The following is a 72,089-nucleotide window of genomic DNA, read 5'->3' on the forward strand; positions in this document are numbered from 1 at the left end:
TTTTGTTTTGTCGATGTGCTCGCCTCGCTTGTGTATTAGTGGCTAAGTGAGTTTGTCTTTTGTTGGCCATTTCACTCTGGCGACAGAGACACTTTCTCTGTAGCCTCGCACTTCTTTCTTCTTCTGACTTGTTAACTTGGGACCGCCTTGCCGGCTCTTTCAGCTTCATGCTGTAGCGTTGTACTTCTGGGCCGGACAGACAGACACACACACTTTCACATGTAGACATTTATATATATGATAAGAGTCATCATGGATTTATGAGAGAAACAGCTTTCTAACCAGTCTTTTAGATTTTTTTTAAGCACGCAATTGCAGTAGTTGACAAAAGCAAAGCATACAACATTATTTATTTAGACTTTCAAAAGTCCTTTGATATGGTCCCACACCAAAGATTAATTTAAACCTAAACAATTCGATCTCTAGTTGACTGGCAGAAGACAAAGAGTACAAATAAGAAGTGAATGCTCCACATTGGGGGTCTGTCCTCGGACCATTGCTTTTCCTGATTTTTATTAATGACATTGATTCCGGTATAGTTATTAAAGGAGTTAGGGGTTTACATTGATAAATCTGTCTCATCGTTTAAGCAATATGCAGAAGCAATTAAAGGCAAACTAAATGTTAGATTACATTTTAAAAACTCTTGAATATTAATTGAGGGATGTTATGCTTAGACCATATAATTCACTAGTGAGACCACATCTGAAGTATTGTATGCAGTTCTGGTCACCCTGCTACAAGCAAGACATGTCATTCCCTAATAGACTCAGAAAATTAAACCTATTTAGTCTTGAGCAGAGGAGAGACTGCACGGGGACCTAATCCAGGTCTTCAGACTCCTCAAAGGAACTGATAAAGAAAAATCAGCAGAATGTTTTCATTTAAATGGCGAGTCACGTACACAAGGATACTAGTGGAACTTCTTTACTCAAAGATTTGTGCTAATCTGAAAATAACTATTGAGAAATGTAGTCGCAGCAGAAGCTATGACAATCTTTAAGAAATATCTAAATATGATACTGGGATATCTTAGGTATTAGATAAGCAGATGAGCTTCATAGACTTAAAGGTATCCTTTTCATGTGTCAGTTTTCTTCTGCTCTTATAGTCACCAGCATTACCTGGCATTATAGTTGTACTTTTTCTTGTTTCCACTTGTTTTTTTAGGAGAATGTTTCTGTTTCTGCCTTTAAAGATTTTTCTGTGCTTAGATTTTCTCTTCATGACATTGTGTTTCCTGATTTCCCTTTCTATACAGATTCTTTGTGGTGAAAATAAGGAAGAGTAAAGCAAAGTGGAAAGAAGGGCTATGCAGTATCAAATGAATGTGGTCAGCAGAGAAAGACACCTAAAGAGACGTTTAGAGAATGACATTTTGTAAACATTTCATGTATGGTATCTGCAAATTTAAATTGTGTGTTGTTTATCTTGTGATGTTTAATGTTGTTATAAATTTTAGCATACCAGTCTGCCACAAGTTGGCCTTGCTTTTAGTGTTGATTGCATAAACTATGACCCACGGGCAGGTTTGTCAAATGAATGAATGAGAATATCAGTAAGTGTACAATATTTCCACCCTACATCTGATGGGAATGAAAGAAGAAATGAAAGACATCATTAATAAAGCATATATATGGAGAAACCAGGCAAGAATACTTAATGTGCACAGAATTTTGATGTCAAAGCAGCACAGAATATTAAACCAAGTGGCATGCTGATCTCTTTTATCTTTATTTTTTAAATAGCCATTGTAAGAAGAATGAGTTGGAGACAGCATAAAGATTTAAGGCAGCCTCCCGTATAATTGAATCGGCTGCAAAAGTTAGTATTAAGTAGCACAATGTGCTTCGTTCAGAGTCCAGAACAGAACTGCCTGTACTGAGGCAAGATGGCAGTTTTAAAGGAAGGGAAATGACGTCATCTGTGCAGGAACTGGGAGTGGCGTCCTCATGCCCGGAAGTGACGTCATCCTTGGGTCCGGCAACAGGCGGGATTTTCCGGGAAAGGTCTGCAAGGGACTAAGAGAGATAGTCAGTACACTCTGCCACCCCCTGGCCTGGCGTAGAATTACTAGTGTTTAGGCCCTTCGGCTGTTTCCCATGCGCACGTGTGTGACACCATGCATACTTGTTGCTTTAGACAGGGTTGCAGGAAGTTACAGCCTATGCTAAGTGCAACAGACATTAGGCTTAATGTATATATTTTTATAGTGCTGATCAGCGAATTTCACCAAGCATTATTCGCAGAGAATTTACACCCTTGTTCGTCAAATTATTTACTGATAATTTGGCTGGTTTAGGAGAACTTTTCCCCCATTACGCCATAATGCTTTGTGAGGCCAGAATGACATCCCCCAGAGCAGTAACAGCCAACATTGAATGGGACCGCCTCCCTGATATATAATGCTGATCATTTACATTACATACTCTGTGGGACGACTTAGTTAGTGGTAGAACAATTATGTAAATAATGCAGGTTCTCAAAATATTATTTTTTTGAAACATATACAGCATAAATATCAAGTTATCTGTGCTTGTCGCCAAATGTGTGGGTGGATCTTTGAGTTCCACATCAGTATAAGAGAAGGAAGTGTGTGCCCTATACAGGCATAATTAGCCACGTGGAGATAAAAAAGAAACCTTGAAGCCTGACGCCTCCCCCCACCCTAAACACAGAAGATTATGAAATAATAAAAATAAAGATGTATTACTATTTACAAGACATTTCTACTTTTGATAGAAGAAGTGCAAAACAACAGCACAGACAGTTTGGAGAGCCTTCAGCACGACTTCAAAAAGTAGAACAAGCGAGCGTGCAGTTTCAATCTTGGCACGCCACTTTGAATTTTCTGCCTGACTTTTGCCTACAATTTCGCCATTTCTTCTTTGTTTTAACAAAATCTTTGATTGCACGTCTCTGACTGCATTCTTTCTTCTTTGATCTCAAAGGGCACGGTGGTGCAGGGGTTGGCCATGCTGCTACACAGCTTAGGTCACCTTTTTGGCCACAATAATAGGTCTAGTATAATTGCCACACATTTTCCTAGCCCTCGGGGGCACTTTAAAGATGATTGCACTATTTTAATCTAGCCACATACAGTTCAGTTAGTCCAACCCCATTGACTTCAATGTATTTTGCCGAGTCCGGCAATATTCGCAAACACTTACGTGATTTCTTGAGGCAAAGCAAACAACGTGGAGTTCGGTATTCACCAATACTGCCTTATTGATATACAGTATGTTTCTGGGTTTGAATCCTTTGCCTAGTGGACTTCTCAACATTTCTGCATGCGTTTACCTCTGAGCACACCAGTTTACTTCTTACATTCCATTTTAGTTAAATCAGCAATTCTAAATCGCCCCTTTGTGAGAGGGGTGTCCATGAGTACACCATTTGCCAATGTTGCCGGGACTGGATCTGAGAAATGTATGTTTTGTTAAAAGACGTTCTAAAAGACATGTAAAGTCAGCACCAAAATACAATTGTTAAAACACAAACAGAAAAAACTCATGTAGCATAAAGTAAAAAATATACCCATACATTATGTAATTTGTTTTATAAAGCTCAGATTCCAGCTCTCCTTTGCAAGCTAATGATGACAACCTTTACTGAATACAATGCGTCTGAAAACTGGTTCAGACCCCAGTTTGTGACAATTCCAAGGGCAACCAAATGTCACCATGGCTTTGGAGAAGCCACATACCAGTCACACTTACAAACACATGCTTGTTTGTTCAGATTGATCTAGTTTAGAGCATTCACTAACTTTGCAAGCTGACCTAAAATTCAAATGAGATCACAGTTCCAAGAAATTGGGTTGAAATTCTGCCCTAGGCACTGTATCCATGCTGCTTTTACATTCTCTTCATGTTCATGTGGATTTTCTCCAAGTACTCCATTTTATTCCATATACTAAAGAAATACACATTAGATCTGCAGTACTAAATGGGCCCAGAATGAGTAAACCTTCATAGGGATGTTCTGTGACTGATGGGTGCCCTGTTGGTTCCTGCCTTGTGCTCAGTACTATTAAGATTGTTTCTGGCTCTGTATATCCATAAAAGATAGATTAATTGAGGTTTTATTTTATTGCTAAATCAGCAGAACTTCAGAGCTAAAATGCTGCAGTGGTATCTTAGCATTTTGTTGGTAACCATTACTTAACAGAAAGCAAGTGCTTCTTTACAGCATTATTAGTTAAATATATATTAGCTAACTCATTTTGTATGTAATGTACTGACACTCATACAGTCTTTGTGATGAAAAATAAAACACAACCGACTTTGGGATTCTTTTTGCTACTGAGCTCTTTTTAGGAGTGACAGTAGATGGAAGAGTATATTTTAAACGAAAACAGAGAAAGAAACATTAATATACCTTCTAACAGTCCCTGCCATAGGATTATGGCCATTAGTATAACACTTATCTCCCCTTCTCTCAGTGGTATTTTAAAGTGTTTTATTGTCAAGTTCCTTGTGATAACCTTCAAGGGGCTCATTACTTTAATCATAGATTAACACAGATTTATAATACTCTAGGATACAACTGACAGATTCCCAACACCATGTTATTTACAGCTTCAGTAAAGCATGTAGTAAATTATTCTGGCTCATGAATTAATTTTGATGTTTTCTTTTATGCTGTTCTCAGAAGAGGAATGTTTCCTTTTAAAGCTGAAAGGTTAACAAACCTGTTTATGTTTTTCACTTTTATCATGTGAAAGAAGTAAAATATTTTAAATGTGTATTTTACTCCAAATATACATTCTCAGTTAATGTCCTGTTTTCTTATTAGTAATGTTTCTTAATTATTGAAGCAAGGAGACATAATGCAGGGATGATTATTTTGTTGTGAGAGAATATCTAGATTATTTAATAAGTATGTTATATATACTAAATTACTTAAATGCTATTCATACAATATAATATAATTTCACTGAATTAAAGTATAAGCCATCTCTGCTAAAATTATCCTGTTTAGCAGATGACACACAAAGGGGTTTAAAAACCAAGGTTTCCATGAGAAAACCTTGGAAACAGCTGTGAAATTTCTAAAATAAGACACAAATATTTTAATGTCAAAAAATGTTAGATTAAAGGAACAAGAATGATGTATTGTAATTACATGATTCAGCCATCCATCCATTGAACCATCATATTTTTTAATCCATCATGACCTTACAGAACAATGGGAGATATCACAAGCTGTAAATCCCTTCTTATGCATCTCAGGAGAGTTGAGGTATATAGAGTCTGAGCTGACCATGTCCAGAACCTCAGAAGTGGAGACAACTGCTAGGTGGTGGGGTCAGCAAGTCATTGAGGCCTGTCATGGTGGCAAACCTTGGATTCACTGGTGGACAAGGAAAGCTGTCAAGTTTCAGGAAAAAGCATTTCATGCCATTTTAGAAGGAAAGAGATCTTCCTGAAAAGCATCAGAATGCCAAAAAGGCAGTGACCTAAGCACATACCTGTATGTAAGAGGTGTTTGGTGCGGTCATGGAGAATGGCAGTAGAATGGCTTCAGATGGTTTCTTCCAAACCATTCTAAGGCTTACGAAGAGTAGGGTGGACTTTGCCCAGGCTGTTCTAAGTAAGAATTGGGAAAGGCTGACTTTAACTGGGGATAAGGTGAAGGGAATATTTTGAGGAACTCCTAAATCCAGTGGATGTCCCCTTGGAGGAGGAGGAAAAGAAATATAGGCAATAAATAGGTCAGAGTCTGTCTCTGTGGCTGAAGTTGCTGCAGTGATTAAAACAATTTTTAGCGGCAAGCTCATAGAGGAATGAGATCTGACAAGAAATACTGAACATACCAGATATTGTGGGGGTGATATGGACTACATGCTTCATGTATGGAAGTTATGACAAATATCTTGGGACTGATAGACTGCAGTGGTGGTCCCAGTTTTTTTTTAAAAGGTGAACAAAGATTGACAAAATGGAACCAGTCTCACTTGGAAAGCCTATGGTAGGGTTCTGGAACAAAGACCCTGTCCAATACTATTACCCCAAATTCAGAAAGAATAGTCTGGATTCTGTGCTGGCCCTGAAACACTGAACAAATTCTTTACACTTGCACAGATACTTTGAGGTCATAGCAACTTGCCGTTCATGTCAGTGCGTTCTGTGGATTTAGGAAAGCTTATTATCTTGTACATCATAGTAGGCTGTGGCAGGTGCTTAAAGAATATGAAATTCTGAAGTTGCTGCCATTTGATCCATTTATTTGCATAGCAATTTTTTTTTTTGCATTGTAGGTATTAATTTGATTCCATTCAATGCAGGGAAGGGTGCAACATGTCTCCTCTCTTCTTGATGATTTCCAGAGTACAGTTTGCGGATTTGTCCTGTGGTTTCTGCAAATTATGTTGTCCTCTTGTCTTCATCAAATTGTGATCATTGATGAACACTTAAATAATTCACAGATGAGTTTGATGTGACTGGGTTGAGAACTGACACCTCCAAATCTGTGGACATGATCCTCTCCTTCTTCAATAGTGAATTAAGAATTAAGACCTTGGATAAAGATTTTGATTTACTCCCTCAGTCTGTATATCCCTATCCTTGCGTAAGTTCAGAAGCATCAGGTATGCCTTGTGATAGGTACAATTGGCTGAAATGAAATTCTTGCACAGGATTGCCGGACTCACACTTTGTGATAGGCTGAGGAACTAAGCAATTTTGGAAGACCTTAGAGTAGAACAGGTTGTCCCCTGGATTGAGAAGAGTCAGTTGAAGTTGCTTGGGCATGTAAGGGGAATACTACCTTGGCTCTTTCCACAGGAGTTACACAGCTTAATTTAAGAAGACCCAGTGGGCAGACCCAAGATACAGTAAAATGATTACATGAATTGGCTGGCCTGGGGATGTCTGAGAAATCCACAAAAGGGTTTGTAAGAAACTACTGAGGATGATGATTCCTAATCGGCAGAGCTCCGCATGTTGCTATCACAACCCTCATCAGGGTATGTACAGTAAAATGATGATGATGACTTGGAAGAGCCCACATGGATACTGGATAGACAATTATGATCAAATCAAAGTCTCCAGAGCTGTAATCACAATGCACAGCTCAATTTCCAAACCACATTACTTAATATTCTGTATCATGCATTAAAATGTAAAAGCCTTTCTAAATAATGCTTTATATTTGATAATTAAAACTCTCTTTAAAATGCTTATAATTTTATTACAGGATCTCTGCCTTGATTACTTTTCAGAATGCAATTATTTTCTTTTAATTACAGAGGATTGGCTAATTCACTGCTTTCTAATCCACCTCCAGTAGCCTACTGGGATGTGTTTATTTCTAAAGTTTTTTTGGTATTTAAAAGCTAGCACTATCTGGCTGTTTCCTGCTTTAAATGGAAATCTAATCCATCTTGTCCCCCTTGCTACAATGACAGTTCCCATGGCATGTACCAGGATTTAGAAAAGCCCAGTTTAATTGTTTTTTTTTTTTTTGACAATGATAAATTTTCAAGCTTATTTATTTCAATGACAATCTGTAAATTATCAGTTTTAAATAATTACTTTAATTAACTCAATTTATATTCTCTTGCAAATGAAAAATTGAAAAAGCAATTCGGTTTACTTATTGTATCTAGCACATTTCTCATTTTAAATATCTTTAAATAACATAGGAAGAAAAAGAAATGTATTTGTCCAGAGCAGTAGTTTATTATTGTAAGTGGAAGAGGCAGCCAAAACTGAGCTGGTAAAAGTTAATGTAAATAATTGATCAGATCAAGGTTTAAAATACCAGATGCTAAGTCCTGCAGCTGTAAAGAAATAGGTCACCTTGCCATAACCTGTCTTGATCTTTTTCCAGCACTAATCACCCTGATGTTGATAAATTACTTAACACCAAGATTAGTACAGCTAGTCCAACTGAAAGTACAACTGACAATGAAAAACCACAGGACAGTAAATAAAATGAATGGATCCAGCTTGAATGTGTAAAACAAAAAATAGTTGCAGTGCTTTAACTAAAATAAATTAATCATTACATAACATTTTTGTTACAGATTAGAATGTTTTACTGAAAAAATACAGGACTATTAACAAATTAAAAAGTAATTCTGATTTAAATCCAGTCTTGTATATAAAGTGCTTTGTAATAGTATTCATAACAAAAGGCACAATATGAAATAAAGAGCATTAACGAAAGACAGCTGAATGCCATGGTCACAGCTTTATATTATGGCTTTCCAATCAAACAATCATAGGTCTGAAAATTGAAAATACGCCTTATTAGAAGGATTTAGGAGTTGCAATTGGGTCATCGTTATCAACTTCCAGACAGTGTTTAGAAGCTGTTAAGAAGGCTAACAGATTGTTAGGTTATATAGTGCACTGATGTATGGAGTACAAGTCAACGGCAGTTATGCTCAAGCTTTATAACACGATGGCTAGACCTCATCTGGAGTACGGTGTACAGTTTTGGTCTCCAGGCTACAAAAAGTAAATAACAGCACTGGAAAAAGTCCAGAGAAGACAGACTAGGTTCATTCCAGGGCCACAGGGGATGAATTATGAGAAAAGATTAAAAGAACTTAGTCTTTTCAAATTAGGTCAACAAGAACACGGAGACACATTTGGAAACTTATTAAGGCTAAATTTCACAAAAACATTAAGAAGTTTGTTTTTTTTTTCCACATAGAGAACCATAGCCACATGGAGTCAGTTACCAGAAAGTGTGGTAGACATTAGGACTTTAGAGACCTCCAAAGCTAGACTTGATGTTATTTTGGAAGAATTAAATATCCTAGATAGGACTGGTGAGCTTTGTGGGGCTGATGGCCTATTCTCATCTAGAATGTGCTAATGTTATAGACACAACATATTTCTTAGAATTTATGAAAGGTAAATTTATTGTCATGATCTGACCACTTTTAATTTCCAACACAACTCATTTACCCTTTACCATCCCTTTGAGCTGTCTTGTTTGAGGTGGTTAAGTCCACAAAAACCATCTTAATGGAAAACTAAGCAAGTCATTGTCAAGGCTATTATAGGTACTGCCACCAGATGGTTCCAAGCTATGGAATTACTTCCATAAGCCTCATTACAAACATTATTACTACTACATACCCATTCTATGCTTTGTAGTCTTTAATCGTTTATAGTTTAATTCATGTCCTTTCTAATGCAATTAATTTTGATTTTCATTTTTATGCTCGGCACAATAAAAATGAGCACAGGGACCCCATATTACAAGTGGATTCAGAAAAATAATATATAATAAACAAGTAGATTGCCACAATAGGATGATGATTTATAAGTACATAAATGCTGTTTCCTGCAATCACCAGCAGATGCAACCTATCAATTACTAACAGGCTCTTTTAGCTGATGATGGCGTATAATTACTTAAGAAGACATTTTAACAAGAACAAAACATTCAGCCTGACACAGCTTATCAGTCTTTATGTATCTATCCATCCATCCATTTTCCAACCTGCTGAATCTGAACACAGGGTCACGGGGGTCTGCTGGAGCCAATCCCAGCCAACACAGGGCACAAGGCAGGAACCAATCCCAGGCAGGGTGCCAACCCACCGCAGGACACACACAAACACACCCACACACCAAGCACACACTAGGGCCAATTTAGAATTGCCAATCCACCTAACCTGCATGTCTTTGGATTGTGGGAGGAAACCGGAGCGTCCGGAGGAAACCCACGCAGACACGGGGAGAACATGCAAACTCCACGCAGACCCGGGTCTCCTAACTGCGAGGCAGCAGCACTACCACCGTGCCGCCCTTTATGTATCTAACGTGACGTCAAGTAAAAATTGTGAATTTCTCCAAGATGCACCCTTAAAATATACTGGCGGGTAATTTTTTTCATGAAAACAATATGAAATTTACCATCAAGTGTTCATCTCTTCCTTTGTGTTCCTGCTAAACAGCTATTAATAGCTATTCTCGCGTGTTTTTATTCCATTCATAATTTAAATATTTTTGTTCGAATTCCTATTAGTCTTAATTTCTCAGGCGGAAATTATTCAACTTTATTACTCATTTTTCTCATAGAGCTCAACCTTCATTCCTGTATAAAATCTAGTATATAGACTCTAGTGCCTATATAATATTTTCACCTATATAATGTCACATCCAAGTCAACAATGCAGTTCTCAATTGTGGAATATTTTGTTTTCAGCGGTATGTGGAACTTGCATCGACTTTGACTTATCATTCGTGACAGATGGTTAGATGAAGTGTGCAGCTGGTCTTGAAGTATCTACTAAAATAAAATCATAAGCCAATTGGATGTCACCTTGTTTGTTCACTAACCACGCAAAAGTGTCTGAACTGATTTTCACAAAATCTGACCTTGGTACAACTTAAAATATAGGCTATATATCGTATCAAGAAGATGGGTGGGACAAATCAAAAACTACTGGCAACATTGGGACCACAATTCCCATCAGGCAGCAAGAGTGTACTGCAAATGAGTCAAGGATGTCTTCAGCAGCCAGTTTTGTATTGGCAAAAGTGAAATCTTATCATCACCAGGTACTTACAGCATTTCCTTCTCAATTTTTTAATTCTTTTTAACTTTTCTTTCTTTTTAGTCATTCTATGTTTGCTCGGACCACAGAGTGTATATGTATACATATTTATTTATCAATCTACAGTATTTATGTATTTAATTAATTGAACAAGTTCTGAAAAAAGCCAAATTTCCCTCATTGGGAACATGTAAAGTTCTATCTATCTATCTATCTATCTATCTATCTATCTATCTATCTATCTATCTATCTATCTATCTATCTATCTATCTATCTATCTATCTATCTTTAGTTAATTTGGATAACAATTTAATTGTCTCACAGGTTTACAAATTTTGTCTAAGAGTCACTTCAGTTAGTTGTCTATAATTCTCATTTTATGAAAACTAGATTAAGCTACCTTTGGCAGAATTTGAAAATACTTTTTCTATACAGATTTAAAACTTAGAACATTTACAGTTTTAAAGCCACATTTGTTTTCTGCTTATTCCACCAGATCAGGTCTGACAGCTCAGATTTCTGTTCTAAAATAGCACACAAAAAATTGCAAAACACATGTGAGCTGCTCTGGCCAAATGTAAAAGTAAAGAAGAATGTTAGTTGTGATGCTGCCATATTAGCTAGAATGTGCAGCTGTCTAGTTTGTAGAAATTTGGCACAATAGCTTTTGTTGATTCATATGTAGCATAACCTTTTGGTAAATTATGTGAGGTATGGTTTAATAATTAATTCTGTTATTTTTTTACGAGGTCATTTACATTGTATTTCTAACCATTTTTTGTGTTTGTGTTTTATTAAGTGTTGGCTTGTGGCTTAGGACATAGTACTTGTTGTGATAAGCGACGTCTCCACACAGTTGCAAATAAAACAAGGCATTATACCTGTATATTGCAAAGTACCCAAGCTTAGATCAGACTAAATAAAGACCTTTACAAGAGATGTGGCAAAAGAAAAAAAAAAAAACTTGTCAGAAATAGATTTCTGGCTTTGAATATTGTTTAAACTTCACATATATATATATATTTTTTTATTTTGATCATGGTCAAGTATAAAAACATTTTCAGTGCAACACCTGCATTAACAATCTTGGTAATTCTGCTGCTTTGCAATAAAAGAGATTGCGCTCACTACAAAATCAATCCACATTCAAGCTTATTGTCAAGTGTACACAGTTCATAGTGTATATAGTACAATGATATTCTTACTTGTCTTAAAACAGTAACAATATAATAGAATGCCAAAGCTGTTTCTTTCAACTGCTTATATTCATGGAAGTTAAATCAAATGCAAAGTTATAAAAGTGACTAGATATGGTGATGGGCTAATTGTGTTGAATAGACAAGACAATTTGAAATAATGATGTGTCACACATGTGCGTCAGTGGATCACTCTCCGGACTAATCTGAACTGTGTACTACCACGACAGGCTGAGATGGGGCGCTGGTTCTAATTATGTTCTGTTCTGTTCTGTTCTCTCCAGAGTACTGAGAAGATGCCCAGTGAGGGCATTTGACTTCACCCCTTTGAGTCCTTCACCTATAAATCCCATGGCAGCCGGAAGGAGGCGTCACTCTGTGGAAAGAGCACACCACAGATTGTAGATCCTATATGGTGACTGACAAAAAAAAAGTTCTACCAAGCCTGATGGCTCCATTTGATTTCAAAGCATTTTTATGTTCTATTTTGCACTGCAGAGTGCCTAATTGTATATGTTTTTTCATTCAATTAAACGAGGAAAACCAGGTTGGCACCACAATATTTCTTCCTTGGACCTGCTGTTCTTCAATCGACCACAGATGATTCAACTCAGAAGTATTTTTTAGCCTCTAAGACACTTCATGAATATGTTTTCTTGAGTTAGAAGTCTTCTAACATAATTTTAGATATGATTACACAAAGGGGATGTGGTCCTTGAAAGTATACCTTATGAAACGGGCTTAGGATTCTTAGTGGGCCAGACAGTGTACAGGAACAGTGAGGAAGACTGATAGGATTTTTGGTTGCACAGCACACTTGGTCAAGTGTAAAACAGCAGATATTACACATAATCTATGAAAAGTTTTTAACATTATAAAAGGAATTTGTAAGGCAGCAGTTAATTTTTAAATGATGTTTCTATTTGGAACACTGAGACACAAGTGGGTAGATTTTACACAAACATTAGAAAGTACTTGATCATACAGGGAACATCAGATACTTGTCATAAGTTATCAGTCAGTGTAACAGACAGAAGTACTAAAAGAGTTTGCTTGGACAGAGCTGGATGAACAGAGATGGATGAGCTAGGCTGGGCTGAAAGGCCAATTCTCATCAAAAGTTTTATATTGTTATGTAACTGAATGTAAAAAAAGGACAGTCAATGGTTGTTGGAAGGAATCATTTGAAACAAATAATTATCTAGCTAGTACCACAATGGACATGCTGAAAGATGCACCAATATATATGTCTTTTGTTGTACTCATGAAAATCCTCAGTTATGGTCTGGCATCCTGTCCAAGGTTTGTACCTTCTTGGAGGGATTGCTTTTATGCTTCAAAAGTAGACATATAGGTGGATTTGTCTTATTTTAATACCATATGGTAATTCTGTCTATCTATATCTTTATTGTTTTTTAAACTCATTTATCAAAGCTAAAGATTATTACATGGCTAAGCAACAGATTTAAGGTAGTTAAGTTACCATCTTTAGATTGTCTATATTCAAGAATTGTATTTTATACTGATTTGTGATAATTTGTGAATGCCCAGCAGCCTTTTGTTCTAAGCACATTAAGAGCCCATTTACTTCTGTTAAATTAAGTTAGGATTTTGTCAAACGATGTAACTGGTGATTTGTATAGAACAGTGACCCGCACTTTGTTTTTAAACTGCCATTCTGTAATTGGATCATTTATCTACATTTCACTTGAAAAATTTTCACTTAAACAAGCCAGTAGTGATTATTTCAAATGTTTACTCAAAATACTTCTATATACTCATATAGTATAGTCTTTTTGGCAGTTTTTAAAATATTCAGAAATGAATGGTATATATACATTCTAAATGTGCAGTAAAATTAATACTTCTGGATTAAAAATGATTAAGCAATCTTTAATGTCATCTCCTGGGTTGATACAGTGTATGGTGGTTAGTGATATTTCCTTGTAGATCTAGCATCCTGGGTTCAAACCCTGCACACAGTTGTTGTCTATGAGATATTTTCACCTTGTCCTCATGTCTACAATTGGTTTCCTCCCAGGGCTTTGGTTTCCTTACACAACCCCAAAAACATGTAAATTAAGTTAATTGGTGATTCTAAATTTGTCTCAGTGGGAGTGTTTGTGAATATACCCTATGATAAACTGGTGCCCTGTGTTTGTGATTTTTTGGTTGGGTAAATTACTTGACTGACCCTTCCATGTCCTTTTTTCTAATGAGTTATATCTTAATATTGTACAGTCATCAATAGTGAAATAAATCACTATATGGTTAGTCCAATGGCTCAGTGGATGGCCCGGCCTCATTCAATTCCTCACAGAGTCAAAGTTGGAAGGAGTTTATATGTACTCAATTTGACTTTTTTGGTCTTCTTAGCATACTGACTTCCTCTCAAAGACAAGCACATTATGTCAGTTATGGATGTGAGCATAAGCATGTTATGTACTGGACTGGTACACCATCTGGACTGTGTCCAGCTGATGTTGCTGGAATAGGAGCTGGCTTCTTGCAGCTGAAAATTGGAAAAAAAAGGATATGAATTATTCACTGTATTTCCTTCTATTACTGATTTGTATCCCATCTTTTTTACTTGATTATTAAATCACAGAAAAACACAAATGATGTGTCAAGTTTATATCTTAAACAAACCATTTTTGATCATTTGTTCATCTGAAATTTTATCTGTCTGGTGAAAAATTGGCATGTTGTTTGTCATTGCTAATGTGGCTATGAAGCTGCTTAATGTTTAATAAGTTAGGTATTTCAATGTAAAAAGCAGATTGAAATAGGAAAAGCCAATTCAGGCAGTTTAAGGAATACAATTGGCTATATGCCCGCTCTATTCTGCTTTATACATAGGTCAGCTGCCTCATTTCCGGTGCTGATATCAACATGGACTAACTCTGGCATTTTTCACCCAATTTCTTCAAGACGTACCCATACTTATGGTAAACGATTTAGGTTGCATTATTCGAGCTTTGAGCCAAATGTCACAAGCTAAAAAGGAGAAGGGCTACAAACTTTATGTTTCAAGCTAAATCCACAATTATGAAGATAAGATGTGTATGCATTAACATGTTTGTGTACTAGCCAAGACTTACATCTGTGACAGATAGGAGGTACTGTCATCTCCTTGAACCCGCAGACTGGACACCAGACACCAGATAAAAGTCCAATTATTTGTTTTATTAACACAATAATTTGCATAAAGCACCCTCCACTCCACAATACTCATATAAATAAACAAATCCACAATAACAATAAATCCTCCACTCTCCCAGACACATTGCCACCCTGCCACCCAGCTCAGCTCACTCGTCTGGGATCTCTCACAGTCTTTTATAGTCTGTGAACTGGAAGTGCTTCTGATCCCTCAATCCACGTGACTTCCTAGCACTTCCGAGTCACATCAAAAGTCCACTTCTTCATCCCGGAAGTACGTCATATACCCTGTCGCTGTGACTAAGACGTACTTCCGGGTTATAGGGCACGTAGCAGTCCTTGGGCCTCCCTGCAGCGTCCTCTAGGGGCCCCTGTGGTATCCAGCAGGTCTGTGGATGAAAACTCCAATGTCCATAAATCCCTGCTGGCATTCAGGGCATCTCCATGCTGCAGGGTTAGGGATCCACCTGGCGGCCTGGGGGTATTGGCCCAGGATGACTGGCCAGCCATATTCCACACATCATAATACCGGTAATGTTAGGTGCCTGTATCAATCACTGTTACAATTTTTCTAACATTTTTGTCAATCTCAATTTCAAACAAGGATTTAGATAAAGGAGAGTTTACCATTAGGGCTCAGTGGCACAGATCAATGAGAAAAAGTCAAAAGCCTTACAGTTTGTGCAAGAGAAGGTTATCCTGCAGGTTCAGTGCATGCTCATTCATGAGAAAGGTTCGTGTTAGTTAAGTCATGTTTCTGTGAGTTTCGTGACATTACTATGATATATTTGCCTTCTATATATACACTGTACTATATACTTTGTATAATATCCCATAAATAAATAAATAACACTGTGTGTAAAAATCTGTGAAAGTAATGGGATTCACAGAAGATAGACTGAATTCTGACACTTCATATTTCATATCATACTTTCATATGTTCTGTGCTCCTTGATATTTTAAATGAGTAACATGAGATTACCAATGTTTTTGCTACCATTTTGGTGTGTACTCATTATTAAGTACATATGAATTGTAGCTTTTTGTTCATGTTCATTTTTTCAGGCCTTCTTACTACTCATTCATTTTATTTAAAAATAAAAGTTTGCTAATTTATTGCTTATTGAAATAAACTTTGTATCTTTATCTGTGCTCACTCAATGCCAGAGGTGTGACCAGAACATCATGTGTGGGTGGGCATTTGGCTTGTCTGGGGGGGCAAAAAATATCCATCCATCCATCCCCATTTTTGTAGGGGAGTCAAATAATAATAAAAATATACACTCACCTTAAGGATTATTAGGAACACCTGTTCAATTTCTCATTAATGCAATTATCTAATCAACCAATCACATGGCAGTTGTTTCAATGCATTTAGGGGTGTGGTCCTGATCAAGACAATCTCCTGAACTCCAAACTGAATGTCAGAATGGGAAAGAAAGGTGATTAAAGCAATTTTGAGCGTGGCATGGTTATTGGTGCCAGACGGGCCGGTCTGAGTATTTCACAATCTGCTCAGTTACTGGGATTTTCACGCACAACCATTTCTAGGGTTTACAAAGAATGGTGTGAAAAAGGAAAACATCCAGTATGCGGCAGTCCTGTGGGCGAAAATGCCTTGTTGATGCTAGAGGTCAGAGGAGAATGGGCCGAGTGATTCAAGCTGATAGAAGAGCAACTTTGACTGAAATAACCACTCGTTACAACCGAGGTATGCAGCAAAGCATTTGTGAAGCCACAACACGCACAACCTTGAGGCGGATGGGCTACAACAGCAGAAGACCCCACCGGGTACCACTCATCTCCACTACAAATAGGAAAAAGAGGCTACAATTTGCACGAGCTCACCAAAATTGGACAGTTGAAGACTGGAAAAATGTTGCCTGGTCTGATGAGTCTCGATTTCTGTTGCGACATTCAAATGGTAGAGTAGAGAATTTGGCGTAAACAGAATGAGAACATGGATCCATCATGCCTTGTTACCACTGTGCAGGCTGCTGGTGGTGGTGTAATGGTGTGGGGGATGTTTTCTTGGCACACTTTAGGCCCCTTAGTGCCAATTGGGCATCGTTTAAATGTCATGGGCTACCTGAGCATTGTTTCTGACCATGTCCATCCCTTCATGACCACCATGTACCCATCCTCTGATGGCTACTTCCAGCAGGATAATGCACCATGTCACAAAGCTCGAATCATTTCAAATTGGTTTCTTGAACATGACAATGAGTTCACTGTACTAAAATGGCCCCCACAGTCACCAGATCTCAACCCAATAGAGCATCTTTGGGATGTGGTGGAACGGGAGCTTCGTGCCCTGGATGTGCATCCCACAAATCTCCATCAACTACAAGATGCTATCCTATCAATATGGGCCAACATTTCTAAAGAGTGCTTTCAGCACCTTGTTGAATCAATGCCACGTAGAATTAAGGCAGTTCTGAAGGCGAAAGGGGGTCAAACACTGTATTAGTATGATGTTCCTAATAATCCTTTAGGTGAGTGTAGTTTTATATAACATATAAAAGCAAAAATTTTGGCATAAATCATAACCTAATATTTAATAAAATTAACAGAGGCAATAGAACTTGTATTATTATTTTTTGTGAACAAATATAGAACTACATCTACAAGGTAAATATCAATAAAGTCAAATGTATACAACATATGAGAGCAAGAACAGAAACATTGCTCATTTTAATCATTAGGGAGGCTATAGGATATCAGTTTCCAGTGTTTAACCTGGATATTATCTACAGGACCAGTCTGCGGTTACTCTTGGCAAATTCTGAAATAAATTCATCCATGTCTAGATGTACTGTGATGTTTTTCTTATATCCCAGAATGACTAAATTTCTCTTCCTTGAATGTTTGGTGGAGTGGAGTGAGAATGGGGTTCAAAGTAGAGAAAGAGCTTTCGCATGCAGCTGAAGACACACCAATGATGAGTGCTGTGACATATATAGCGAATGCAACATAGGGAAGGCCTCTTTTTACTGCTGAATGCATTTGCATGCTTCAGAGAGATTAGCATCAGCTGGCAGTTTATTGATCAACATTGCTTTTGCCACAGCCATTTCATTTTGCAAGCTCATGCTGTTTTGCTCTGTCCCTGCAAGTGCCTGAAGAGGTTTCAGGAGAGAATGATCAAGAAATAATTCTGATTTTGGCAGGAGAAGCGATGTGGCCCTCAATAATTCAACATTTCTCTGAGAGAATCTTGTCTCCATTTCCACAATAGCTCTATCAAGAATGCTGAACATAGCCCTTTTAAAAGTCTGATTAGGAGCAATTTGTTCATCAGAGTCACCATGCCCAAGCGTAGACACGACAATACTATCATCAAGCTGTGAGTTAACTTTCTGTTTCCTTTTGAGCGAATTGGTAGGCCTACTTTCACACTGAGAGAAATGCTCCTCCCAGAATGAGTCGCATCTCATCTCCTTCAGTGTGGCCAGTGAAGCTGTCACCACCTCCCCAGCAGTGCACAAATCCACTGCATGTGCCTGTAGAATTGCATTGGCTGGTTTCAGCACACCAAGCACATGAAGGAGGAATTTTCCTGTATTGAAGAAATTCTGCTTTTTTAATTGGGTCAAAAGACCACATGCCTCTATGCAAATGTCAAAAGGGGCAGTGTCAGCCTCTGCTACCTCTGAGAGAAGCCCCCTTATAGCTTCCTCATTGTTGACAATGGACTTTGTGACATCATAATGACTGGTCCATCATATTTCTAGAAGTCTTTTCAGTGTGGGTGTATTGTATGTGTGTGAAACATAATGTCTGTGACAAAATGTGTTCAATGAATTTGACCAGTCAAAGAACTTCTTAGCCAGAGGTTCTGATTCCATTGCATGTATCACTGCTAAATGGAGCTGGTGGTTGTAGCAGTGTACATATGGAATGTACTTACCAACTTTGTTTTGTAACAAAGCCTGGCCACCACCCCTTGCCCCAGACATGACAGAAACACCATCAAAACACTGACACACTAAATTGTATGGGCTATAACCTAACTCAGAGAGATGTGACTGAATTTGGTTACAAATATATTCAGCATCAAGCTGATTCAGTTCAATTAAGCCAATCGGGTGTTCTTCAGGGATGGAGATCTGGACAAATCTAATCACTACAGACAAATTCTCAATGTTACAGCGATCCCTGGTACCATCACTTTTAATGCAAAATCCAGGAGAGTCAGCTTTTTCATATTTGGTCCTGATATCTTTTACCACCATTTTGGCAAGAGTCTCAATTATTTCATTTTGAATTACATTGGATGTGTATTTTGCATTGTCTGGGATGTATTTTACAATTTCTGCAAGTTTGGCATCTTTTTTATTGTGTAATCAAAGAACTTAGGAAAAATCCCTCCTCCCCACCTTCGTGATTGTGACCACGCAGAGCCAGTTCATTGACTGCAAGGAACTGAATGGCCTCCCCAATGCTTTTCACATAATATCTATTCTTTTCTATCTGGGTTGGACCCAGAAATTGAACTATGCTTTCACCTGTCTCTGCCCGGCACCGATACTCTTGCCATACAGACATGGCTCTGACGTGTGGTATACTAGATGCGTGTTTGTGGAAGCCACCACCGTCTCTTTCTAGAGCTTTTTTTCAATTAGTGTAGCCGTGTTTGGTTAATTAAGTCCTCGCGGCCCGAATTGTAAATACTAAATTTACTGCAGGCAAAGCAAAAGCTGACATCACAGACAACAGAATATTCAAACCATGGTCGAGACTGATACCAGCTTGCACTAAAACATATGAGTGTCTTTCCGAATGCACGCTTGGGATAATTAATTAAAATGGGCTGGGACGGGCTATCCATATTTAAGTCAGGCAGAACGGACTGTATATTTTGTTGAAGGCAGAGTTTTGGAGTACCCGACACGGGCACAGAGCTGGAGGATTGTGTAGGCTTATCTACATCTTTTGGAGTTTCAGTTCCCGACACGTGGGTGCACTTTGCTCCGTGTTGGTAGCAGCGGTGCTGGGCTCAACCGTGGTGCCAGCAGCTTGCGGAGGGACAGAGGTTGAAGATGTCAACTTTTAAATAAGCCACCTATGCATAGACTTTGGTGTCACCAACCAGAAAATAAAAGAAGAATGGAACGTATACGCTGTTTTAATTAAGGAATGTGATCAACAGGTTCAAAACGTGCTGCAAAGTGAACTTTGAAAATAAAATGTTATTCTTCTCCAGAGTTTTCATTGGACAGACAGAGCATTTTGCAGGGTGGGCACGGCTTGTCTCTGGGAGGGCAGTGCCCACCCCAGCCCCCCCGTGGTCACACCTCTGCTCTATGCATTGTAACAGATTTGTGTATTTTCAAATATTGTCCTTCAAGGCTCCCATCCTGTGCACAGCTACAAAGCTGCCAGTGTACCTGTGTGGCAGGTACTGTTTTGTGTAATCATGCGGCAGCACTTATGTACCAGACGGCTCATTACTCCTAGCTGAAGATCATCTCTGCTCCTCCAGTACACAGCTTAACAGAGACCAAGCAGAAGTGGAATTAAACCAAAAACCATGGTAAATAAGTTTTTAAATATATTACTGTATTTGATTTTATTTATGGATATTTGTTTATGTGGAAGTGAAGGTCTGTGATACAGTTTGCATATTGGTAGCCGAAAATCCACAGAGGAAGATAATGAATCACGTATCTTAAAATAGTTTTTTATTCCTAATCTTTCGATTCTTATCAGGAATCATCATCAGAGGAATGTGATTAGATTTACAGGAATCCAAGGTATGATATACAGCAAATAAGGAGGGGAGGGCAGGTGGATGTGGAGCGGGGGATTGAAGTGGGGTTAGAAGAGTGTTGGTCAAATCTTATTTATTAGGTGCCTGTACTTCTTTTCAAGCCTGCATATGCTGGCATCATGTTCAATTGTCTCTTAATGGTTTTTTCATTGGATAGCCACGTTTCAGCCAGCTCTCTGGCACTTTTAGTATTAGCCTTGAATTTTACTTGCATTGAGTCCCATTTAAATGTGCGTCGAGCCGAACTTGCATGTATGTAAATCAGAGATTTTGGGTCCTTTCTTTTGACTGCATTGCAATGTTCCTGTATGCGTTTGGCAAGTGTTTTTGTTTACTAAACCTTTTTTTATGTAGGGTGTTAAACCTGGTTTGGTAAATGACATGGTTATTCTTTAAGCCAGACCTAGAGAAAGAAATGTGCTAGAATGCATCAGGATATTATTATTTAAAAATTTTCTGCAGTAATCATATCTGTACCATATCAGATAAAGTAATTATCTGTTATATTGTAAGATAATTTTTTTTTAGAATTTATAACAACAACAACATTTATTTATATAGCACATTTTCATACAAACAGTAGCTCAAAGTGATTTACATAATAAAGAATAGAAAAATAAAAGACACAATAAGAAAATAAAATAAGTCAACATTAATTAACATAGAATAAGAGTAAGGTCCAATGGCCAGGGTGGACAGAAAAAACAAAAAAAAAAAACTTGGCTGGAGAAAAAAATAAAATCTGTAGGGATTCCAGACCATGAGACCACCCAGTCCCCTCTGGGCATTCTACCTAACATAAATGAAACGGTCCTCCTTGGATTTAGGGTTTTCATGGAAGGACTTGATGATGATGGTCACATAGACTTCTTCCTTTTGATCCATTCATCATTGTTGGAGCATCATAATGCTTTGAGTAGGTGGAGGTGGCGCAGGCCACCACCACAAAGAAACCAGAAAAAGAAACAGAAAAGAGAGTAGGGGTCAGTACGGATTTTAGAGCCACCATGAATAGTTATTATGAAGAATTGAACATACAGAGTATCAGGATTAAGTTAAATTAAGTTAAAATGAAGTTATAGAAAGGCCATGTTAAAGTAATGTGTTTTCAGCAGTGTTTTAAAGTGCTCTACTGTATCAGCCTGGCGAATTCCTATTGGCAGGCTATTCCAGATTTTAGGTGCATAACAGCAGAAGGCCGCCTCACCACTTCTTTTAAGTTTTGTTCTTGGAATTCTAAGGAGACACTCATTTGAGGATCTGAGGTTACGATTTGAAATATAAGGTGTCAGACATTCCGATATATATGATGGGGCGAGATTATTTAAGGCTTTATAAACCATAAGCAGAATTTTAAAGTCAATCCTGAATGACACAGGTAACCAGTGTAGTGACATTAAAACTGGAGAAATGTGTTCTGATTTTCTTTTCCTAGTTAGGATTCTAGCAGCTGCATTCTGCTCTAGTTGCAAACTATTTATGTCTTTTTTGGGTAGTCCTGAGAGGAGTGCGTTACAGTAATCTAGTCAACTGAAAACAAACGCGTGAACTAATTTCTCAGCATCTTTCAGTGATATAAGACGTCTAACTTTAGCTATGTTTCTTAAGTGAAAAAATGTTGTCCTAGTGGTCTGATAAATATGTGATTTAAAATTCAGATTTCAGTCAACAGTTACCCCTAAGCTTTTTACCTCCGTCTTGACATTTAATTCTAATGTATCCAGTTTATTTCTAATAGCCTCATTGTACCCATTATTGCCAATCACTAAGGGTTCAGTTTTCTCTTTATTTAACTTGAGAAAGTTACTATTCATCCATTCTGAGATACAAGTCAGACATTGTGTTAGTGAATCAAGAGAATCGGGGTCATCAGGTGCTATTGATAAGTACAGCTGTGTGTCATCAGCATAGCTGTGGTAGCTCACATTGTGCCCTAAGATAATCTGACCTAACGGGAGCATGTAGATTGAGAAGAGCAGCGGACCCAGGATAGAGCCTTGTGGAACACCATATTGGATATCATGTGACTTTGAGTTGTCATTACCACAACTAACAAAGAATTTTCTCCCTGCCAGGTAGGATTCAAACCAATTTAAGACACTGACAGAGAGGCCCACCCATTGACTACAGGCGATTTCTAAGAATATTATGATCAATGGTGTCAAATGCAGCACTCAGATCTAAGAGGATGAGAACAGATAAATGGCCTCTGTCTGCATTCACTCGCAAATCATTTACTACTTTAACGAGTGCAGTTTCTGTGCTGTGATTTGTTCTAAAACCCGAATGAAATTTATCAAGAATAGCATGTTTATTGAGGTGGTCATTTAACTGCATAATGACTGCCTTCTCCAGAACTTTACTTAAGAAAGGCAGGTTAGAGATGGGTCTAAAATTTTCAAGAGCCAAGGGGTCAAGATTATGTTTCTTAAGTAGGGGTTTAACTAGAACAGTCTTAAGACAGTCTGGGAAGACCCCCGTATCTAATGACGAATTTACTATGTCAAGAACATTATCAATTAGCACGCCCGATACTTCTTTGAAATAATTTTTACTGTTAATTTACTGTTAGTATATACAGTGATCCCTCGCTATATCGATCTTCGACTTCCGCGGCCTCACTCCATTGCAGATTTTAAATGTAAGCATATCTAAATATATATCACGGATTTTTCGCTGGTTCGCGGATTTCTGCGGACAATGGGTCTGTTGATTTATGGTACATGCTTCCTCAGTTTGTTTGCCCAGTTGATTTCATACAAGGGACGCTATTGGCGGATGGCTGAGAAGCTATCCAATCAGAGCATGTATTACATAAATTAATAAAATATTAAATAAAACTTCTCAATGATATACGATATGCTTCCCATGCGGTGCTTCACACACTCTCTAACAGCCCATATTGAATTTTGATTGTTTGCTTTTCTCTGTCTCTCACTCTCTCTGACATTCTCTGCTCCTGAAAGAGGGGGTGTGAGCAGAGGTTGTTTGCTTAGAAGATACGGACGCTCCTGTAAAAAATGCTGAAAGACTACCTTCACATTGATCCATTCGTTGTGGCCGCTTTATCGCGGTTCTTCCTATACTTAAAAGCCCAACAGCCCTATTGATTTTAGATTGTTTACTTTTCTCTCTCTCTCTGACATTCTCTGCTCCTGACGGCACTCCTTTGAAGAGGAAGATATGTCTGCATTCTTTTAATTGTGAGAAAGAACTGTCATCTCTGTCTTGTCATGGAGCACAGTTTAAACTTTTGACTTAAGGATGTTATTTCATGTCTAGAGGGCTCTAATTATGTTAAAAAACGTATTTAGAAGGTTGTAAACAGGTTTTCTATGCTCTAACTGCGAAAATATTAGATTTATAAATAAAGAATCCTACTTCGTGGAAATTAATTTATCTGTCTGGAGTGGATTAACCGTGATAAACGAGGGTTTGCTGTATAACTGTGTGAATATTTATAAACAGTGTGGGAGAGTTTCTAAGGCCTTAAAATATATAAAAATAACCATACAAACATATGGTTTCTACTTCGCGGATTTTCACCTACCGCGGGGGGTTCTGGAACGCAACCTCTGTGATCGAGGAGGGATTACTGTACTCTGTTAAATAATAAAGTCCAAACCTTATCACACAAACAAGGTATTTATATTACTCCTAGAAATACAAATAAAGTGTTCCTTTATTCATATTTTGATGCTGTGATGCACTTGTGCTTTAGCTTACTTTATGCAAACTATAAGACATTTTTCTTTCTATTTTTAATCTTCTTTTACATAGGAGCAGCTTATATAAGGGAATCAGTTCACCTCTGCCTGAACTTTCCACACTCAAGATGAATGAAGTCTACCATGACTTTCCCGGTGATGTGGCTCCATTGATAACCACAATGGCTATAGCCATTGATGTACCTCTGGTTAACTCTGGTTTTGTAAAGCTGCAACAGAAAAGTGTTTGTTATATGACGTGCCAAAAAAAACAGTGCCTGAAAACTGTTCACACACAGATGCCACTTCTGCACTAAAGCTGCGACTTCAGGGTTACAGGCTGGGACCCTCTACCTGTTCTTTTGTCTGCAATGAATATCGTCAGCTCCACATCATGTCCCTGGAATCATCCTTAGACACAACACACAAAATTGAGAATTGCACAAAAGAGCAGAGTTCCTGTGCTGAGTAGCGCCAGCTAAGTCGGTCTCATGTCACCTCCTTCAAATTCAGAGAGATCTGTCACACCAGGCAACAGAGCTCAGCTGAACATCTAACAAAATGGCTTCTGAGACCTAGCCATCAGACTGCAGAGATGAGGTGGGTGCTTGACCTGGAACCTGCAACAGTAGAGGAGTACTGCAGAGCAAGGTAAGTTAACCACTATCCCTGTGGGTTCCTTATCCACCCGGATGCACCATGGATGGGGTCATCACCTGATGGGATTGTGTATGATCTAAAGAAGCAGCCAGTGTTTGGCCTTGTTGAAATTAAATGCCCAAATGTATCAAGTTATGTGGACTGCCCTTATATTAAGATCATACCCACAATGAGGAAAATTACTTTTGGCAGATACAGGGCCAGTTGTTGATTTCTGGTCTGAACTGGTGTGACTTTGTTGCTTCACAAAGGAAGGCAGATTTATTAAGGCAATGGAAATGATCAAAATCATAAAAGAAAAAAATATTATTTCTTCTTTTATTTTTAACTCCATGCCTCACTAGAAAATTAGATTGAAAAGACTATATTGTAAATATTTTAAATACTATTGTAAATTGTTATCATATTTCACCATTTCATTATTTTATTTATTTAGTTACAGTTAGTAAGTTACACCTGTTACAAATGTATACTCATTGTTACAATGATGAAAGGTTGCTGTTTCTTTTACTGATGCATTGTGCTCATAACTTGCTATATATATATATATATATATATATATATATATATATATATATATATATATATATATATATATATATATACTGTGTATATACAATTTTAACATGACATTAATATCAGTATTATTTCATATGTGAATATATTATATTAATGTAATTTGTGTGTGTGTGTGTGTGTGTATATATATATATATATATATATATATATATATATATATATATATATATATATATATATATATATATATATATATATATATATTTTACACAGAGAATGTATATTTATTTATTGTGGTCTTTGGATGGCTTGTCATCCCGGCCAATACCCCCAGGCCGCCAGATGGAGCACTCCCTGCAGTATGGAGGTTCCCCGAAGACCAGCAGGGAGTCATGGACTATGTAGTTTTTATACATGACCCTGCTGGATACCACAGGGGCCACAAGAGGGAACTGCAGGCAGAACCAAAGACTCATTTGTGCCCTATAACCCGGAAGTGCGTCAAAGGTAGACCAACGTGCCTGACCTGGAAGTGATAGAGAATCACATGGACTGGGGATTGGGAAAACTTCCGGGTCAGGAAGGATAAAAGGACTGTGGGAGCTCCCAGATGGCAAGCTGAGCTGGGTGGAAGGGTGGCAACGTGTCTGGGAGTTGGAGGAGAGTTATTGTATTATTGTTATTGTGATTTATGAGTATAGTGGAGGAGAGGGTGCTTTGTGCACTGTGGCGAATAAATAAAGTCATCATTTGGATTTTTATCTGATGTCTGGAGTCGTGGACATGGCTTCAAGGGAGGGATATAGCCTTAATCTGTCACAGTGACGTAGTCGGCAGGATACTCTAGCGTCTACTGCAGAGGACCTGTTTACAAATTTTCTTTGGGCAGAGAACCCTGAGAAGACAACAGCGTCAGGACTCACCACAACATCACCAGAACCTGAAATTTACAAGTCCGGAATGGGGAAGAAGAAGGGCAAGCAGAGCGACAACGCCAGCAGGAGAGCAATGTTTGCAATGGCTAACGCTTGGAAAGAGTCACAGAGCGGCCTTACAAGTCCAGAGAAACCACCAGGGACCAACAATCACTCTGAGGTACGTGCCGGGAACGTTATCGACAACCCGTTTAAAATAACACACTTTGTCCAGTGCATGTACCTCGGAGATGATCACCTGGAGGCTCCGCGGGAGAAAGGAGTCTGTCTCGGAGATGATGGCACACTCCTGTTCGAGCCAGGGCACATGGGAGAAGACTTCTGCATGACGGCGGCCGGCGAGGTACACGGCAACAGCCCCGGTGCCTTCTGGAAAGGAGGAGGTCCGCGTCCCGCTGTATGCGCCTTCGAACTCGAAGATACGGACTTGGACTTTCCAAAGGGGAAGGGGGAGGCGAGCGAAGCACCGCTCACCCCGAAAAAAGGTAAGGAGGGTCAGGAAATGGCTGATCGGGATATCGGTAAATTAATAAAGACAGACCTCAGTCCGCCGAAGGAGGCGACCCGACCCTCGACCAAAAGAAACTACAAATCCCAGCAGCCTTCGTGAGACCCGTCAGAGCATGTGCCAGAAGTGGGCATGCTTATTGGCTCCCGGCCTGCAGGTAAGGCAAAGGAGGAAATAAGCCTACCGCCAGTCGAATGAATTAACTCTTTGGACTTGCGGGAACTCGAGAAGTTAATCGAGCCCGTAAGTAGTTTCTTGCAGGTCCTGACGAACATTGAGAGGATCGCTGTTGGAGAAGGTGAGGAGTTACATGCAGCGATTTGGTGGAGAGCCTCCTGTAATTCATGATGTGGCGGTACAGGTAAGCAAGACCCATACCGTATATAAAGTAATAGGGACGCAGTGTAATCCGGGCCCGCTTTTAATGAATAGCGGGTGCCAATACACAGCGTGCCCTACAAGAGTTGTCAGGTTGTTAACCGAGTGGACGGGGGAAGGGCCGATCGATCCAAGGCAGCGGGACAGTGCTGACTCCAGGAGTGAGGCAGCCCTAAAGACGCCTCCACCGGTAATTTATAGATCAAAAGGGGTTCAGACAGTAAAAGGGCTCTCTTCATTCAATAGAGAGACCCAGACTGTGGTCAAGCCCCAGATGAAATAGGAGATCTCTAAAATAAAACAGGGGTCTCCTGACAAGTCGGAAAAGGGCCATAAAAGCACAAAGGCGGCCGGGGAAATTCTCCTCAGTGGAGAAAGGGGTGGAGCCAGAAGTACCCAGGTGCTTCAAGTCCCACAGAGAGAGACTACCAAAGGGACCGCAACTGTGCTATGAATGCCGCAGGCCGGGCCATGAATGGAGAGGTTGTCCTAGGAGGGCAAGGAATCAAAGCAATCACTCTTATATTGTTCCTCCTAGGTTTACACGGGAGTTTCAGCTGCATCATCGGGGCCCGACCTTTGGATCTCCTTGGGGGAAGATGTCCCTTGTGGAACAAGATGCGCAAAACCCTGGTTTTACGCTGGGGGAGGAGTACTGTGGTCTTTGGCCGGCTTGTCATCCCAGCCAATAACTCCAGGCCTCCAGATGGAGCCCTCCCTGCAGTATGGAGGTGCCCCGAAGACCAGCAGGGAGTCATGGACAATGTAGTTTTTATACACGACCCTGCTGGATACTACAGGGGCCGCAAGAGGGAGCTGCAGGGAGGACCGAAGACTCATTTGTGCCCTATAACCCAGAAGTGCGTCAAAGGAAGAGCGACGTGCTTCCTGTGTGAGAAGAAGGACTCGTACCAGACCCGGAAGTGATAGAGAATCATGTCAACTGGGGATTGGGAACACTTCCGGGTCAGGAAGGATAAAAGGACTGTGGGAGCTCCCAGATGGCGAGCTGAGCTGGGTGGAAGGGTGGCAACGCATCTGGGAGTTGGAGGAGAGTTATTGTATTATTGTTATTGTGATTTATGAGTATAGTGGAGGAGAGGGTGCTTTGTGCACTGTGGCGAATAAATAAAGTCACCATTTGGACTTTTATCTGGTGTTTGGAGTTGTGGACAGGGGTTCAAGGGAGCAATACAGCCTTAATGTGTCACACTATATATAACAATTTTATGTAGTATTAAGAATAAACAATTAGCATTTGAGTGTTTGGTGTCTTGTGTAATCTATAGAAATTATTATTGAAAAGTGAGTGAGCCGAACCTACAGGTGGGTGGAAAAAAACCTGACCACTCAATGTATTTCAATAAGCCAATATTTAATAACTTGAACAATATAAAAGAAATTTAATGTAATTGTATACAGATCAGTGTTTTTTAAAATATTTGCATTTTGTGCACACATCCTTTGTTAGGCATTTTGTGGATGGAAGAAATAGGAGAGCAACACTTTCCATCCTCATAAAGCCCAGCAGAGGATGTCACTTTGTAAAAAAAGGCATTTGCTAGTAGAATATATAACTCAAAAAACACAGGAACTGTTCTCTTCTTCAACAGTTGTCGCCCTGTCTCAGACTTTGGTTCATGAAAATCCGCTTTTGAAATACTGTCTACAAACGCGGGTATGGGGACTAATCATAAAGCTCTCCCTCCAGGTAGCTACAATCCATTTAGATCAGGTTTCCGCAACAGAGGGAAATGAATGAAAATAAAGTACCTTGTTGCACTTACTGAAAGCTTGACATAAAGGTACATAAAAATTTTCAGCAGTAGAACTTGCTGTTTGCTGTAATGTAACTTTTTCTTGGACATTCTTGCCACTAAAACAAAAATCACAACTGCAGTACAGACAACGGAAGTGACTGAGCTGGCTGAGTTTTCACACGAGGTTCGTCAGCACCACCATGTGCATATAGTCAATTTACACAAAGAGTTGCTTTTCATTTAGAAGAACCAAGTCTCTCTAATCCTGCATCATCCCAGAATTAGCTCTAGCGTTATTACCTTATGCCCCAGCCTAGAGTAATGTCTGTGGTCAGGAGAAGGCTTATGTTTTCAACAGTGATGCCTGACAAGCACTCCATCTAGTGGTCCCAGGTGTCTTTACATCTTGAGCTATGACCTTTCTTAAAAGAACCACAACTTCAAGACAGCCATCTGAGATCCCTGCTATGCCAAAGACATTTGTGCTGACCTCCATCAACCAGAAGGTCCTTTAACCTCTGGTTTTTCACGTTACATGTCTTCTATGTAACAGGTGCACAGATGATGACTTTCACTTTTACTCTTTTACTTCCATCCTTGGTCTGAATTTGCCTTCCCAATACATTTCCATCTTTGATTAATAGGACTTTCTGATAATTACACAAGAAAAAGCATTTTGCTCAGAATTTCATAATGTTCTGCACATTTCACTATAAACTTGAACTTAAAACATTGCTTTGCTGGATATTTAATAGTTGTCCATCAACTGATTGCACTTCTTTGGTCTGTGACAAGAAACTACGATTTTTTGATGACTGTGGAGTTTATCATTTCTCAACAAATGAAGCCTCGATTACTACAATCACTGGTTGATAATAAAGGTAAACCAGTCCTAATGCACTGCTCCATTTTTTCCCATCCATTAAGAATTTTCTCTGCAGACACAATAAAAAGTAAAATATCTGATGCGTACTTGCATTGTTCAAGCTAAAAGACATATGCAGGTAATAACGCGGTTTATTATTGTGAAAGAAGGAAGCAGAAAAGGGCAGTTAGTGCATTTAAAGAATGTGTTCTGTAGGCTTCAATGGGTCTATAACTAGCAGATGACATGAAAAATACAGACAAATGCAGGTGGCAAATGGGATAATTGCATAAAATAATTACTATTAAGCAATTTAATGTTGTCTCTAATTAAATAGGAGTTATGTAATCCATAATAGATTTAATGATTGAAAGAATCAAAAAAATCTCTTGGATTTATACATTTAAACTGTGATCAAGGTCATCCTGATATCCTCATTATTATGTATTTAGATAATAATTTTATGTAACCAAATGTGTAATTATACTGTGCCTTATTTATAACTTTAGTATGTAGCTGTGCCATATTTGTTCAGCTTCTCATGCCACTGTTGTTGGGTGCCTTGTTTTCTAATTTTACACTATATTGGACACTTGCTATGTAAAATCTGTCCAGAATGTGTAGTTAAAAGTTACATTTGTTTTTTACCAATGATTCATTGGTTAAATATCTACTATGTCTACATGTTCATTTATAATATTATACTGTTCAATAGTTAAATTCAGTATTATTTTATAATAGCCAGAAGCCATACAACATGTACTTCCGAACCTGAAGATAAGCATGTTTGGGCCAAGCAAGTATTTGGATGGGAGGCCATCCAGGAAAAGCTTGGGTTGTTGCTGGTAGAGGTGTTGACGAGGCCAGCAGGGAGTACTTACTCTGCTATCTGAATGCAGATCCCAATGCCCCCAGTGCAGTGACAGGGACACTGAACTGCAACAATGGTGCCATCCATCGGATGAGAAGTAAAACTAAGCTCCTGACTCTCTGTGTAATGTGTAGGGGACATTCTAATGTTTTGGCTAAATTGCACCCCATGACCTAGTCATTCTGGCCCCCTAATCATCCCCAGTCTCTAACTGGATAAATATCTAAAATTAAATATAATTATATAAATATATAAAATTTTGATATAATTTATTAATCCCCAAAGGGGAAATGTCTTTTTGCAAGACCTTTGGTAGTTAGACAGTGCCCCTGAAGCAATTTTCAGGTTAATGTTCTTGCTCAAGGGCCCAAAGGAGTAGGATCAATTCTGGCAGTAACAGGATTTGAACTTGCAACCTTTCATATACCAGTGCTGGTCATTAGCTACAGAGCCACCACTCCACCCAATTAACCTTCAAAACCACTTTTAGTTGATTCAGACTATTAACGAATTTGTTAAATCAACTTTTATTGGCTGCACCTACATATTCACCCACCTCTCTGTTATATCCAGTATGGGAGCACAGAGAAAACCATATGATCAAGTAGAAGGGTTCCACATACCTCACAGTTATCTTTTTCTCACATGAGAACCAGAAATCTGCAAACCAAGACCACATCCAGTATTTTTAAAGAAGCCACCCACACCAGGAGCAACCTCAAAAGGTTGCCAGAAGGAACAAATAGAATGACTTCTTCCAGTCATGTGACCCAACATGGCTCTACGAAAGGATGAACTGGAATAGGAGTAGCCAGTTATGGTTTGGACACCAATAGGCCAGATACTCTACACTGTAATGAATGCAATATCTGCCTTTCATGGGACCAGGCCCATAAAAAGTGACTGGCTAATTACGAACATCTTTTGGAAGCAAAGAAAAATTGGTGGTGAATCCCAACAGACTGACATTTGTCTTAACAGAATTAATAAAAATTGAAATTCTGTGTTTATGTGGCCTGGCTGCGGTAATATTTTTCTGCCCAGTGGTTTGATCACACCATGTGGTCACCTTAGTTAAGTGCAGGATCACATATAGAGTAAGACTGAAAGATCACCAGATAAATTTCTCATGATACATAGCCACTTCTTTAGAACAATACATAACTTCATTAAGGTTTCAGTGGTTGCAACTGTGCAATTACTATGTAATTATACACTGTAATTAGTTTAGTTTTAAACATAGTTTAAATTATGACACTAAAATAAAGGTATATATCATATGCAACTGCCTTGAATTTTTTTCTGCTGTATTACACGCAAAGCCCACAACTTTACAAGACACAAAGAAGACATACATAAAACATCAACAAACTTCAGGCAACACTTGGGATAAGGATCATGGGAAAAATATCTGGTCAAAAATGGGACACATTGTGAATACTTAACAAAATGTGAAATTTATAGAGGAATTACGTACAAATAATCTTCATTTAAATTTCTACCACAGTGATGATGCCTATTTTATAGAAAAGAGTGAAAATATTTGTTTTTTTTAATTTATGTAGGTGACAAGCTTAGTATAAGGGCCACTTTAAAATAATGTTCCACAACTGTTTTAAAAGCACAATCTGATCCTGCATTCAAAGTAAAAGACCTTCAAAGGTTTCTGACCTGATGGGACTGAAGTTACTAAGCAACAAACGTGCATTATATATTACTAGCAAATGATTGGATTTTATTCTAAAGGGAAATCATTTTTTGGCTGCAACCATAATTGTGCTTAAGATGCTTTCATGTGGTCACCTGCTCCTGAAATAAGGTCAAAATGTCGTACTCCTTATGTACCAGGTGCTCTAAAAAAGGAAAATAAAGCAAAATATTTGGCAGCTTGATTACGATAATCTATACAAGGCATATCACTTAACTAAAATGGGACAACACAGTAAGTCCCATTAAACAATAAATCAAAAAGGGTAAATATGGCTTCGGTACAACACTGAACAAGAAAATGTAATTTCAGAAAATCAATAAAGGTATGAATAGTTTAGACACATCTAAGAAATTTATTGCAGATATTAAAATTCTTCTATTAACACATACTGTATTTATTATCCAATAGTCCCAAAGTGTTCTTTCCATGGTCTCCTCTAGTTCTCTTTATAACCATATCCACTGACTCCTTCACTGTCCTTCACTGTATTTTCTATCACTTTTATCAGACAAAATGCAGACTTTCTCTTTCTAAAAAGCAGATCTCCTCCTTAAAGTTTACCTTCATTATGAATATTTCATTGTCACCTTTTCACCTCATATTTTTAAAGTCAGCACTGCTATACAAGCTTTAACTCTTTGTCAACCTGTACTGAACTGCTGAACACTAAAAAGCTGTAAGGCAACACCACTTTAACCCATTCTGCCAAGGTCCACTTTCTCAACATCACTAGGACATGCTCTTATCTTAGAACAGCTTCTGTTACGGGTCTCTGGTTCTCCTGCAGTTGGATTATATATGTACAGTATAGCAAAATACTCCTGACATGACCTCCAGAATGATCCATAACTGCTTCAGGAATTTCTGATTGGAGCTACCTCTTTGGTTGCATTGCATATTAAACAAAAACTCTGTTTTTGCTTACTAGTTAGCTAGGAGATCTAACCCAGTCTACCTTTCAGACTATAGCTTTGGTTTTCCCGGCTTTCTAATAGTACTGTTTTATAGTAACATTGCTGTTATTCAGCAAATGAATTATTTATTTTTTAATTGATTAAGTGTGGGTTTTATTATGATTTCAGCAGCTTTTGTGAGTTTTTGAAGGATCCATGTATTAGAGAATATTACTACATGAATGCTATATTTTTATAATGTACTGTACTTATAAACTAGTGAAAGTTCTTTCCTTGTTTAATTTTAAGTTAGGCTGACCAAACAGTCCCATTTAATAATTGGAATATAACCAAATGATCTGTTTTAAACAGGCTGGTTATTTAATAGATGGGCACAAAACTCCAAAGAGGACAACACCCTAAGTCAAGTCAAGTCAAGTTGGGGAGCAATGCACTGGTAGAAGTGCGTTGCCACACCTACTACACATCAGAACAACTCGGGATCCCGGTTTGCAACCCCCCAGGCAGACACGTGACTAAGTCCTACGCTCTGGAAATGACTCTCTATCTGCCACAGCCTGGTGTTACATGGGTGACCCCTTGGCCTGATCCAGCCACTTGGGTCCCCAACAATGAGGATCTTATGAGCCAGATCACCCTCGGGGAAACATGCCACATAGCCCTAGTGCCGTAACTGACACTCCCTCACAATGCAGGTAATGTGCTTCATTTGGGACTCCATGAGCAACTGCTCATTCGACACAAAGTCAAACCAACGGTAGCCAAGTATATTCCCGAGAGACACAGTACCAAAGGAGTCCAGTCTTCGTCTCAGGTCACTGGATAGCAACCATGTCTTGCAACCATATAGCAAGACAGGAAGCACCAGTACTCTAAAGACTTGGACCTTTGTCCTTTTGCATAGATATCAGGAGCGCCACACACCCCTTTCCAGTGACCTCATGACGCCCTCTCCCAATCCGTCTACTGACTTTATAGGAAGAGTCACCAGAGACATGAATGTCACTGCCAAGGTAAGTAAACCTCTCGACAAGGTCAACACTCTCTCAGCAGACAGACACACTGCTGATGGCTGTGCCCAAGATGTCATTCAAGGCCTGGATCTTGGTTTTTATCCAGGACACTCACAAGCCCAGACACTCAGACTCCTCGCTCAGTCTCTTGAACGCCCCGATCAGAGCCTCCATTGACTCCACGAAGATCACAGCATCGTCAGCAAAGTCAAGATCCGTGAACCTTTCTTCACCAACAGATGCCCTACCTTCAATGTAATAAACTCACATGAAACTATACAGAGGACAAACACCTCAATTTATTATATGTTTAACAACGTAACTCAGCAAACCCCTCCTCTGCACTTCAGTTTTATAATCATTGAACAGTGCACATAAAGGTCCAAGGGGGGCAACCCCTGCCTTTAATACAATATATATGTCTAACAATGCACACGAAACTACACAGGGGACAAACCCCCCCCATCACCTTGATTTAATATACGTTTAACAACGAGCACAAAACTGGAAGGAGAAAAACACCCTCTCCCACTGTTCAATTTAATATATATCTAATTACATTTGCAAAACTCCTAGGGGACACTCACCTTGCTTTTCTATTCAATATACGCCTGACCTATACTTGATGACTTGATTAATAAGTTGTGTCCCATTTTAGGATAATAAAAACCTGGTCAGCATAATTTCAGTGCATCACATTGCCATTTGTGGCTGCATTGCCATTAATGGCTGCCTCATGGAGGGCACTATGCCTCACATCATGTATAATTCTCTGTATAACCCCTACTGCAATTCAGTATGGCGTAAAAATTCCACATCCATTAATCAAACAACCTTTTGATTTCTGATTCGTCATTCTTTTTTAGCCTTGTATCTAAATGTTTGAAAATGGAAAAACATCTGGAAAAATAGTCAAACATAACCATTTGTGATGGCCCAGTGTTCACAGCTGGCATTGCCTCCTTGAACCTGAGGTCGTCGGTAGTCATGTCTGAGGATGAACAGGGCAATATGGACACATATTAGCAAGAGCAGGTTTAAGTGTGCACAGTGCTTTTATTCACAATCTGTTCAACAAACTGCAGTGCTTCTTAATAAATAAGTAATTAATCCAGGATAAAAACATATGCATAAGTGAAGGTTAGTAGGTTCTTTCCAACAAATAAAACCGTGCAGACAGTGGGTTCCCTTTCTTGTACAGTATTTACTTTCCTGCCATCTCAGCACGTCATTCTCCTCCCATCTTCCCAGCTCACCCAGTGGGTCTTGTTGCTGGCTGACTCTTTTCAGCTCTCATTCCAGCCACCTCATCTGGTCATCTCTAGGATGCTCAGAACTGGACCTCTGTCTGCACCATCCATTGCATCTACAAGATCCCTAGGAGCCTATCAGATCATACCCCATTACTCAGTAATATTCAGCCCACCCCAGGAGTGCCATTTCTTTCGCTCTCTTGCCTCCACACTATCTTGCTGGCTCTTACACCTGATTCTGCCCCTCTTATTTCTTGTTTTTTCCTTCCTCATCTAATAAGGTGCCTTATGATGAAAATGGCTGAACTGCATGTGTCTGCCTGTGAATGAGAGCTTGCTAATTCCCCAATCAACAATCTAGGGTTGCTCCATCATGCTTTCATGTACCTATGCTTTCCTGGAGCCTGTTCGCCACATTTTTATTTAAAAACTAACACAGCTCCATGGACACCAATCTCATCTTGCCATACAATGCATTATGTGATCCATGGAGGGCAGTTTTTAAAAGTCATTCATTGAAAGCAACCTGAGCTACTCCATGGAGGACTCATCATGCCTAGTGATAATGCCAAACCACACATGCTGCAAACATCATCTGAGAGGTGTTTTCGTTCTTTGTGTAAGGGATGCTGGACCATCAATATTAGAGCCTGGGCCTCACTTTGGGATGTTCTTTGATAAAATATCTGCATGGTTAGACATTTGCTACAGAATGTGATGTATAGGCTGCAGCACCTTGACATTGATTTCTTCTGAGTAGAAATGGACACTTCAAATTCACAGTAGAAAAAAAATACCTGGAGAAGTGTGTAGCTTCTGTGGAAGTCCATGAGTACATTTTTATATTGTTTGTTAGATGTACAAGCCTTTGAATAAATAAACATATTTTCATACATATCCCAATTCCATCTCCAGTTTTCTAAAAAACAAACTAAAAACATGCTAAATAGTATAGCTGTGACAAAGTCAGCCCTCCTAATATGACAGCACCCTAAAATATGCCACAAAATGTAGCCACAATTATATCATCAAACTAATGATTAAAAACAGTAACACCATTATGAACAATTTTAGTTCACAAAATGATAGCAGAAAATAACCCCAGGAGGTAAAGATTTATAATAAAAATATCAAATATGTACAAAATATCACAAAATACATGCAAATGTGAAAATCACACATCTTAAGCCTTCAGGATCACTACATAGTCGCCCTGTTAAGGCATGGTCCCTGGACGCTCCAATTGAGCTTACCAGTATGGCATAAATAAAACTGATGTAACAAGCAAGGGGCATGTATATTTTTAAATACCACCCAGGAACAGTTAGCTATGCCATTGTACCATGTTAAAAAACATAAAATTCCATTTTTAAGTTTGCGTTTACCCTTGACTGGTGTAAGAGAAAGGAAGTGCTGGTACACTGGATTAAACTAATTTCAAATGGGATGCATGCAATAATAAATAAACCTTAACACAGAAGAGAAAGTCCAATTTGCAAGGTAACAGATCATTATACTGTAGTACGTTATAAGAACCTATAAATATTAGAGCCATCTTATCAGATGCCCTCAGGCAGATGCCTCACCTTCCGAACCACACTCTTTACTCTGGAGCTGATCTATGCAGTCAGAAAACTGCTTGGCAGAGGCTCCCATTGACAGTAGATTATCCTAAACTATTTTCAACATTACAGGTAACCAAGAAAGATTCCAGTCAAACAAAGTAAGGATGAAGTCACAGACAGAAGGGCTAATAAAATGGATTTGAAACGAATCGGTAACTTAAAAGGTGACATTTTAATGGCCAAATGATGTAACATGTTTTGGACAAATTCTGCAATGAGCATGATGGATCTCTAATTACAACAACAACAATGTCTTGTATAGCTCAAATTTACACAGGGAATGACTCAGTGGGCTTTAATAGGCCATTTTTTGATAGCCTTGGTCTCTAAGAAGATTTGAAAATACTCCCAAAAAAAAACTTGGAAGAAATCTTGGGATAGGCAATTCAGAGAGAGACCCAATTCCAGGTAGGTTTGGGCATGCAAGATTTGTCGAAAATGGGGTAAATACAATACACAAAACAGAACCCAAGTAATCCTCTTCACAGAGCTAGATGGCCAATATAGTATTACAACTTCAGACACAGAATACCATTTACTTTGAAATGTGGTAACTCTTCATCTCAGCAGTTGTTCTAGGCCTCGATTGACCCACTCTGTCTGCCCATTACTCTCTGGATGATATCTTGATAACGGATTGACTTTACATCAAACATTTTAACCAGAAAACTTTAAATAGTGAGAAACAAATTTTAAACCATATTTAGAAATGATGACTTTAGGGAACCCATGTAGTCACAATAAAACCCAATTTCCTTTGAACGGGGCAATTTTTTATATTGATGATCTACTTAGTAGCTACTTTTTATTTTTCAACTAATTATTTATTCTTTATAGGCTATGTGTACTTCATTGGGGCAGCATCTACATACATAGTAGCACTTTATTTCTGCACCTTCCATCCCACCCTACACTTCTTGAAGTTTAATCATTTTGTGAAAAAAGCAAGATTACTATGCAAGGTTTCATACTTTTACTTGAAAGTAACACCATCCCACTCTCTTTAATTAAAATGTAACACTCCAAAACAAAATACATGAATGAACTGACAATAACACTCACAGGTAATCAAACTGGCGTCAACATAAGAGTTTCATTACCTATAGTACATGTGCATTTTTTAAACTTTACTTTTTTGTTTTCATGAAAATTCAATTTGATGGAAACCAAGGTCTCCATGAATGATGCATGTGTAAATAGGCATCTTGTTATGATATGACTTTTCTAACTGAAATGCTGTATAATTTTTCAAACACACCCAAAGGTGTACATTCCAGGATATTATTGAATAACAGTGTCTTAGATGATGAACGTTCTGTCCGGACGTTTGTGAGGTTCAAGGACTATGCTTCTGACACGGATGTGAGCAACACTGGAGCACCACAAGGAACAGTACAGTCTCCTTTTCTCTTCACTCTCTACACCTCAGGCTATAAATACAACACCATGATTCTGCACTTGCGTAGTGTTTTATAATGGGGATGAGAGAAAGTATAGGGGTACAGCTTTGACAGTGGTCTGCAGTTCAACATCAGCAAAGCCACGGAACTGGTTATTGAATTTCATCACACCAAAGAGCCTCAACACTCAAGTCACTTTGTAGGGAGTGGATATGGAGTAAGTATACAAGAAATGGTAGAGCAGACATTTTTTCTTAGGACCTTTTAATGTTTGTAGTAACATCCTTTAAATTTTCAACTACTCTGCAGTGTGCTGGGCTGGTAACATCACTTCACAAGAGTCTCACTGAATCAACAAGCTATGTAAGAAAGCAGGCTCAGTTTAGGGATGCACTCTGGACCCCCAGGAGGTACCAGTGGAGGAGGAAATGATAGATGTTATGAATAATGCTGCATATCCCTTCTCTAGCACAAAAACACTTTCAGCCATTGAATTATTCAACAGAAGTATGTAAGAAACGGTAATGGGGCTCCTTTATCCCAAAAGCAATACATTGGTATAGTGCCTTTATAATTCCTCACTGTGACTGCTGCGTTAATCATTTGCCAAATCTGACGTTTTCTTTTTTTTTTTGTTACTGTGTTTGAAAGGAGTTTGTTAGAATATTTCTTGGACAAATAAAGTACTATCTAAGTATAATCTTTATATTTGCTTTCATTGTGCATGCTATGATGAACCCTGACTCTTTCCCCTTGCCCTCATATCAATAAACATAAAGGTAAAAGGGCATATAATGACCTATTCAAAAGTCAAAGAGAATATATATATATATATATATATATATATATATATATATTTATATATATACACAGTGGAACCTCGGTTTGCGCGTAACTTGGTTTACGAGTGTTTTGCAAGACGAGCTAAAATTTGTAATAAATTTTGACTTGATAAACGAGCAACGTCTTGCAATACAAGTAGTACATATACGCTTTGTCTGCCGAGTGCCATGTAATCACAACTGAGCTGATGGTTCTTCTCTCTCTCTCTCGCTGCGAGATTGTGGGCAATTGTCTCCTATTCTCCATCTCTGTCAGCGTGCCTAACGCATATAGTCAACATCCGTACGAGCGTATACTGTTTACTACAGCATTGTGACTGTGTGTGTATGCGCGCGTGTGTGTGCTGTGACGTGCGAGTCCCTGTCATGCACCACCAGCTTTATTCAGCTTGAAACAGCAACAATGTGGTTATTTATTGTAGCAGGATCTGCCACTCTCCTATACACAGACACAGCAGTCAGGCAGGGTCATGGTCAAGTAGTACTGTGCCCTGCACATTTATAATGTTCCTTGTTTCTTGTATCACCCACTGATGACAGGTGCTTATAGCATGTCTGCGATCTTTTTGGATTAGCAAACTGCTAAAGCGCTGGGAGACTGCGATTGCTTTGGGACACTCTTCCGCATGTCGTCCCGTTGGGTGGTATCCCACAAGAATTTAGAAACTCACTCACACCAGCCATGATTCTTTTCAAAGGTAAAGTGCAGGTTAATTTGTTTTATGTATTTTTACTTTATATTTTGTATTAATCATTTTTATATGAATAGTTTTGGGTTGTGGAACGAATCATCTGAGTTTCCATTATTTCTTATGGGGAAATTCACTTTGATATACGAGTGCTTTGGACTGCGAGCACGTTTCCGGAACGAAGTATGCTCACAAACCGAGCTTCCACTGTATATGCATATATATATGTGTATATAGTCAAAGACGAGACAAAGAGCCAAAAAAAGATTTGGGGCAGCCACACGTGTAATTATTCCTGATTGCAAAATAGTGAAATTGTGTACGGTTGTGTGCAGGTTTGAGTCCAAAAAGGACTGCCTTGATGAGGCAAAGATGGAAGTGACTTCATTAGCCCCGGAGCCAGAAGTGCCGTCATCGAGACCAGGTGGAATTTCCAGTAATTGGTCTGTAATGGAAAGAGAGAAAGGATCAGTACACTCCGCCACTCCTCGATCTGGCATGGTATTACCCTCATTCAAGCCCTTTAGCTGCCTCCCATGCTCTCATGTGTGACACACTGTAACATCAAAATCTTTCCCTCTAACTGTTTCAGAGAGTAGCAAAGGTGTTTAGGACGTTCGAATCTCATGTACCTGATAATTCATATCTATGTAGTGACCATGGCGGGGGTTGCTCAAGTAACCATAGCACAATTCTTTTCAAACTTGAAATACATACATAAGGGATTCTTTTAATATTCAAAATAATTGGAGTGAAGAAATGGTGCTCTACTTAGGTATAAGGAAATACAGTTGGGTTCTTAATACCCAATTAGTGGCCTGTGTCCTGATTTTTAGTTTAGGATTTGCTCTTTATGGAAAGCAGTGCCTTCACCCTTGCTAGGCAAAATTATTCCTGGCTTAAATGCCAGAATAAGGCAAACTTTCCTCCAGAGTTATTATTTTTTTCTATCTATCCTGGTAGTAATGTGTTTCCTGTTTGTTTCTAACCTCACAAGGAGTAGTTACCTTAAGCTCAGTTTCCAATTGTTCCTAAATTCTGCACGCCTGTTACTGTCTATCCTGGAAAGAGAGAAAAACATGGTTTTGGGTATCAGGAGTACTTTGTCCCTCCGACCTCCAAACTTTCCCCCATGTTGCTAAACTAGACCTTTTGCTAGGGCAGTGATGAACTGTGACACCATACAATACTCTGTATATTGTGATGTATCAGACTGCGCTTTCACTTTCTAGAACCAGTTCAAGAGAAAACACACCTTCACAAAGACAGTATTGAGAGAAATACTGGATCATCTGCCATCATGCACAATTCTCATATCTCACAGTAATAAAAACCTGTATAAGTGACTGATTGTCTAATGCAAAAAGTTATTTCCTGGGCTGTTGTTCTTGATTCTTGCTGGCTGCTCATGGAGCTCATGGACAGCTATCAAGAGGATGCCTTTAATTTCAGAAAGTTACAAACAGACAAATTCTTTTCAATATTAACTAAGTTTATGTTTTGTTTTGAAAGACTTCAAGGACTGTTTCTACAGACTCAAGATTAAACAGTGCATATAATAAATGTTTTATAGTTTTATTTGTGCCACTCAGAACCCAATATGGGAAAATAAAGAATATACTGCCTGTTAAAATGAGCCTGAAGAAACAGACCCAGTGTATGTCTGGAGGAATCTTTACCCATATGACCTCTACATTGACTTCTAAATTTCAAACTTTAATTGAACTGGCCTAGAGATGCCCAAAGAGCATTAAGCATAATTAACAGAGAACACCTGAAAAGCAGTATCTCTGTTTCATCACTTGCCAAGTTCCAAGATCTCACACGCTCTTTGTTTCACTTTATGTGCAAGTGAACAAAGCAGTGATTATGTTATCTGCGGAGCCACTGCATTACACACCCCATTGCTAGCCTTAGTGGTTCAGCTAACATTATTCTGTGTTCTCATCCTCACATGGGACAGAAGCTGTTAGAAAATCTGATAAAAAGAAAGTTAGAAAGATATAGTTGTAAAATGCCAAAAAAAGTCCCTGTGACTGAATTTCCAGTCTCAAGAGAGCAATAAAACCTTGAATATAAGGGTATTCAAAAATGAAATTGTCTATTATTTTGTGTTCAAAATGAGGAATCTTCTTTGTAGGTTTTTCTCTCTGTCCCTCTTATAATAGTCAGTGATTCATGCAGAAAGCCACCTCCCAGAGAGCCCTGCCTTGAATTCTGAAGTTCTGCCTGCCTGAGGGAGAGCTCTCATGTTGTGAACCCCCTTGGCAACTCCTGCTGTGTTGTTGTGTTACATCTGCTTTCCTGAGCATCAAAGTGTTCCCCTGCTTTTCTCATTTTGTCTCATGAGTTTAAAATAAAGCACATGTATATAAGCATTCAAAACTCCAGTTCAAAGACTTTGAAGCTCCATGGACCTACAAGAGGTACAATATAGATTATGCACTCACTGAACAAATTCTGAGGAACACTATACTAATACAGAGTAGGACCTCCTTTTGCTCTCAAAACAGCCTCCATTCTTTGTGGCAAGGATTACACAAGATATTGGACACATTCCTTTGAGAGTTTGGTCCATGTTGACATGATTGCTTCACACAATTTCTGCAGTTTTTATCAGCTGCACTTTCATGCTGTGACTCTCCTGTTCTACCACATCCCAAAGATGTTCTCCAGGATTTGATGAAATTGAAGGCCACGAAGAAAATTGACCTCACTGTCATAAAACCAGTTAGAATTGACTTTTGCTTTGTGACATTGTGCATTATAATGCTGAAAGTTAATATTAGAAAATGTGTTAACTGTGGCCAAGAAGGGATGCATATGGTCACCAACAATACTCAAATGGACTATAGCATTCAAGCGATGATTGATTGGTATTAATGTGCCCAAATTGTGCCAAAAACACATTCCTCACACAATTACCATACCATAGCCAGCCTGGATTGTTGACACAAGGCAGGTTGGGTGCATGGAATCACACTGTTGACACCAAATTCTGACCCTACCATCTATATGCCTCAGCAGAAGTCGATATTTATCAGATCAGGCTACATTTTTCCAGTCTTCAACAGTCCATTTTTGGTGAGCCTGTGCCCACTGCAGCCTCAGCTTTTTGTTTTTGGTTGACAGGGGTAGAACTCAATGTTGTCTTCTGCTGTTGTAGCCCATCTGTCTAAAGGTTCAACATGCTATGCATTCTGAGCTGCTTTTTTAATCACTACAGTTGTATAGAGTGACTATCTGAGTTAACGAGCTTTTTTGACAGCTTGAACCAGTTGTGCCATTCTCATCTGATAACTCTTATCAATAAGCCATTTCTGTTCTCAGGACTGTTGCTCACTGGGTGTTTGTTGTTTTTCACACCATTTATAGAGTAAACTCTAGAGACTGTTGTGCATGAACATTCTAGGAGATTAGCAGTTACAGAAATACTCAATCGAGACCATCTGGCACCAACAGTCAAACCATGGGCGAAATCACTGAGATCACATTTTTTCTCCAGTCTGGTGTTTCATGTGAGTATTAACTGAAACTCTTGGCCTGTATCTGCATGTTTAATGCATTGTGCTGCAGGCACATGATTGGCCGATTAGGTCATTGCATGGATAAACAGATGTACAGGTGTTTCTAATAATTTGTTCAGTGAGTGTATATAGATAGTGATGGGGCACCTTTTTTTCTCAAAAATCTCTGTCTGCACTACTTCTCTTTTAATCAAGCCTTTCTTTGCAAATAAGAGAAAAAAGTGCCAGTTCTCAACACAGGGAATACATCTTGATCTACCAGCCACCAGGCTCTGCACAAAAAATAAATGGGGGTGGAAACAGACAGGCAATACTAAAGGTCCAATATGAAAAAGATACAGAGAAACTTTTCCTAACAGATTGCTGCATAAAATCAAATATTTTAAAAAATAAAGAATCAGCCAAAGAAAGATTGAAGCTATGCCCAAAACTGAGTAAATTCTGACAGATGGATTACTTTGACAAAGCACATGAAAACCAAAAGAATGTTTAAAGAGAGGTGTATTTGAAAGCTTGGCCCTGATTAGTGTAAATTACACAAGTAAGCATATTTTATACTAAAACAAACAAATTGTTAAGTGATGTGGTTAAAATCTTTTTTGGTGAACACAACCTGGGTAATAATTTAATTTAAAATATATGTAACTAGTGGCGTGGGGTCTTCGGGGCAAAAAACAACCTGAAGATGCCCTAGCAGTTTTACTATGATTGTGAACTTGGAGATGCATCAGCTAGCTCTTAAGATTTACCCAGTACAGACAACATGGATCCACCAGTGCTTACTGCCCCATTGGCTTTTCTAAGAAGACACTGGCGATACCATATCTTAGCCGTATCACTGTAATATGAGTCCTTCTTAAACTCTATCTTGAGAATATATTTATAGCTAGATAATGTTTTTAGTGAAAACTTCAAGCCTTGCCATCTGTTGCTGAAGAGTTTCACCTGCAAGTCATTTCAACGTTGTGTCTCTTTATCTGTGTTAATAGCATGACGTTGTTGTTGCTCAGTGGTGTTTGCTGCACACTGGTCTTTTGTAGCAAGTGCCGAAAAAATGTAAAAATGCATGCATGCGCCATCTAGTGGTTGTGGTTGAATGTGAACAGGGAGGACAGCTCCATACACACACATACAAATACGGGTCTTTCATTTAATTATGTCCAATTATAAAATAAAAGAACATATTTTTAATTCTGAATGGCTATATGACACAATGTATATCATTTAAAGAAGATGCTTACCTAGTATTTTGTTATACAGTATTTATTTATATATATTGTGACAGATAGGGGGCGCTATCGCTCCCTTGAACCCCTGTCCACAAATCCAGACACCAGGTAACAGTCCAAACGATGACTTTATTTACTTGCCACAGTGCACAAAGCACCCTCTCCTCCACAATATTCATAAATACACAATAATCACTATCACAAATACAATCCACCACTCCCAGACGCGTTGCCCTCCTACCACCCAGCTCAGCTCGCCGTCTGGGAGCTCCCACAATTCTTTTATATTCCCTGACCCAGAAGTGTTCTCAATCCCCAGCCCATGTGATCTTGTATCACTTCCGGGTCAGGTAAAAGTCCTTTTCTTCACCCCGGAAGCACGTCATTCCCCTTATCCATGTGACTCGGACGTACTTCCGGGGTGTAGGGTAAATAACCGTTGTTTCCTCCTGCAGCGTCTCCTAGTGGCCCCCATGGCATCCAGCAGGGCTGTGTATAAAAACTGCAATGTCCATGATGCCCTGCTGGTCTTTGGGGGACCTCCATACTGCTGGGAGGGCTCCACCTGGCGGCTTGGGGGTATTGGCCGGGATAAACGGCCGGCCATACACCACAGTATTCCCCTCCCAGCGACGAATTAGAATTCAGAGCGGCCTGCCCCAAGAGGGAAATCTTTCTCCAAGAGGACGTTCCGGTTGAGCCTTGACTGATTCTTGTATCTTGTTCCCTGGAGAATCTAGGGGGAATATTAGTCCAATTCGACAACTTATCCCCCTCTCTCCAAGGACAGTTTTGCCAAATGTGGCCTAACCTTTGGCATCCGTAGCACTGCCTCCATCATCCTGGTATTCTCCCCCTGTGGGATTGAAAACAATTGGGAAAACGTTAGGGCCGCCCCTTCTCTTGCTGGGAAAGAAACCCCCACCGCCTCTAACGGTGCTCTCTCTCCTTTTGTTTTCTTGTCAGGAGACCCCTATTTTACTTTCGGGATTTCCTGTTTGATCTGGGGCTTGTCCACAGTCTGAGTCTCTCTATGACATAAAGAGACACCCTTTACTGTCTGAACCCCTTTAGTTTTATGTATTACCGGTGGCGGCGACTTTAGGGCCGCCTCGCTCCGGGAATCAGCACTGTCTAGCTGCCCCGGATCAATCAGCCCTTCCCCCGACCACTCGGTTAACGAACCGGCCTCTGTGGTAGGGCACGCCGTGTATTGGCACCCGCTATTCATTAGAAGCGGGCTAGGATTACACTGCGTCCCTATTAATTTCTTTACGGTACCGGCTTGACTCACCTGTCTCCACCAAACCGCCGCACGTAGGCTCTCACCTTTTCCAACGGTGCTTTGGCTGCAGCTCCCAGTTCCCCGACAATCTTCTCGATGCTTGTCAGGACCTGCAAGAAACTTAGTACGGGCTCGATCAGCTTTTCGAGTTCCTGTACGTTAATATTATTTACTTTGGCCGGCAGAAGACTCACTTCCTCGTTTGTCTTACCTGCCGGCTGGGAGCCAATGATCACGCCCGCTTCTGGCATGTGCTCTGATGGGTCTTGCGGAGGCTGCTGGGACATGGAGTTCTCTTTGCCTGCAGTCGAGGGTCGGGTCGCTTCCTTCAGTGGACTGCGGTCTGTCTTATTTAATTTAGCGACATCCCAAAAAGCCATTTACCAACCCTCCTTAACTTTATTCGTGGTGAGCGGTGCTCCTCTGGCCTCCCTCTTCCCCTTTGGAAAGTCCAAGTCCGTAACTTCGGGCTCGAAGGCGCAAACAGCGGGACGCAGACCTCCTCCTTCCCAGAAAGCACCGGGTTTGCTGCCGTGTCTCTCGTCGGCTACAGTCATGCGGAAGTCATTTCCCATGTGCTCAGGTTCTGATAGGAGCGCGCCAACGTCTTCGGGGCAGTCTTCTTTTCCCCACGGAGCCTCCAGGGGCCTCATGTATAAACGGTGCGTACGCACAGAAATGTTGCGTAAGAACTTTTCCACGTTCAAATCGCGATGTATAAAACCTACACTTGCCGTAAATCCACGCACTTTTCCACGGTACCTCATGCCTTGTCGTACGCAAGTTCTCCGCTCGGTTTTGCAAACTGGCGGAACCCAGCGTCAAAGCAGTGCTACTGTTCCTGTGTGGTTACACCTTATTTTCCTATTTTATATTAAATACACCGAAACTAACCGCATATTGTTTATTAGTGTAATGCATCTGATTGTAATTAACTTGTAACAATATAATGGTAGAGGGAACAGCCATAGTATTCCAAATACCATAACTGCTTTAGCGTTGTTACTCTCACTTCTTCTTCTTCTTCTTCTTCTTCTTTCAGCTCCTCTTGTTAGGAGTTGCCACAGCGGATCATCTTTTTAATATTTCTCTCACTGCACCACTCAGAGTATTTATATCACTGTATCTGAGTGTGAATCACAGCAGCAGCTGATCGGAAAGGGAATTATCGGTATACAGCTTCAAGGACACGCTGTCTCAGCCACTGCAAAATGTTTTAAAGCCTTTCCTGTACGGACCTCGCGGTTCAGAAACAGAAACGATATCATTTATAAGGTGAAATTCAGCAAAATATGTTTATTAAATTATACAGATAAAACTTTAACTTCATTTAAATAATCTATATTCTTCACTGGGAGTGTCATTAAGGATAGAATAATTAAACATGTACTACAGAGACATTTCAATGTTCTTTAAACGTTTTGAAGAATCGGCGCTAAGCTTACAGATGGCTTAACGTCTATTACAGAGCTGATTGTATGGCGATCGGTTACTTGGGTAAAGAAAAGCACTGACTGCAGTGACGGCTACGCCAATATATATTGAATATAAAACAGAAAGAGAAAATAACAACACAGCTAAAAACACAGCGACAAATTTCGGCAAAAGTTAAATGCTTGTGTCATGAGCACGAGGTGGCTATGCAGCCATCCACTGTGCATAAGCTACCCTACTGACGGGCAGGCGAAGGAGCCACCGATTTTTCCTCTGCCCAGTGCCACCACAAGTCTAGAGCCGCCCCTGATTGTACTGCTGCAATAAATTATTTCATCGAAGTGAAACACATTTTTAATAACGTGCTTTAACTCCTATCATCATGAAAATGATATCACGTATACATCTCAGTATTTTAGTTATTCAGAGAACTGTAATATCACGAATGTAATTGATTCTGTGTCCAGTTGGAGGAAGAGAGCCGGTTTAAAAAGCAAGTAGTGATTCACACACATAGAGTACATAGAAGATCAAATACAAAACAAAGCATTTAACGTGCTACTTTAATTACGATGTGATTTGAGAAACTGGTTAATTAAACGATTTTAAGATGAAGTTTATGATGTTCTACTTTAATGACAAAATAAAGTACGTGATTAAAGTGGAAATGCAGAGATTGAAGTTGACATTTCATGCTTTTTCTTCACTGTGTGCCTTTTTTCTCTGTACCCTAATAAGCTTTCATATGACACTCAGACAGTGAGCTTACAACTCGGCTTTTCACGGCGACTTTGATATGTGACTTCTTTTTTATTTCCGGCACTGTGCGATTTGTGAATGTGAGCTTTCAAGTTTCTCCAACACGCTATGTCACTCGATCAACTTCCTTTTGTTTATTATACCACGGTTTATTTGAACAAATAGTATGTTTTTCCTTTGCCTCCACTTGGTATTCGCTGAAATTCTTATATTTTCCCAGTGCTTTTCCCATTGTCTTTTCACAGAAGGCTGCGCTTAAGGGCAATTTATATTGATTTGCATATTCAAATAGGCGTAATTCTGGGAGGATTTGGGGCGTTACATAATCGGCGTGCGGCGTTAGTTTTCACGCTGGTCGGGATTTATGTAGCGGAAGAACGTGGAAGTTGGAGTACGCACAGATTCCTGCATCTGGATTTTTCTGTGCGTAAGCACATTTCAGCTTTTGTGCTTACGCCATGTTATAGTGTGAGTTCTACGCACGGCGTTATACATGAGGCCCCAGGTGATCATCTCCGAGAGACATGCACGGAACAAAGTGAGTTATTACAAATGGGTTTTCAATAACGTTCCCGGCACGTACCTCAGAGCGATCGTTGGTTCCTGGAGGTTTCTCCGGACTTGTAAGGCCGCTCCGTGACTACTACTGAGCGTCAACCATTGCACACAAGGCTCTCCCGCTGGCATTATCGCTCTGCTTGCCCTTCCTCTTCCCCATTTCGGACTTGGAAAATTCGGGTTCTGGCGATACTGTGGTGAGTCCTGACGCCGTTGTCTTCTTGGGGTTCTCTGCAAACAGAAATTTTAAATACAGGTTCTCTGCAATAGACGCTGGAGTACCCTGCCGACTATGCCACTGTAACAGATTGGGGGCGCTATCGCTCCCTTGAACCCCTGTCCACAAATCCAGACACCAGGTAAAAGTCCAAACAATGACTTTATTTACTTGCCACAGTGCACAAAGCACCCTCTCCTCCACAATACTCATAAATACACAATAATCACTATCACAAATACAATCCACCACTCCCAGATGCGTTGCCCACCTACCACCCAGCTAAGCTCGCCGTCTGGGAGCTCCCACAATCCTTTTATATTCCCTGACCCAGAAGTGTTCTCAATCGGGTCAGGTAAAAAGTCCTTTTCTTCACCCCAGAAGCACGCCAATCCCCTTGTCCATGTGACTCGGACGTACTTCCGGGGCATAGGGTAAATAACCATTGTTCCCCCCTGCAGCATCTCCTAGTGGCCCCCATGGCATCCAGCAGGGCTGTGTATAAAAACTGCTATGTCCATGATGCCCTGCTGGTCTTCGGGGGACCTCCATACTGCTGGGAGGGCTCCACCTGGCGGCTTGGGGGTATTGGCCGGGATAAACGGCCAGCCATACACCACAAAACATATATATTTAGTGGTCTATGGCCAGCCAGTCTTCCCGGCCAATACACCCAGGCCACCAGGTGGAGCCCTCCCTGCAGCATGGAATTGCCAGCAGGGAATTATGGACGTTGGAGTTTTCCTTTACAGCCCTGCTGGATACCACGGGGGCCGCTTAAAGGTGCTTCAGAGCAGAAAGTATTTTCCCTACAACCTGGAAGTGCGTCCAAGTCACATGGATAAAGGGAATGACGTGCTTCCGGGTTGCAGAAGAGGAGTTTTGATCTGACCCGGAAGTGCTAAGAAGTCACATGGACAGGGGTTCAGGAGCACTTCCGGGTCACAGACTATTTAAAAGACTTTGGGAGATCCCAGGGTGAGCTGAGCTGGCTGGAAGGATGGCAACGCGTCTGGGAGTAGGAGGATTGTATTACTGAGAATTGTGAATTATTGTATGAGTATTGTGGAGAGGAGGGTGCTTTGTGCACTTTGTATTAATAAAAAGTCAACTTGTTGGAGTTTTACCTGGTGTCGGATGTATTGTCTGAGGGTTCAAGAGGACGACAGCGCCCTCTATCTGTCACAATATATATACAGTGGAACCTCGGTTTGCGAGCATAATTCGTTCCGGAAACGTGCTCGCAGTCCAAAGCACTCGTATATCAAAGTGTATTTCCCCATAAGAAATAATGGAAATTCAGATGATTCGTTCCACAACTCAAAAATATTCATGTAAAAATGATTAATACAAAATACAAAGTAAAAATACATAAAACAAATTAACCTGCACTTTACCGAGTAGTGAGTTTCTAAATTCTTTAGGGATACCACCTAACGGGACGACATGCGGAAGAGTGTCCCAAAGCAATCGCAATCTCCCAGCAATGTATCAGTTCGCCGTATAAGCATACCCAAAAAGATCGCGGACATGCTATAAGCGCCTGCCGTTGATGGGTTATACAAGGAACGTTATAAAGATCCCGCTACAAAAAATAACCATGCTTTTGCTGTTTCAAGCTGCAAAAAGCTGGTGTTGTTAAAGTACTGAGACTTAGCTTTATGTTTTGGGGGGCAAGACGGGGACTTGCACTTCATAGCACACACACACACACACATACAGAGTCACAATTCTGTAGTAAACAGTATACGCATGTACTGATGTTGACTATATGAGTGAGGCATGCAGACTCAGACGGAGAATAGGAGACAATTGCCCTCAAGAGGAGTGAGAAAGAGAGAGAGAGACGGGTGCGAGCGAGCGAGCAAGATAAGGAGAGAGAGAGATGTGCGCAAGCGAGAGAGATAAGGAGAGAGAGAGAGAGATGTGTGCGAGCGAGAGAGATAAGGAGAGAGAGAGACGTGCAGGAGAGAGAGAGAGAGAAGAAACATCAGCTAAGTTGTGATCACATGAAGCTCAACAGACAAAGTGTATCCATAATACTCTCATTGCAAGACATCGCTCGTTTATTAGGTCAAACCAAGTTACTCGCAAACCGAGGTTCCACTGTATGTATAAAGCACTCTTACAGTCCTTTTTAATGCTAAAAGGAGGAAATCGACAGCAGAGACACAGTATGTGGTTTACAGTATACCATGTGGCTCATCTCCAGCTGTATACGTGGGACAAACATCAAAAGCACTTGCCACACGTATATAGGAATATTCCAATGCTGTCAGCAGGAAGGACCCACAATCTCTGATTTACACACATACAAGTTCAACAGGACATGCATTTAAATAGGACTCAGTGAAAGTAAAATGCAAGGCTAATATTAAAAGTGCCAGAGAGCTGGCTGAAATGTGGCTATCCAAAGAAAACACCAATTAGCAGACATTTGGACATGAACCCAAATGCAGGCTTGAAAATAAGAACATGCACATAATAAATATGACTTTATGACCGACACCATCCAAACCTCACTTCATTAATCTTTTCTCTACATTCACCTATCACCCCCTCCTTATTTGCTGCATATTACCTTGGATTCCTGTTAGTTTAATTATTTTCCTCTGATGATCACTCCTGATAGTAGTTGAAAGCTTAGGAATTAAAAACTATTATAAAATACTGTATGTGATCCATTTTCACCCTTTGTGGATTTCCAGCTATAAATATGGAAACCATATCACAGACCTTTGCTTCCTTATATATATTTATATATATATATATGAATATATGTATATGACATATATAAATGTCATACACAAAATACACACTTATATAGAAATAAGTATTATTACAGTTTAATATTTTATTCTACACAGTGAGGTTAGATAAGACCAGCTGTTAATTAAATAGAGTAAAATAAAGCCTCCCATTCATCCAGATTATGGAGAAAAATAAACATCTGGAGGTCCACAGTTCTGGCAATATCCAGCCAGTCACTTTCAGGGCATTCTGCAATTGTTTGCTTTAAATTTTGCATTTTAAGCAAACCTACTTTTGCACTTTTTCTTCCTTGCCTTTGTGTCCTATACCTTTTGAATCTTTGCTATAAATACTTAAATATTAAAGGATCTTTTGTGTTTGTCTTTGGATAAAACATTTTCATGGGGTTCCCTTTTCTCCTTTTGATGGCATTTTTGATATTTGCTATTTAAAACCTGTGTAGTCAATCATTTAAGTTTGGGTTTAGGCTGCCTAAGGTGAGGCCTTTTGTCAGGTTTCAGATCCCTGCATCCATTTTCTGAGTTTTGTTGTAGCAGGAACCATCATATAATATCAGAAAACAACTCTGGTTAGGACTGTAGTTTATCACAGGGCCCACTCACACTCACACACTGACATACACACTGATCCAATTTGGAGCCTCTGACCTGCACATTTTTGTAGCTGTAGGTGAAAAACTGTGTTTCTTAGCTATAAAAAAGTTATTAATAAAAAAATGTGTCAAATGTCAAAAATATTATTTTAACAAATTAGACTGGAAAACGTCTGCTCAATGTCAATTTCTTATTAAGAATACCTCTATTTAAAAGTCCAGCAGCTGTAGAGAACCAGGCAGGAGCAATCCCCAGACAGAACTCCAGGGTGAACACACTCACTCGCCCATACACACATACACACACACACACACACTAGGGCCAATTTAGTGTTGCCTATCTACCTAACCTGCATGTATTTGGACTGTGGGAGAACACCAGAGCACCTGGAGGAAAAACATGCAGACACAGGGAGGACATGCCAGTGCCACACAGGGAGGACATGGAGTCATTCCAGGACTCCTTACAGTAAAGCAACAGTGCTACCACTGCCCCTATAAATATCATTTGCATTTATATCTATGTTTCAAATAGAAGTAGGTTAGAAAACAATTTATTTAAAGTTTTTCCAAGCTTCCAACCTTTTGTACATACAGTAATAATAAGGCACTGTGAAGTAAACTGGACAAAGAAAAGATAAAACGCAAATTTTAATAGAACTGTACCTTCTGTGAATGATTACTTGGTAAATCAGCCTGAGATTAGATAGAAATGTCAACTTGGATTCAGTTCATTTTACTAAGTTTATTGAAGGAAAAATGGGTAAATATTAAAGGAAATACATTGTCCTGTGCCAAGAATGGACTTCAAATGACACTGCAAATGTTTAACAGCAGCCAATGTGTCTGATTGTCACTTCTGATTAAACAGGCCTGAACTTCATACAAAGCCATCTTTAAACCACAAGTGGTTGGTCTCTTTTGCTGTAGAAGTCTGTTTACTTTTAAATTTCTTTTGGCTAAGCAGTTTTAAATTAACTTGAGCCCCCTGTCCCATACCATGTTAAAAAGATGTTTTCTACTTTGACTCATATGGGTCAGGTAGTGTCTTCTGAAAACAGGATTCATGCTCTATATGTTTTCACAGCTCTTTACATAGCCCCTTACTTTTTTAGATTTTATTTTTCTATGGATCAGAAAGATAGTAAGGGAAAAATAATATATACAAAAATTATAAAACAATAGGAATGTACATTTACAAAAATAATTAATACTACAATGCTGCACACTAACTTTATGACAACCTTTTCCCTGAAATTAATGGGCCGTTTTCTAAGCAATGTTTTAAAAATGTGCCTTGAAGTGTGTAGAGGCACCATGAAGCAAACATTTTTTTTTGAATATCAATTGAATGCCCTGCAAATGCTAAATTTAATAAAACATCGCTTTACCTTGCTGGACCTTTAATGACAGCTGTGTATAGTTGGTTCCTTCAGTTTCCAGCTAGTGGGTCATTCAGCACAGTGCAGTCCCATTGTCTGTAAGTTATAAACCAGATGGGAACGCAATTTTTATTACCTCTCTTTCCTCTTCTCCAAATTACGCTTCATATGTTCATAAAGACAAAGTCATCCATCTCCTGCACTTGGGGGGAGAAACAGACTTCAGTCATTATTAAGTACTTATTCCAAATGAGACTATGCTTACTGATTACTTAAATCTGAATGCATTAAGCCCACATTTCGGTACTGTTGGTGATGCTGTAGGTATAATAGTTTCGGAACAGAAAAAAAAAGGTAAGAAAAACTATGACTGGACATTCTGAGAGGGTAAAACATCAGGGTACAATGCACAAAATTAGGCAAGGTTCCAATACTGCACATCTCAAAGAGGCTAATGTCTCCATTATGCACTTTACTCTTGTTATTGTGCTTGAAATCAAGCACAGATGTGCGGCATCAATTTTCATAATGACCAAAGACACAATGCAAGTACAATTTTGTTAAAATATTGTCATTGTCCAACTCTTCATTTTTCTTCTAAACACATAAGAGGTGAGCTTATTTCTTAATTTGACTTTACCGTTTCTACCTAAATTGATGATGCTAGAAAAAAAAAGATTTTTTTTGGTTAGAAGTGCTAAAATATCAAACAATTTCATCCAAAACATTCAATAGCAATAGAGTGTTTTCCTTTGCTCGTGAAAAACATTCAGAGAAATTAGTCCTAACTGAAATGTAGCATCGGACTGCTCTTAATTTTGTTTTAAGACTATACCATAGGCCAGATCATTCCCAGTGTTTCAGTGATCCACACATATCTGAAATCTCTGCTACTTTTGAAACTATTGAAGATTATGTAGTTAATTTGCCCCAAAATGTAAAATATACACAACATCAGGAGCATAAAAAATTTCTAGTAAGTAGGTCTACTGACAATATTCAGAAGGGTAGGGTAACAAATATTTTAAGATATGCAAATAAATAAATAAGAAATAGGAACAAACCTCCAGTTGGTTAATGTTTGTTTGTTGGAATCTAAACTTTTGAAAAAGTTATTATATTATCAGTATCATATCTTCATTATATATCTTGTTTTTCGATTCTTTAAGTTTTTAATAGATTTTAAATAAAAGAGAATTCAAACTTATAGACATCACAGAGAGTGCATCACTAGACCATTTACAGCTACTGTTGAAATATTTTGCCCAAAATATTTACGCAGTTTAAACAAAAACATATTTTTTATGCCAATCATGTCAAATAATTATATAAGATAATATCCAAGCCTCCAAACTCTACATTTACCTTCAAATGTTCAGCAATAATGTTTTGTAGGTTAACGCTGGACAATGTTATTATATAGATACAGTTAACAAACAAGCATTTGAAAAAAAATCCTGTACATTATTGTATAAAAAATAAATAATCCTGTTCTTGTTTGAATCTAGAAAAAGAATAATTTTAACAATATGTAAGAAAATTACAAACAAATTATTAAGGGTTGGGTCACCAGCAGGTGATCTCTGAATAATGGTTGCCAAAAAGTAACAAAAGAGATTTAACACAAAGAAGTGAGAATGTGTTTCCAGACACAAGTCCAAACTCTGGCTGTGTAAAGAAAATGGTGGAGCCGCTTATGAGGTAGGTGAGGTGGAAGAGGTGGGCTCAGAACCAGTGACCAGAACTGACAACAGTTCAGAGGAGAAATATTAGGTGAAAGTGCCAGCCCTCAATTCGGGGTGCAATCATTGTTTGACAAGCCCTGAAGTTCACTCAAAAGCTAATGTGGGGGACAAGAATAACACTTATAAACATTCATACTGTTACCTCATTATTTGTACAACAAAAAAACAGATTGCTCATATTAAATTCCAATTTCTTGCTATTCCTAAAAGAAACTCAAAATGGGATAACATGTATTCTGCATAAATTCTAATATAATTATTATTACATTTTCTGTATTTTAAATCTATTCCATCCAAAAACAAGTTAACAGATTAGCAGAGTTAAGATCTTCTCTTTGCAGTCTCACAGTCTTCTCGGAAATATCATCACAAACTGTAAAATTTTCAGGGGAAGTGATATTTCCAAAAGTTCCACATATTTAAACAATCTACCTTCATCATTTAACAATTGAGCTCATAATTAAATTTTGTTATATCAATTCTGAAGAATAAGCTTTTAAGTTTATATTATACTAGCAAAATACCCACGCTTCACAGCGGCGAAGTACTGCCTTAAAATTTTAATTAAGAAGAAATTTAAACCTTTTTAAACTGAGGGAAAATATGCCAATAATTATTTGTTAAGGCTCTCTTTGTATGCCATGTTGTCAGTTCGGCCCTCCGGTTGTAATATGACCAAGCTGTGCGCTGAGCTTACTCTTGAGCATGCAACGTACAGTTGGCCATGTGAACAGTAATCTTGTCTCGAATCTCACAGCTTGGATTGCTGCTGTCATAATCGGTTTGAGTTTCATGGTTTGTTTCAATTACGACAGTATTTGCAAGACATGTGTTGAAGTGACATTCAACATCTGTCAAGCGTTGTAAGCATACACCCGGTTTCATCGATAACTTCACATCCAGCTTTTGAGAGTTCAAACATTCATAAACATCAAAGTGTCCACTACTGAAATCGTCACCTGTGAATCTAAGATGTTTAAGAGGCATTGGCGGTTGTCGAAAGGTGTAAAATATTTAGCCATTTCGGTACACTTGAACCTGTCCCAGTCATTCAATACATAAGACACAATGTTCCTCCGGATATCAAGAGTGAGCCTGATATGGCCGTGCAATGTAACAGAGAATGGAAAAGGCAGGTGCCATCTCCGGGCATGGAAACCACTCGGTAAGTGACAGTTCTTTGATTGATGGTGATCACCTCGATAGACATGTTAATGGGGGTACGGTTGGAATGATAAAGGAAATGGGTAACTGAACAATGTAAAGTAAGTTTAAAATACCTACACAATAGCTATAATCATAATAATCTATACTAATAAAAGGCAAAGCCCTCACTCACTCACTGACTGACTCATCACTAATTCTCCAACTTCCCGTGTAGGTAGAAGGCTGAAATTTGGCAGGCTCATTCCTTACAGCTTACTTACAAAAGTTAAGCAGGTTTCATTTCAAAATTCTACGCGTAACGGTCATAACGGTCGACAACGTCCGCCATATTGAACTTTCTTATTTATGGCCCCAGCTTCACGAAATTTGGTAGGCGGCTTCCCTGCGCTAACCGAAACCAATGTACGTACTTATTTCAGTGGTATGACGCCATTGTTGGCCGCCATATTGAATTTTCCAACGTCACCAATTTTCAAACTTCCCGTGTAGGTAGAAGGCTGACCCCATCTTCACGAAATTTGGTAGGTGGCTTCCCGGCGCTAGCCAAAACCGATGTATCGTACTTATTTCGGTGGTATGACGCCATTGTCGGCCGCCATATTGAATTTTCCACACGTCACTAATTCTCCAACTTCCTGTGTAGGTAGAAGGCAGAAATTTGGCAGGCCCATTCCTTACAGCTTACTTACAAAAGTTAAGCAGGTTTCATTTCGAAATTCTACGCGTAACGGTCATAACGGTCAACAACGTCCGCCATGTTGAACTTTCTTATTTACGGCCCCATCTTCACGAAATTTGGTAGGTGGCTTCCCTTAGCTAACCGAAACCAATGTATGCGTGCTTATTTCGTGGTATGACGCCACTGTCAGCCGCCATATTGAATTTTTCAACATCACTAATTCTCCAACTTCCCGTATAGGTAGAAGGCTGAAATTTGCAAGGCTCATTCCTTACAGCTTACTTACAAAAGTTAAGCAGGTTTCATTTCAAAATTCTACGCGTAATGGTCATAACGGTCAACAACATCCGCCATGTTGAACTTTCTTATTTATGGCCCCATCTTCTCGAAATTTGGTAGGCGGCTTCCCTCCACTAACTGAAACCAATGTACGTACTTATTTCGGTAGTATGATGCCACTGTCGGCCGCCATATTGAACTTTTCAACAGTCTTTGTTACTTATGGGCCCATCTTCAAGAAATTCTATCGATCAAAGAACTGTCACTTACCGAGTGGTTTCCATGCCCGGAGATGGCACCTACTTTTTCCATTCTCTGTGTTACATATTGCACGGCCATATCAGGCTCACTCTTGATATCCATTGTGTCTTATGTATTGAATGACTGGACAGGTTCAAGGTGTGGACTGATGACGGTACAGGAGATAATTAGACTACACAGGAGCACTAGAAGAGTGAAATGCTTAAGCCCTTCACCTATGGATCTGCATGTGAGTTGATGGCTGCCGCTGAATTGTTCGGTTGTCGCTTTCAAGTGTACCGAAATGGCCAAATATTTTACACCTTTGGACAACCGCCAATGCCTCTTAAACATCTTAGATTCACAGGTGACGATTTCAGTAGTGGACACTTTGATGTTTATGAATGTTTAAACTCTCAAAAGCTGGATGTGAAGTTATCGATGAAACCGGTTGTGTGCTTACAACGCTTGACAGATGCCGAATGTCACTTCAACACAACAAATCCTGGAAATACTGTCGTAATTGAAACAAACCATGAAACTCAAACCGATTATGACAGCAGCAATCCAAGCTGTGAGATTTGAGACAAGATTACTGTTCACATGGCCAACTGTACGTTACATGCTCAAGAGTAAGCTCAGCGCACAGCTTGGTCATATTACAACCGGAGGGCCAAACTGACAACGTGGTATACAAAGAGATCCTTAACAAATAATTATTGGCATATTGTCCCACAGTTTAAAAAGGTTTAATTTTCTTTTAATAAAAATTTGAATGCAGTACTTCACCGCTACGAAGCACGGGTATTTTGCTAGTGACATAATAAATGACAAATAAAACAGCGGAGAAGCTGTGGATTAAATAAAAAAGGCTGTAGTTATCAGCAGGGAGACGTGAATCCCGTGGCGAAGCAAGGAAGGGAATGTAGAGACCAGAGCGACGGACAGCCTTATATAGGCAGGCAGCCAACAACGTGGGAGGTGTTGGGATGGGGGACCCAATGCCGCCTCACATGGTAACCGAGCTGCAGGCTATGGACATATATATGTACGTAAGTAGGATTCAGATAGCGTTGGGAACCTGCGTACCAAATTTCTTGAAGATGGGCCCATAAGTAACAAAGACCGTTGGAAAGTTCAATATGGCGGCCGATAGTGGCATCATATCACCAAAATAAGTATGTACATTGGTTTCGGTTAGCGCAGGGAAGCCGCCTTCAAAATTTTGTGAAGATGGGGCCATAAATAAGAAAGTTCAACATGGCGAACGTTGTCGACCGTTATGACCATTACATGTAGAATTTCGAAATGAAACCTGATTAACTTTTGTGAGTAAGCTGTAAGGAATGAGCCTGCCAAATTTCTGCCTTCTACCTACACGGGAAGTTGGAGAATTAGTGACATTGGAAAGTTCAATATGGTGACCGACAGTGGCGTCACACCACCGAAATAAGTACGTACATCAGTTTCAGTTAGCGCAGGGAAGCCGCCTACCAAATTTCACAAAAATGGGGTCAGCCTTCTACCTACACAGGAAGTTGGAAAATTAGTGGTGTTGGAAAGTTCAATATGGTGGCTGACAGTGGCATCATACCACCGAAATAACTACGTATATCGGTTTCGGTTAGCACAGGGAAGTCGCCTAATAAATTTCGTGAAGATGGGACCATAAATAAGAAAGTTCAACATGGCGGACGTTGTCGACCATTATGACCGTTACGTGTAGAATTTTGAAATGAAACCTGCTTAACTTTTTTAAGTAAGCTGTAAGGAATAAGCCTGCCGAATTTCAGCCTTCTACCTACATGGGAAGTTGGAGAATTAGTGATGAGTCAGTGAGTCAGTCAGTCAGTGAGGGCTTTGCCTTTTATTAGTATAGATATCCCTGTCATTCCACATATAATATGGAATTAGTGAAACTTTATAGTTATAAATTAAATTCTAGCATGTTATATTTGCTTATGAAAATGAGATGATCTACCTTCTTATATAATATGCTACCGTGGCTGTCTGTTAGTCTGTCCAGGATTTTAAATCACCTGTAGCTTGCAAACCGTATGAATTATTGACCTGAAATTTGGTACACATATACTACATGACATCTACTATCCGCTTTCGCGGTGATGATTGACCTCCAAGGTCATTCCTTTTTTTATTTTTATTTTATTTTATTGTAGAATAAACTGTCTGCAGCGGCCAGCAGGGCAACTGTGCAGCGCATGCGTACGGGTGCCATTCTCATTCCCTACCACCTTCACCATCACTTCCCCTACCTCTTCATATCTTAAAACATTCTTGAGGTAGATTGTAGACTTAAGTGAAAAAATAAGGAAAATATACAAAATAATTGCAACACAAACACTGACTTAATCAGTTTTAATGGAAAAAATGCCTACAAAAGAAAAGAAGAGCTGCTCAGGAAGCAGCGAGCGCATCAACCTCCGAGTAAACGGTAGGTAGAAATATTACCCATATCAAAATTACATTTTAACAAAATTCAAAAGCTATATGTTGAAAACACAAGTTGAAATCAGATTCCGTATACTATGCTTATTTGTAACTTTGAGCTTAAGGTTAGATGTATAAAAGTTAATTTCTAAGGTAGCATATATATTGTAAGACCTAATCAAAAAGGAGTTGTGCGCCAGTGACATTTTGAGTCCATTTGCCTACCTCTATGGTGCTCTGTGGTCCTTTATTAGCAGGTGCTCTACTGAAATGTTATGCAGCCATTGAGAATGATCGCCACTCTACATCTATAGAACTTGATGAGATGAGGTGAGGTGACCTCTGAAGAACTAAAAGTATAGGTGAGCCTTTTTGACTATACCTAAGATTCATTGTGCCTACTTCGGATACTTAGTCATCATGATGATGATTTAAAGCTGCTGATGCTCTCTACAGCATCTCCTCTGGTGTAGACAGGAGTGTAGTCTTTCTTTTACTTCCCAAAGTCTATGACAAGGTCTTTGATTTTGCTGACATTAAATGCACAACTATTGTGCACGTATGAGGAAATGTGTACCAAAAAGTCTTTGAATGATTTACAGATTTGGAAATTAACTGCATTTAAGAAGAAATTGCAAGAGAAGTTAAATTGTTGTCAAGAAACTGACTTGTTAAAAGGGCCATCAAAAGTAAAAACATTACAAAGATTTATAAAATAGTAAAATAGATTTATAAAAAATGCACAAAAATCATGTTTATAATTCAGCATAAAAATATAATAAAAGTTATGTAGAAAATGATGAAACATAAACATACTGTGTCATAGCCCAAATCAGTGTCGAGGAAGTGCTACTGCCATTCAGTATGGCATGTTAGGTTCTGCCAGGTAGAAAATTCAAAATCCAGTTGCAGAAGTTGTCAAAGTTATATTTATTTTTCTGACTCAAAAATTGGTTCTAAATCCTTTTTTTTTGTTTGTTTTTTAACTGTATTCTACTGATAATTATTAAGTTTTAAAATTATGTATAATGGCATCACCGTGTCACTATTTTGTTTATAAGTTTTTCTATTTTTTACCACTAGTTTTGGGTCAACCCAAATGCACTCCAGCACATTCAGATTCACTCGAGGACTCCACAATTAACATAAAATATTTGTTGTTAACTTTTCAGTATGTTCACAATACCAAAATGTATTAAATACTTTATTTAAACGTAATAAAAGTAGCCTAGTTAACATTATGCCTATCTGTTTCTTGATTGTCTGATGTGGTAAGGAAAACAGCACAGCAAAAATACCGAAAGCCACGCAGATTGAAATAAATTGTCAGGTCAATTCATTATTCAGAGTGGGTGTAGATGCTGACATGAAAGTTAAGAGATAAAAGGGAAGCAGGGCAATAGGTTCAAACACACATCTGAACCACCAGAGGAGAGCAAAAACTTCAATACATTATTCTGCTGCCCCAAGTGTGAACAGCGGAAAAATGTAAGATTGCACTATAGATAGAACTATATTTATCCCCAGAGGGAAATTTTGGATATTCTTGTGAAATACAACTTTAGTTGTGCGACTACATATAATCGTGAGATTCAGTTTATTTATTTATGCCAATGACGTAATTGAACGTTAACAGCATTGCACTTTGGTGCTCAAGTGGACGTTGTTGGCACACTTTCATTTCACCCTCAAATAGTAATTATGAGCTCCAAAACCTCAATATTTACAAAGAAAGCACTTTTGGAGTGTAACAATGAGCTAAGATGTTAGAAGCCTCTGGTGAGGCAAGTAACATGCTGATATCGGCAATAAATATTTATTATATTTTCTTTACTGAATAATTTGTAACCATGCTGTGTAATTTGTTTATCACAATGTTGGTGTTGTATTGCAGACAGAAAGACACTGGAGAATTCTCCTGCAAGGTAAAATTCAGGCAGTTAATCTTTAAATTCTCCATGTCAGGTAAATAGTTTTGAGAGATCAATTGTGCACCCGTTGTTTACCATAAATACATTCCACTATCCTCTGTTTCATACAGTAGCAAGACAAATTATCTAGGTTTGCTATGGAAATCAGCATTTCATGTTCAGTCAAGTAGTCTCTGTGAAGCGTTCTTTCTTTTACCACCTACTTTAAAATGCAGTGGCTGAACTACAACCAGAGAAATGCTCAGCAGAGCAGGTCTGTGGCCGCAGTGTTCCGTCGTCACCTAAATGCCTTCCCGTTGTCCTCAATTTCTAACTCTCTTAATCCAGTTGCTCCTTGTTATATCATGCCAGTTGTGTTGGCTGAAAATAATTGGTGATAGCAGCATCATATTTAACAGACAAAAAGATGAAACATAAAGACTTGGTCCAATGTTAAAGTGTTTTGGCTATCTTAATTAATAACCGAAGAAATGGTTTACATAAACAACAAAAATACCAAGGTTACAAAATACAAAAAAATCAAACAACTCTTCAAGGACCTACACTCAAGAAATCTCCTATCTCCAGACAGGAGCATGATGACCAGACTAGTTAATCATGGATTTGTCTTTTCTTCAAGGTGACCCACAGATACTGTAGATATTTTAAAATTTCTGTCTAGGCACACACAACTATGTTATAGTTTTTCCCCATCTTTGAGCTTCTAGTAGATAATCATGATCAAATCAACTATACATAATTACCATAGGTAGTGACTGTTCTGAGTAGCATGCTTAATTTTTTGTTTAATTCAATGAAACAGATTACTGCCCCACAATTTTTCCATGTTCATTGCATATTGTTAAGGAATCTACAGTGTAAAATACTGTACAAAGAACTTTCATGTCTTCCTTGGTAACTATCCTGAGAAACAAACTGCCATCACATGTGGTCTTTACTTCTGAGATGTGTTTCAGGCCAAAGAAATGCCTTGTTTTGTTAGAAGCATGGGTGCACTACCATAAAGTGTCATGAAAACTCTTTAACTTTCTTATTGGTGACCATACATACTGTAAGTATTAGGGGTGCCATATTTTCTTGCTGTCTCATTATCACTCACTCACTCACTCACTGGACAAACTTGTTAAGAAGGCAGGCTCTATTGTAGGAGTAAAGTTGGACAGTTTAACATCTGTGGCAGAGCGACGGGCATTAAGCAAACTCCTGTCAATCATGAAGAATCCACTGCATCCACTTAACAGGATCATCTCCAGGCAGAGGAGTAGCTTCAGTGACAGACTTTTGTCATTGTCCTGCTCCACTGACAGACTGAGGCGATCGTTCCTCCCCCACACTATGCGAGTCTTCAATTCCACCCGGGGGAGTAAATGCAAACATTAATTTTATTTTAATTCTTTTCATTTTTATTACTATTTAATTTAATATTGTTTCTTTGTATCAGTATACTGCTGCTGGATTATGTGAATTTCCCCTTGGGATTAATAAAGTATCTATCTATCTATCTATCTATCTACTTTCTGGGTTCCTTTCACAAAGACTGAGCAGCATGTTAAAATGCTGATAAGCTAAATCTGATACAGTTTCTCCAGACACAGATTTCTCACCATAGCCTTAAACTTTCTGTCCATTCATAAGCAGCATGAAAACTGAAAAATAGTAATCTAATAGTCTAAAGATAAATAATAGAAGTAATGAAAGTTTTTCAATAAATAAGAGTTGCCTATTATGATGATGCAAACATACCTGCACAGACCTGACTGTTTGTGTATCTTGGATCCTGCTTGCTTCATGTTCTCTGTATCTACAGTAGCTTTGTTGTTCTCATGTTTGGTGACTTCAGTGATAATTCTCATATTTTACCTATTGGAGGAAAACCCTTCAGACACTGTGGCCCTACAGGTCCAGGATTTGTCAACCCTGTTCCAAACAAGCAACTGCAATTAGTGAGCTCTTCTAGTGCTGATGATGAAAAATCTAGTTATGCACCATAGGGTTTAAAAAATCCCAGACCATTCTTAGAAGCTTTGGGTAAAAGTCAGGAGTCAATTATGGATGGAACACCTCATCCCCATCAACTCACACCAAACACAAACTCACACTGGACCAATTTATATTTGTGAATAGACTTATCCTTAAACTGAAACACAAAATAATGAAAAGTAGGGGAAGTCCACAATTTTAGCTATAGTTACTTCAGAGTTTGTGAATGATTATCTGATGTCAATAAAGACGTTTCATAAAACTGCAAAAATCTTATAGGTGAGTGATAACAAGATAAACTTTAACAGAGGGCTAAAGACAGTTAATTAATTTATTAAGCTACAGATAAACGCTAAGCAAGCAACACTCTGTTAAGTTTAGTCAGTAGCTGAGAGAGACAAGAGTTGTTTAGAAGCAACTGGCTTTGATTAGATTAATTGTATTATTTACAAAAAAATGAATGAAAACGTTTTACCTAAAAAATTACTAAAATATGACCAATATAATGCCACTGTTGTTTGAGGATTTACTTCAAGAAAGTTAGCTTCATTGTGGCCCTTGTCTGTATAAAATTCCAGTTATTCTAGCACCTCACAGTCTGGGTCCCTGAACTTGAGGAATACAGTAGGTATGTAGTCTTCACTGTAATAATAATAATAAAAATAAATAATACATTTTATTTATATAGAACCTTTCCCCCTTTCCCATTGTAATAGAAAATGATAAGAACTGATTCAGATCAAGTTTTGTTTTAATGCTTATAAAGTACAGTGGAAGTCTTCATTATATGTTTCACCAAAATGTAACATGTTGTGACCCTCTGGCACCATGATCAGCTAGTCACAAGTTGGCATAAATATTAATCAAAGTCAAGACAATAAAAGCATATACACACACACAAATAAATAAATACATACGTACATACATACTGTACATACTGTATATATATTGGGCTCAAATAATGTTATTTGTCAGCCAGACCAGGGATTGGCACGCTCGCCCGTCTAATCCTTTCTCCTCTTGTTCCTCTGCAGTTTAGCCGAAGACCCTACATCCCAAATACCTTACCACCAGTCCACCCACTGTTGATGTCACTTCTGGCAAACCCTGATGATGTCATTTCCAGTACCCAGAATCTATCTTCTTGTCATATTTTCCTGTTCCGGCCACCCTGACTCCACCTCTTCATCTTATCCACCATATTTATAGCTCAGAATCAAAATCAACTTGTTAGTCAGTTCAGTTGTGAACTCTGCTTCCGTAAAGACATGCTTCTTTCCTTTTGCTGATTTTTCAGTATACGGGGTGGCCATCCCCAAACCTTTTTCCATCCACTGCTTATTTTTTACCACTATTTATTCAGCAACATATATGTATATATATGTATTGAAGTGAAGGTCTGTAATATAGTTTGCATATTTGTAGCTGGAAATCCACTAAGGGAGGGAATAAATCATGCATCTTAAAACAGTTTTTTATTCCTAACCATTCAAGTCCTATCAGGAAGCATCATCAGAGGAAAATGATTAGACTAACAAGAATCCAAGGCAATATATAGCAACTAAGAAGGGGAGGGTAGGTGAATGTTTGTTTGGGGGTGTGTTGCAGACTGCATGAGGTTTTACTTCAGGATTTCCCAGTATTTTGCTGTGTTCATTTTAACCTCACAAGCCTTCTAGGGCCTGCTGCAGAGAAACATCCCCACAGCATGACTCTGCCCTAACCATGCATCATGTTGGATGGTGGTGTGTTTTTCATAAGGTGAAGTGTTTGACATTTAAAAAGGCTTAAATTTGGTCTCATTGGGCCATAGATCCTACCTTACGGGTGACTTCAGAGTCTCCCATGTGCCTTTTGGCAAAGCCTAGCAGTAATGTCATGTACATTTTTTTAAATGGAATTGTCTTTGCCACTCCCATATACTGTAGCTGTGTCTGCTGCAGCACCAGAAAACAGCTGCTGTATGCACAATCTCTCCAATCTCAACCACTGCTGCTTTAAGTCCTTCAGAGTTATAACAAGTCTGTTGGCGGCCTCCTTCACTTGTCTTCTTCTTGTACGATCACTCAGTTTTCATGGACGATTAGCTTTTTTCACATTCACAGGTGTGCCACACTCTTTCCATTTCTTAATGATTGATTAACTCCAAAGGATTTTCAATGACTTGGATGTTTCCTTGTCTCCATCTCCTGACTTCTGGTTTTTAGTCATCATTTGACTGATTTGCTTGGGTTGTCCTTTAATCTTCATTGTGTAGGTTAGGCCATTATCCTGACTCATCGCAAATTAGACCTTCCAGTTATAAGTGCATTAATACCCCAATCAACTGAAAGCCAAGACAATTGATCTCAATTTAACTGCTTATATGACTTCGGAAAGTAATTTGCTGCAACACAGATGATTTACAGTAACTGTTTCATTCTTATGCAGTTTTTATATTTGTAATTAATTGAGACCACTTTGCAAAGATGTGTTTTCACTTTGACATTGACATCTTTTTCAGTGGACTAGTATCAAAAAAGCCAAATTGACCCAGTATGACTCAGTGTTCTATAACAATAAAATTTGAGAAAATCCATAGGATGAATACTTTTATAGGCACTCACCCCAAGCTCATGATAATGAGTCTGATATGGAGACTCAACTGGTAACCTAGTCAGTATGCAGCACTGAATGCTTCTCCATATTGTAGCAAAAATAATCCGTTCATCATGGTTACATTCTGTACTTAAACACACAGTTGAATTGACAGTAAAGAAAAAGAGGCCATGCGCCCCTTGGAGGGATATTTAATCCCATATCATAATTTGTAATCACTGCTTTCTCTGTGTCAGTACATGCTAGTTTTGTGTAGCAGTACTTTTTCATTAGAGCTCTCGACTGCTAAAAAAAAAAGCACCCATGGTAGCCGACTAATTTGAGGGGAGGAAAGGTTCACATTCCAGTGTATGAGCAGACCTCTGTTGAATCCTTTTAGCCAGAATAGCTTTTGAACAAGATTAAGCTGAGCCAGCTTCTTTAACAGAAGGCAAAAAGGCTGAGCATTTTGAAAAGCTTTTCCTCATTTTAGAGGAAGAATATCTAGCCACTTTCCACTGGCTATGCACACACAATGCAGGAAGAATGGACAAGATGCACACACTGCAGTCTGCATACAGCTACAAACAGAAGTGAACGCGTTGGTTGAAAAGATCTTCACAGTGTGGATTGAATGATAAACATTCCATGCCATATGCTTTACATTTTCTGTTTTCTACAGCGGGTGTACTTTTCCTGTGAAATGGCTATTTTCGTCATACTGGTAGCTAAATGCCTCATTCTTTTGTGTGCACAAGCACAACAAAACTAACAGACTACTAAAAATATCACTTGACTTTTAATGCTGGTTTAACTTTGCATATACAGGTAACTATAAAACCAAGATAACATTCTCCAACTTGTTTAATCAAATTCATGGTAATGGGGGGCCGAAGCCTTTTCTGGCAGCAATAGGCAGAAGGCAGGAATTAGCCCATAGCAGAGTGCCAGTTGAAGGACTCACTGAGGCACACCACCCCACACAGAACCAATTTGAATCACCAGCCAGCCTAATATGTACATCATTATGAATTTGAAAGAAAGCTCCTTATGGATATAGAGCATGTAGAGAACATCCATATGGGGACTTACTAGCCTGGACACTGGGTACATGAGACAGATAAACAAAAGTATTCTGAAGTGCAAAATGAAAAACATGACACAAGAGGTCATTTGTATCTTCAGCAATCGGATACAAGAATTGTTTAAGAGGACCAGTTCAAGTAATATTTATGTGAGCATTTTTATTTTGTATCTAGTTATGTAAGCTCAGTTTCCTTTGTCTAATTTCCTTTTCATGAATAAGGATGCAACATCTTGACACTGACCTGACTTGCCTTTTTTGCACATTAACATGAAAAATAAATGAACATACAGTTCAAGTGTGTTTTTGCATCGACTCCCTTTGAACTTGTTCAGCTATGACAGGTGATATTTTGGACTTCTGGCTCTTTATTGCAGAGCATGGATAGAGAAGTGGCCACAGTGATCCATGTGGTCACCTTGGGCTTAAACGCTTTTGAGACTATAAAGCTGCAGTATTTTGTGAGAATACTTGAAATCATTGCGTTGTTCACCCTTGAACGGTCTATAGATGATCAAGTCTGAAGGATCTCTTTTAAATGTTGTTGCCCTGATGATAAAGAATGGAGTTCCCTACTATCTTTCCCGAACCCTGGGGAAGATTTCCTGAAGGTCCTCTAGGACATTTCTCACAGCCTTTGCGTGTCTTGATAGTGTTGAATGAGTGTAGGCTGCCAACGGGGTTGAAAGGTTTTGGGATCTGACAGCTAGTGTTAATAGAGGTGTTGCTCTAGAAGTAAGTATATCCAGGCAGATACATTTGCAAAACAGAGCTGACCAGATATTAAATTTTACCCAAGCAGGGACCTTCAGCTTTGTTGGCAGCGATATCAAAATATTTTGTAGAGGGTTAAGGAGAATATTCAGAGCTTCAGTAAAAAAATACAAGAAAAGAATCTTGAAGTTAAGCAAACAAGTTAGAGAATTACAGAGCTACCTAGCAAGAAAAAAGTAGGCAGCACCACCAGAACATATGGCCAAATTACAGGAGATAAATGACTCAAGGGATCACTTAAAGGGTGTCACCACATGGTTCAGCCTCTTGGGTGTAAAGAGATGGTCTCTAGCACACCCTTGTCTCCCTTTTTCTGTGAATTGTTGAACACAGAATGTCCTGCATAGATATCTGCAATAAATCATACCAACTTGTAATCACTAGCTGATTATACTAGGATCGATTACGCTTCTGCATTTATTTATTTGTTTTGGTTCTTGTTTGGCCTTTGTGTATAATATTCCTGTTTGACAGCTTTTATTCATACCCTTTAACAGGACCCAAATCTAGGTGGGTATGGTGGGTTTTGCTCACTCATTGCCTTTATCCCTTGGTAGTTAGTGTGGAAGACTCAACTCAGCACTAACAATTATTCAAACTAGCAAGGGTTTTCAAGTATGAGTGATTTTTAGGAGGTTATTTGTGGAAATTTGTAAAAGCTTTTACATAAAGGTTGAAGAAATCATAACATTTTTAATAAATGTTGCAATTGTATTAAAATGAAAAAAACATAGCTGAAAGGAGACGACAGTTAATCATTTCTGAAATGTGCTCAGTCCACTTATTTCAGATATGTATAATTGTTCTTTTTTGACCAAGGCATACCAAGCAATAATACTGCGTGGCATACTAGTAACAATGTAGAGAATGTCTGATAAGCTGGTACTGGAAAGCATAAAATGTCATCTTAATTATCAGCAACTGTTATGACACATGTGCATCTGCCCCTTGTCTTTGAGAACTGCATTAGCTTAATTAAGTGAACCATTTCTAATCACAGAGTGCAAAGACACTAAATATACAGTGCAGTGCCCCATGTGGGAGCACTTATGACAGGGGGTGACATCTTTTAAAAACCTATTAAAGATGAAATGCTGATAAGAATTACCTAATCCACAAACATGGAAATAGGAAAATGAGAGGCATAATTAAGGAAAGGACTCCATTAAAATTAATGAAAGAACCTCTGATTAAAGACTCAATCAAGAATGAAGGACAACAGAGACTGGAGACCCCATGTGTTGCTGTGTTTGACAACTGAGAAACAAAAAACAAAATTAAGAAAAGATTTTAAATAGATATCCAAAGTGTCCTCTAATTGAACTATCCACTGTATGCAAACAATAGTTCCTCCTGTTTCTGAATTTATGACTTATAGACTTACATTGAAAATCTAAAATTCCACAGTTTCTAGAGAAACCAGTGTTTCTTTACTTGTCAAGCATTGTCGGCAACATCCTTTATGTCAAAATCGAAAGGACAAAAAAAAATGAGAAAAGAAAATTGTGTGTATGGATTTATGCTGGCTCATTAGTTAATTATATCAACCTAACCACAGTATGATGAACCTTAAGTATTTGGGTATATGTAGGCATAGTATGATATGTTGTTTATTTAATCCCTGGTTTGGAGCGTTTTTATTTTTGAAGGTTGCTATATATTTTTCTTTAATATCTAACTGCATGTCATGAGTTAAGATAATGAATAATACAGGGACCTCCACTGTCTTACTAACCATGAAAAATGGTGCCTTGTTTTAAAGCATGGGTCAGTATCAATGTTGACAGAGTGTGACCTCTAAGCTAATACAGGAAGTAAATTAATATGTAGTAAATATAGTAAATTAATATAATATCAACATGGCACAAGTTCTCTGACAACAACAACAATTACAGCATTTATTTCTGTAGCACATTTTCATACAAATGTAGCTCAGCATGCTTCACAAGATGTCAAAGATGTACTTACGTGCAAAGAAAAACTGACCTGACCTGCCTGTTTCTTCATTAAAGATCCACAGCTGACAGCCAAGCCCAGCCCAACACCCTGCCTTGAGGAGTCCTATATAATTATAGTGGTGTGCATAAGTATTCTATGAGCTTGAACGTCATCATAATTTTCTGCAGGACAAAGGATTTGGGCACATATTTATTCATTCAGTGTTTTAAATGTGAACTGTGTCATAGACAGCTGGGGTCCTTGTCCAGCCAGGTCTTCTCTTCATTGAGAGGAGGACCGATGGAGCAAGCGTGGCCAGAACAGTTCCTACCCTGGGACGCTAGATGGCAGCCCCCCTGGGTTGCAGTGGTGCCTCGGACTCCCGCAGGGCTTTGTGGGAGATGCAGTTGAAACTAGCCCTGTTGGGATCTGGGGGCACCACCAGGGGGTGCTGCAGCCGCTGATGAGCCTTGGAGAGCAGCTGTTCTGCCACACCTGGAAGTGCTGCCAGAATTAGGTCAACGTGCACCTGGAGCACTTCTGGGTGACTTATAAAAGGAGCCAGCAGCCACTACTTGGAGAGCCAGAGTTGGGAGAAGGGAGACAAAGCTTGCTGAGGAGGTGTGGAGGAGGAGAAGAAGAGTATTGTGTGTTGTAATAGTGATAGAGCTAGTGCTTGTGCTTATTGGGACTGTGTTGTACCTGTGGGAAATGGGAAGATGTTGCTCGCAGATGAAGAAAAGAAAATAAAACTTTTGTGTTTTATTAGTGTGCCTCCTGTGTATGTCTGTGTCGGGTTAAGTGCTGATACAGCACCATCAACTGTCACAACTCTTATGCGGTAAAAATACATTTTCAAAGTCCAGATAACCGCCCTGGTGGCTATGGGGAACCAATCCCAGCCAAGTCAGGGCGCAAGGCAGGAAACAAACCCAAGGCAATGGCACCCGCCCACCACAGGTAATCCAATCATGTACAATAGTTGCACTCTTTCTGCTAGTCAGAGAAGGAGATGCAGAAGTCAAAGGTAAGATTTTTACAGAACATACAAATAATACCAATTTATAAATGCTGAAACTATGTAATTGAACTTGAAGGCTCCAGCCCTAACGTGACCCTAGTCTGGATTAAACTGGTTAGACAATGACTTGGCATGTAATTGAACTTAATAATTGATCTATATAAT

Source organism: Polypterus senegalus, chromosome 2 (genome assembly GCF_016835505.1).
Source record: "Polypterus senegalus isolate Bchr_013 chromosome 2, ASM1683550v1, whole genome shotgun sequence".
NCBI classification, from domain to species: domain Eukaryota; kingdom Metazoa; phylum Chordata; class Cladistia; order Polypteriformes; family Polypteridae; genus Polypterus; species Polypterus senegalus.